Genomic DNA, 72,089 nt, shown 5'->3' on the forward strand with positions numbered 1-72,089 from the left:
AGTACAATAAAAGTGTCACCTGACGATTAGCGATACTTTTTTGGTATTATTTTTACCAGCAAAATTAACATTGTTTCTTTCTAAACTGAAATGCATCCAGCAAGTTCATCCACATCTACAGACTCTCTTTATTAAAGGTCTGAAGTTTATATAAATTTAGCCATTTAAACATGAGAATCTCTCAAGATAAAAAAAAAGAGATTTAGATAAGATGTTAAAATATTTGCATTTACATGTTTAGCAAAAACAGGGATCCTGTATGTTTTCTACAGTTGACTTCAAATGAGTAAGTCATGTATATATTCACAAGTCTTCTGTTTTCACCCATAAAAATAAAGCTTGATGGAGTTGGAGAAGATGCATCGTTCTTTGTAGGGTTTTCACAGCTTGTCTTTCTGTACCATTTATTTATTTGGACCAATTGTATTTTTAAAATCCACCACTTGAGGGCAGCATTCACTCCTCAAAAGTCAAGGGGGAAGAATTAGTGGTCATCGCACACTGACTTAATCTTATATAGATCTGTAGACAGTATAGAAAGAGTATAATTAATCTTCAAAGTACAGAAACAAAAGTTAGCATGTTATAATAATTCAAATCATAAGCTTTAAACAACACACTGTAGAAGAAACACCAATGAACAATCAGTTTACTGTAATTGTGGTCTTTATTTCACATGTTACAACCGCATAGAGTTGGAGTGGAAATCAGAGAAAAGAACACCAAGTGTTAAAGCTTAAAGTGAAACTGAGCCCATCAAACAAAGAAAGCAAGATAATAAACCCTGAAACACTTAAAGCTGTTGGCACATTGTTTGAAAAAAGAGAACAATTTTGTGAATTAACTATCAAAGTACCAGGTGTGCGTTACATTTGTTGGAAGCATAAAACACAAACCTCAAGCTACCTAGAAAAAAAAAGGACTAATAATAGAAATCAATCTTTTTCTTGTCATTAAAAAGCTAAAACATCCAAGTGAGGCAACTAGAGCTCATTATGAACTTAGCAGTGCACTGCAGGATTATTACATCAGTGCTTTGTAACATCATGACTTAGAAAAAAAGCAAAATATAAAAACAATCGTGTACATCCAAACTGTGACCTCAAAATTACAGTCAGCGTGGGAAAGTACAATGAAAAAAAGCAACAAAAAGTATCATATTGCTGCTACTGAAGGAATGTATCCATGATCAGCTGTCATCTCTTAACAATTCCCAAATTAAATAAAGAAAAGCAAAGGAACTCAGTACTTGATGTTGAAAAGTGAACTACAGCAGGGATTAATTGTAATACCCCCCATAAAGGAATAAATTAGATCTACAGACATTGAGATATCAGTATAAGAGGTCGTTTTTCTTTCAGACCGCAGCCTGGTCTAATGTACTGCCTCTTTGTAACATAAATCAATACAATGTGTGTAATCAATATCCTTAGAAACAATGTTAATACTTCTGAAAAAATGCTGCAGGCTTTTTTTTTTTTTTTTGTTTCTCCCAAAAATATATATATATCCATAAGGTGACAAAGTGTGTTCATCATCTTTCTTCACTCCACTCCAGTTGGCATTGTATGAAAGGAATCACACTGTTTGTACTTCCTGAAGTCAAGGACAAAAGACTCAAGAGTTAAACTGAGAATAAAAATGCAGATTGAAAAAGGGACAGGCTGAAACCGCACTGTCCCAAATTTGGTTCAAAATTTTGCAAGGAAGACTCGACCTTTAGAAACGTAGGTGCAAAATATTTATATTTGATTTAATAGAGACACTCTTTTTCAAAAGGAAAACACAGACTACCGATTCATAAATCAGCCTTTAAAACCCAGCAGTGTGCATAAATAACTACTAACAATCAGAAACAATGTATTAACTTGTCTGGGAGAAATTAATGATAGTTTTCTAGTTTAACCTTAGCCCACACATTACTATCTCAAAAACACAATGTGTATTCAGGGCCTGTTACTATTAACTGTTGTCATTAAAGTCACATTTTTGGCAAACGGAAGCGTTAAAGATTCTGCTCAAAGTTGTCCCTTCCTCTCCTGTCTTCAGGGTCTTTCAAAAGAACTCGCACCCCTTAAACGTTTCCACACCATCACAGAGTCACATCACAAACACAAAATGTAATTTATTATAACTGGGACCAACACAGAGTAGTATATAACTATAAAGTGGATGGTGAAGGATACAAGTTGAATGAGATGAGTCATGTTAAAGTGGTGTGCATATGTATTCAACCCACTTTTCTAACGACAGTGCAATCAATTGCTGTCAGAAAGCACCTAATTGGTTAACGTGTTAGTTATTCTCCATAGAAATGGACGTTACTGGACAAACAGCTTTATGAAGACGAACAATAACAACAGACAGAAGAGGTACAAAATATAAGGTTACTTTTCTTAAACACTTTCCCGAACTTTGAACGTCTCATAAAGGACTGTTCAAGTGGAATCTGCTGACAATAGACAAAACAAGTATAAAATAACATAAGGTTAGTTTTATAGACACTATTCTGAACTTTGAACGTCTCGTAAAAAGACTGTTCAAGTGGAATCTGCTGACAAGACAACTATTAGTCGGCCACTCCATGAATCTGGCCTTTAAGGACGAGTGACAAGAAGAAAGTCATAAGAGGATCAAACATGTAGAAGAAGAGACACTGATTAGATATAAAGTACTGCATCTAGTAGAGGACTGATGGTGCAAATCAATACACCATCCCCTTCAATACACCATCTCTAAATGTGGTGGTAGTGTCATGATGTGGCGGATGCTGCAGATAAAGATGGAGCACAATATGGGAAAAACATGGAGGGGAAAAAGGTGATAAAGGCTGCAAGAGATTTGAGACTGACATGGAGAACAGCACATCTAAACATACATGCAGAACAACAGTGAAAAATTGTCCGGTGAAAATAAAGGCTTAAATCCAAAGCAGACCAGATAGGACCACAAAATGATGAACTACTTTGTGTTGGTTTATCATATGACTCTTATAAATTAGACAGAGGTTTGTGATTTTGATGTGACAGAACATGAAGCAAACTGCTAAAGAGGGCGCAAATACTTTTGCAAGTCACTGTATGTGCTGCAACTCCGTTATTAGGAATGAACACAGTGAGATAACCCAAAAGAGTAAAATGTTAACATCGTTAAAAAAGATTAATTATATAAAATGTAAAACGAATTAATGCTGGAATCCCTCTCCTGTGTAACGACTGGTCTGGTCTGTGCTCACACCTCCAGTGCAGGTGGTTTTGGCAGTGGTCCTAACATTTGTGCTTCATGGCAAGCTGCAGAAAAATTGGGGGAGGGAATTAAAGAATATTGGTGAAGAAATTCAAGAAAAGGATGCCGGTGTATTAAATCCTACCATTAAAGTTACAGACTCCTCAATAAAGCGGAGTCTGTAACGAATCACAGCAGGAGGAATCAGGCTGCATCGTTGAAGTTATTTCATAAAAATGAAAGCTGCCAGGTAAACTACTCAGGCTTGTTATTTTCAAATTACGCCTTCTGGAAGTTCATCTATCTCATTAATTGCAGTCGTAATTGGCTTTATGGGACTCTCATTAGGGAGGTGATTAGGGTCACCAATCACATGCTAAGCCACGGGGTGGAGAGATGTGGAAAAACAAAACGAAATACACACACACACACACACACACACCCACACACGCACACACACACACAACCAAAGACAACAGATGGAGCATGATGTTTTGTGATGTGACGAGAACTGAATTCTCCAGATCGATCCAGTGGGGGCAGCAGAGCATCACAGACAAATTAGCACTTTTGATTAAAACTGAGCGGTGTAGTTAAAACCGTCTGCAGCCACAAAGTGAGCTGCAGAAATGAGACTGCAGAAACAGACCAGGAGGGAAAAAAAAAAAAACGTCAAGGTGACCTGCTCAGTACTGCAGATGTTTTCTTTTTTTTTCTTTTTGCTGCAATTTCTTAGAAAGCTGAGATTCACAGCATGACCAGGTAACCCTAAAACAACAAAGAAGACTAGAATGCATGTATATGCCAATATTATTAAACATATTATAACAATGATGTTGCTTACTAATAAAATATAACAACAGATATTTAATTATTTGTAGAATTTAGTATTCATTATGCCATGGTGCATTTATTTTCTTCATAGCAATGCCTACTGTGATATATTTTCAGACCACCCAAGCCAAGAAGGCAAATTTGAATGAAAGATCTAGACAGGTTTCCTTGCTTGAATTTGCATTAATCTCTCATCCGTCAATCAAATGAATACACTTTACAAAAAAAGCTTAAGTAAACTAAATCTGCTTTGCCTGCAAGTCGTAACTTCGCCAGCACATCCGAATGTGTTGAAAATTAGGAAAACTCAAAGGGTTGCACACTGTATCCAGTAAAAACAGCATGTGTTTTAGTAAAAAAGAAAAAAAAAGTGCAAGCCATATAAGCTTTGAGGCAAATGGGATCAAGGGGGATAAGAAATGGCAGCAAATGAGTCATTCACTGTGGGGTTTATGTAGTAATTTTCTCTGGAAAAGAAACAAAGCCATAGCATTTCTCTCTGCTTGTCAAACTTTCTGCATCTCATCACTGCAGGGAATCTCATCTGTGAGCAGCAAGAGGGTCAAGCAAGCTTTTGTAATTTACACTCAATCATTGTACCATGCCTTTTACGATGCATAATTTAAAACTGGCCGTAACGGGTGAGTTTATTCTGAAAGTTAACGGCAACCTGTTTTTGTGTGCTCTTTTCAGAGAACACCTGATTTTACATTTAATCTGCAAATCCTAGGTGTGTGATTTACCCAGCACCATATATATATTTTTAAACAGTTCATCTTTTTTTTCCAGTTAAGCAGCAAGTTGGTAATTCTTTATAAGAAATGAAAAAGCAAGAAAATAGTAAAAAGGAACAATATTGTATTAATTGTGCAGCAATCATTGCGGCTAACAGTGGCATCACAGTATTAGCCGTGATGCCACGGAATCCTTCAATATAGGAGAGATATTTTTATTTTAAAGATGACAAACTTGCCATTTTCACATCGAAGGAGGGAACGAGCACCTAGAATTTTCTCAAGCATTAATGAGCGTCTAGTTTGACTCACCTTCTGTGCTGTGACAGCAAACTGTTCGGCACTGTTCATCATGTCTGCAGTCCTCTCCTCTGCCCGACCTAATCGCTCACCGCGCTCATTCAGAGCCTGGCTGGCCTTCTGTACAGCACTGGTCACACTGCCTGCAGCTGAGTGGAGTATACTGTTACCTGCAGAAAAGGGCAGCAGCAAAGCCGTGAAACAGGGAGACCAACAAGAAGCAGGAAGTGAGGCGAAACAAACAGTGGTGAAAAGAGAAAAGAAGGGGGAGAAGAAACTTTGGTTACTTTGGTAAAGAGACAAAACCTGTGACATTACACGCGGCGCAGTCAGCGCCCCTGACCAATAGTGTTAATGATGCCAGACCAAGTAATCAAAAAACAAAATGGTCTCCAGCCAGTGCAAAGTGGGTGGGTGGGTAATGAGTTTTTCTTCAGAGCTGATTTTATTCACAGTGATATCAGAAAACGTCAGGAGTCCTGTCATGTGTAAAAATACTCAGAGGACTCTGCAGTTGCCAGGTGTGGCAGAGGTGGGCTGAGTACGCTGTGTGGCGCGGTGTGGAAACAACCATCTCACCTTGAATATGAACGAGACAAACAAGACGACTGCAGATTTCAGGGGAAACGGGACAATCTAAAACACCGTTTCCTTCAATGGAAACAAAACAGGAGGTGGCGACGAAGTAAAACTATTCTTATGTTCACACAAAAGTGAAGTTGCATAAAATAAGAGACGGAGCAGAATGGTGCAAATGCTGATAGTTCCTTCAGCATTTGCAGCATTTCTTGCTTTTTTGAGAGAGTATCACTTTCTTCTGCCATCACCTCTTGTGATGCTAGCTCTGTGTTCGGGGCTAAAGCCTCTAGAAATGACACTTAATGACAGGAAGAACATAATGGGCATTCTAGAGCACCATCTTTATAATACAGTAATTGTTTACCATCAGGGGCTCCACAAACTCTGCAAAAGAGACCACTACAGAGGATTATTCTGTTGCACAGCTATCATTGTCTTCAGTGACTCTATGAATTAACTTGGACTAAGTCATTACATTTAATTTACCACTGGGAATCTTTTACTGGAGTCAGTTGAAGCTTGTTTCGGTCTTTTGTTTTTGGGATCTTCTGCTTTCAGTCCTGATCTGTGTCTTGTTATCATGGGTGAAAATAAACAGCCAGGGCTTCACTTTTGGCCCAGCTCTTTCGTAACAATGGGAATCCAAAGTAGTACCCATGTTACTTCTGACGAGGCTCCAGTCCTCCTATCCATCTCCTGCCATCACTTATGAACAGGACATGAACTCCTCCACTTCAGACAGACTGACCAAAAACCCAGAGTGAACAGTCTACCTTAACAACCATGAGGAGCTTGGGATGTAAAGTTTTCCAGTGTACACTGCAGGCCTTGGCTTGCTGATGCCAACGGTGCCACATAATCTGCAAAAGATGAGGTTCTCCATGACTTTTCTTTGAGAAATAGGATCAGTGACAAGGGGCAGTAAGTCTAGCCTGTACTGTGAACTAGATCAGTAATAACTCAATAATACCAAAGCACCTGCCACAAAACGCATCAGCAGACCCGATCCATAAACTGGACAACAGAACTAATACAATCATCTGCTTCTTTCGACAATTTCTAAGAGTGTAAAAGAAGGGTTTGCCACTTCCTTTATTTCATTTTGAACTTCTTGAGCAAAACATTTATTACTCTATTTTCTAATTTACAGCATGATAAAGGACAGCTGGCCTCCTGGGCTGCCCTGGAAACCCACAGGTGGATATAAAGACAGAACAAAGATCACTTCAGATAACTTCGGCAGCCCTGCGGATGTTTCCTTTGATGAGGGATTAGTCTCTTACTCGATGGGAGTTCTGTTAGATCTGTACCTAAGGACACCTCGTCAGTTCAGAAAAAAACAAAACAAACAAGAAAACATCTGAAACGTTTTTAGGTTGTGACCTACACATACATTTGGTGGCTCACAAGAGGACATGCACATAATGCAGAGGGGAAACTGAGTGCATTTGGAAACTGACAACCTGGATTCTATTATTTCCCACATGAAACTCCAATATAGTAAGTGTATGTCCCTTGACGGGTATGGTGAGTGACAGATAATTGGGTCAGCTCCACTGCACTGGATTATATGACAGCCCAAAAGCAGACGGCGAGGCCACCTGGTAGCTCTTCAGAATTAGTCCCTTTGTTAGAACAAGATCTGCAGACATGGACGGGGGTACATATTTACATTAACGCTCATAGAAAATGAAGACACAGACACAAGATAATATCCATTGCTCAACTTTGTAAAAGCAAACTTTCATAAAAAGTTGCAGACCTTTTACGCCTTTATCACGGATTTTTCTTAATTCTCTTCCTCCTCGTCATCCAGGGGAGCCCAGGGAGTCGTGCTCCCTTCACCCGCTGTAAAACCCCCGCACTCATCTCCTCGCACTAAAAAGAACATCTTCATTTATTTGTCTGCCTACCATTTTCTGTCCTCTGGAGCTTTCCCTGCTCTATTCACAGAAATCAGTGGCAGGCTGTTGCACCGGCTACCCCCAAGTGTACTGTAGAATGTAATTAGAGAAATGCTGGGTGGGGAGGCTGTGCAACGGTTTCAGAGGAGGGAAGGGAGTTGGAACATTGCAACTCAAAATAGATGTGAAGGAGCAGAGTGTGTTGTGTGGCGCAGTTCCTGTGATTCAAACCGAATGCCGATATCTCATCCTACAGTGGAATATGACTAGTAATCAATACATTCACATAAAGCAGTAACAGCTGTAGGCTAAAACTCACAACTGTTTTCTTTTAGGCAAATGATTCCCAACCCCCCATCTGGTCAAGTATGTTGAACAAAAAATAAAGTTGTAAAGATTTTGTAAACCAATGTTTCTCAGTCCATTTTGTATCATAATCTAGCATTTTTTGGGCAGCAGAAACTCAACCAACAAAGAAGTTGTTTTCAGGCTTTCAACAAAGAGAAACAAAACCAGGAAGTTGGACAGTGGATTCCAAGACAAGAGTCCGAGCTCCTGTGATACTCAGAAAATGATCTGATGGTTATCAATGGAAACCTCATACCGACAGCTGAGCCACATTTCCTGAGGCGTTTATGAGATTATACTGTTAACTCTAAAAACAAACAATGCTACATAAAAAATAAATAAATAAATAAATAAAAAAATCATGGATACACACTGCAGTGTATTTCATCCTGGAAGTGAATCGGAACATATGAGTAGTGAGATTTTGTACACTCTAAGTAAGATTTTAATTATCTTATAATAGGTATAGAACAGATTATTTAATCTCTAGAACTGAAAGTTAGTGTGCCGTCTTGTTTCATCACAATAACCCACTCTTTAGTTTGGGGTTTAAAAAAAAAAATTAAAAAAAATCACCTCCACATAATCTTTACCCTGAACAAAGAAGATCCTATTTCCTGCTTTGTATGGAATTTTCAAGCTTAGCAAAAAGAAAATATTCATGAAAATATCCAACAAAAAAATGCAGTCAAATTTATCTATCTTGAATAGCTTTGTAGAGGAGTAAAATGTAGACTATTAAACTAGGAAAACTGCTGTTTTAATCTGCTAAATTGTGTAGAGAATAGAGAGGGAGAGAGAAAAACAGACGTGAAAGGAGCCTGTAGGTATTCGCTGCTGCAGTAACCTCCTGCAGTTTAATTAATGCAAATTCTGACAGTACCAACAGCAGCATAATGAACGTATAGGAAAGGTTCAAACATGGAGGGAATCTCTCCAAGCTACACCCCGTTCCACTCCAACTAAATTTGATTCCAATTGTTTTCGTCCATGGTCCTTCTGAAGTCCCTCCCCCCCCCCATCAAAGTAAATTCACTGTCTTTTAGGAGTCCTGTTTAATTCTTGTTTTTAATCAAGCACAAAATATTCCTCTAATCTCAGAACCTGTGTATTTTCTATAGCATTTTCTGCGACACTTCATCCAGACTTTGCATATATATAAAAATATATTTTTTCTTGTTTGCTTTTGTTTTATCAAAACAGATTTATCTTGTAAATGACACAAACTGTATAAGCAAAGATTTAAAAAAAAATCCTTAGATTGTCAATGTATTCAAACAATATATTACTAAGATTTTAACATTTTAGGTTGTAACTTGTGTAATCAAGAAGTGGTGTTTGAAGCTATTCTAAGTTTAAAGTAACATTCTGATCACACTTAAATGTCAGATCAAACAAAATGTTAATAACCTACTTCTATTGATAAATGATGATTTGATTTATTGAAGGAAACAATAAATCAAATCAGATATCAGATATCAAACATCGGCCCTTTGTAAAAAAATAAAATAAAAATCCACTAATGATTGAGAAGAGCATGAATAATGTTCAACATGTATAAAATGTAAAACGTTTAATTTATTTTCAACATTGTTTAATCTTTTGAGAGACTTGTGTCTCATTTCCTAGCAGATAAACATAATCTCTTTAAATCTGAACCTTTCGGGGATTTGAATAATCTTCTGCTGAATGATTTAATAACAGGTTAATTAGTTTGTTTAATGATAATGAGCATTGATAAACAGTCTCTACGGTGCGTCGCCAAACAGCAGATTAATGCCACTATCACACAATCATTTCCAAACAGGATGAATGTTTTGATTGTTACAGGCAAAAGGAATGACACAACTTCTGTCATTATTACCCCAAGAAAGCATAAATCATAGTCTGAGACAATCTAAACAGCAGCACAGAAAACAGCATTAGTGAGGATGCAGACTGTAACTGTGCTGTCCTTGGACACCAGATCATGATTTATCTCTGAACAGCCTTTTATTAGCGAGTCTGCACAAAGTCTGACAGTGAGGGGTGAAGGCAGTGAGTTCTTGGCTCCCAACCTTTGATTATCAGCATTTGCATGACTTCTGCAGTGCCACATGCAAAGTGAAAGATGTCCCTGTGCTTAAATGAAGCACTGTGAAAAACAAATGGCTGCAACTGAACTAATCTGAGACAACAAATCACAGCGGTTTTTATTTTTTATTTTTTATTAGACATTTGTGCTTTTTCCCCAGTAAGGTTGTCTTTTTCAGTTAAACAGCTAATTTACAAACATTTCATTAAAACTCCTGTCTCATATCCTTCTTTTGATAGTCGACATTTAAAAAGGTTAGTCTATCCAAAACGAACAACTGGGATTCTTCTTTTTTCATATCTGTAAAATAATTTATGACACCGGGAAGTCAACGTACTGTTATTAATAGATACGTATTTTTTGTTTTGCAGTGCTTACCTTGTTTTTGAGGAGGACCACGATATGGCACTTTCCTCATTCTGTTGAAATAGACCTTGCAGTGGTAAACGACTGTATCTAAGCCTTCTGCGATGAGAAAACATCAGCCAGAAACAAGTTTGATTTGTTTGTTACTTTTAAATTAGTTCTATTATTATTATCATCATTAAGTTAAGGGTAAATAACTTAGAAGTTTAGTTCTCCATTAATGCCATGCAAGTCCCTGCTAGGATATAAAACCTTTAATGACATCTTTATAGGCTGGATAAAATAGACATTCACAGATCAGCAGAAGAAGACAGAGAAACTGGCCACAAAGAGACTTACAGCTGTCTCAAACAATGCATTAATATTGACTTTGCTTCTTACATAACTAACTAATGGCATCACATTTTGAATAGTGATCTTTTTTTTATAAAGTAGTTTGCAAAAAGAAATTTGAATCTGAATCAAGTTAAACTGTGTAAAATCAATTCTTCTTTCTTAAATAGTGAAGGAATGCTTGTCTTGCATTACTTTCCACTCAATTTAGCTGCATTTAATCATATTCACGCTATTTCTAAGCTTATAAATGCCTGTCCTTCCACGCGTTTCTGCAGATAGAGCCCATCCACAGTTAGGGTCCCACACCTGAGCAGCGTCATGATTTTTGTTTTGCACTGGTGTGAGACTTAAACTGGAGTAGACAGAACTGGCAGCAGTCTGGGATTCCCCCCATTCTTCTTGTCATTATTTGAGTGATTTAAAGACATCTCTTCTATCAGTCATGCTAAACAGATCCAGAGAAAGCAAAGCTGCTAATCTTTGGCAGATTAGCAAAGATTGGATTTACTGTTTGACGTCTACCAAGAAGCAAGCTTGGTGCACAGATTATTATTATTTTTTTAAATAAGACAAATGTAAATAATATTTCGAAAATTATCATTTTCAAATTTACTGGTTGTAGAGCAACTTTGCTCAACATGTTTCATTGAAAAGCATTAAACAGTTTTTGCTCTTTGGGAAACTGCTACTTCCCCACCTACGCACACAGGTTTCACACTATGAACTAAAGTCATCTGAAAAATGTTAAATATGGACATGGTCATGAATGTAGGAGGGAGGTCAAAGCAATGTAGAGGAAGGTTGGGAAGATACGGCATCTTTATCATCAATGGATAGATAGTCAGTTCCCACACACAATGACAAACATAAAAAGCAGTAAGAGGATGAGTGACGACAGCCTCAACAACTCACCTCACTGCAATGCAGTGCATATTAAATAATTTCTTAACAGCGGAAGAAATGCCGCAAACCTCTCCCATAACCGAGTCCTGAATCTTGTGGAGCTTGCAGGAAGGTTTTGGACATTCAGTTTTCAACAAATTGTTTTTATGAATAGGGCAAACTGACTGATGTTCTGAGATGGGAATTGAGGATAATCTGATAAAACCACCCAGAATTATAATAAAAAGCACCATCATCACGTCAACAACAGCGTGTTTAACGTGAGTGTAACAATTAAGACCAACATATGTTAAAATGGCTTTAAACAAGCATCTTCACTTGCTGAGTAACACTCAAAAGGAGACATTATTTTAAATTGTTTCTCTGGTTTCTTTCATTTAGTATCAGTATGAGAAAGCAAGAAGCAGTCATGTCAAAGTGTAATTCTACATTAAGAAGAGGAATGCTGCATCAAATATGGTAAGTATTTTACAAATCGTTAATGATGGAACTGGCCGACTGTTATGATGGAAATTAAATGTTAAAATTTTAAAGTATTAAAGGATGTGTTTGTGCTGTAAGACCACCTTAACCTTGAAAAATGCATTTAGTCAAAGATGACCTATTCCTTCGCCTTCCTCTTTTGACAAAGCATCAACTGAGCACACAACAGATGCTGCGTACAAGTAATAAGCATACATTTTCATACACACCAGGTGCTGGTTGTCATCACACATAACAGGATTCTGGCTTACAGCACAGGGTTACATCCGTGAATCTGTCACAATACGCCCATGGTTTTCTGACTAGATTTTAAAAAATTAGTTGTTGTTTTTTTTTACTTTGGAAATATCTTACCACCAAGCAGCTTTGACTGACAGTTGATGAACTCTGGTTTCCGTGCCGAGCAGTAGCGCTGGCAGGTGTGATGAAGAATTTGGATGAAGGTGCACTTCTCTCCTGCTGAACTGGCAACCCACTGGTCCAAACCATTGTCAAACATCAGGTCAAATTCTGGACAGTCCTTTGAGTAAACAAGTAAACCGTTATAGGTTTGACATTACAGAGAGGAGTTGTTGAAAAAACAAGTAAATAAGACAAAAACAAATTAAAACATTTTGTGTTATTACAGGGAAAGCTCAAGTAAGAAGTTTTATGTTTATGTAAAATGCTTCATTTGTTGGCGGCGTTGTAAATACGTACTTTGTTGGAGTCGATGCCATTAATCTGCCGTAGCTGATCAATTGTCCACTGTGACCTTTTGACAAAGGCAGATGATCCTTGGAACTGCTTCACTTTAGTGAGGGATACATGGGACGGTTTCTTGTTTGTCACTGTGGAAACAAAAGTAAAAAAAAATAAATTATTAATAATAATAATAATAATAATTATGTATTAAAGATACAACAACTAGCAACCAAAAATCTAGATCAATAACCTAATAAAATATCTATACTTGACAAAATTATGCAGCAGAGATTCCACCATTTTTAAAAAAATCAGGGGGAAAACTAAGGGGTCTTTACTATAATACTTGAGTTGAAGTTGTGTTGAATAGTTAGCTACATGTGTCATTTACATAATGTGTGAGCAGAAAGGTCTATACATATATATTTTTTGACATGTCCAAATGATCTGTGGCAGCTTGGCTTATCTGGTAATCACATTTTGCATCCTTCAGTGTCAAATGCATTGGAAAGCAATGCAGAACAGTTATTTGCCTAAAATACACTCTTATTTTTTTTATTAGTAAAGACAGATCCACAATAATGCTAAGGTGGTAAGAATGAAATGAATAAAACATAAATAAAATCAAAGAAAAAACTTTTCTGGAGAGTTGTGTATGACTTTTAAAAAAGTATAACAAACTGCAAAACCAAAAAACTAAAATTACAAGTCAGTGGAAGGAAGACAAAACATCAGGACAGAAACAGTAAGAAATATAGCTTGAAAATGAAGGACATGAAAACAGAAAGAATAGCAGAGTAAGAATCAGCAGGGAGAGAGTATGGCTGACAGAAAAAGATGACACCTAAACATCATTAAGACATAGAAAACCTACCAAGCAGTGACCTTAAGGGAAGCAGTGATGGACTGGATAACCGCATGACAGGATCACAAATCTGAATTTGACTGAGAGACCTTGAAGAAATTTTGTTTGACACACTCCAAATTAATCATACAATTTACAGTATCCCTTTCTTTCTCAAAACTGTGAAGTATTTTAACCTTTTTTTAGATCTAACTTGCTTGTTGAAGGTATTATTCTTGTTATTTTTCCTATGAGTAAGAAAGTGGTAAGCGTGAAATATATTAGAGTGAAAAATATTAAATACATTATTCAGCTTACAGCAAAACAAGAGATCATTAACAATGAACAACTCGCCTTAACCTCACAACAAACATCTGATTTATTAGTCTGATCAAACATCCTACATTAAACTTACTTACAGGATGCTGCACATTAACTTTCTGTACTCCAGCTTTATACATCATTTCCACATACGGATAATAATATTTTTATTAATAATTAAATTCCAATAATTTAAGTTCTGCAGAGTAAAGAATGCATGAAAAGTATCTCTCGAGGACCGGACTAGGGATTGATTACTTTAATTCGGTATGTGTTAATCTTTTCACCCCAGACCAGGAACAAGACATGTGTAATTACGTTATCTCTGATACAAGGTTTTCTGCCGTTTCTTATCACAACATCAAAAAAAAAAAAAAAAAAGAAAACATCACTAACAGCTGTCGGGTATTATTTATTTTCCCTCTAGCTGCAACTCAATTCACTCAGGGTGCACTGCACCCATATTGAGGAATGTCTTACAAAGGTAGGGCTGAAAGAAACTCCTACAGCTCAAGAGATGTATGGTTGTGTTCAGAGTATCCATTTTGACAGCTGCAGTTAATGCTGGAGGTACAGTGAAAGGAAACGGGCGTACAAACACACCGACAGACAGAATTATAGAAGCAATCGCTCATTGCTTCGTCATTCAAACAGTGGCAGCAAAGACAGAAATGAAGTCAACAATCAGTGATCCTGGCGGCGGTGACACTGATGACTAATAGCTTTAGGAATGAGAAGATTGTATAAAGATGTTGACAGTAGGGTCCAATCAACCACTGGGTTGAAGGGCAGAAGACCATCTACCGTCTACAATCTGCCACTGGAATAATAATAATATGTCTCCCAGAAAAAAAAAAAAAATCCATGACAGGCTTTATCCTACATTCTTCAGCCAAACTGATTTAACAGAAATTGCAATGAGGTTTTATTTAATAAGTAACAAACTGATAGTTGAAATTTATCAAGTAAACTCTGATATAAACAAGAAATGACTAGATTTCATAAATGCATAACAACTTTATATGCCGACAAAGGAGAAAGCGGCCTTGGATTCAGGTAAAGCACAAGGTTTTCAGTTATCTGCAAATGTGCAATTTAATTTAGGCACAAACATGGTAACCAAACTAACTGACACCTCAAATCAGTTAGTTTCTCTCCAGATTAATTTTTATGTTAAGATGTAAAAAGAAATAAATACAATTTTAATTTAATGACAGCTTTGTGATTTATCCATCCATAAGGAACAAACATTTCAAATCACAGCAGATGGATGATTTTTCTTGCACAAATTATAAAATAAATATTAAAAAGTACTTTTAAAATTTAGTGCAGTTCTTTTGGCAGTACATCTGTCATTGCATACAGCCTGGGAGCCACAAACAAATCCTGCTTAGCATTTTACATCCTTCACTCTGGCATTTAATGTAAGAGACTGCACTGGTCACTGCACCATTGTAGCAGTGTCGTATATATAATATTTTACAAAACACCATCAAAACTACTTTTTAAGCAAGTACATAACACTTCTTTTAAGTAAACATTAGACTGTCACTGCTAAATTATTCTGATCAACTTATGGAGAAAAAAAAAAGTATCTGAAAATCTCAGCCTTAAATTTTACAGATGGTAGAGCAGTGAAAACTTCGCAATGTGTCTTTTACCTTATAAATGTTTCATGAGACACAAGGGAAGTGAACAAACGTTATGGACAGGACTCTTCAAGTAAGTCCAAAGGTTTTTCTAACGTCCAGTCACACTTTTCCACAGTTGTTAATTGTGCTGTGAACTAAAGTAAGCAGCCAATCACAGCAGGGCAAAAGTACAGAATACGACACCCAAAGTGATCGGATGTTGATTTCACCATCTTCTTGTCTCGGCAGGGATAATTTTCAGCAGCAGGTTTGACCGACATCCTGGACCAACGACATTTTTAAACCTTTCAAAACAAACAGAGTTACTCCAAATATGAGAAAAATTGTGTCAACCACACTTCATAAGAAATGTGAGATTTATATTAAACCAATCTGTGTCATTTGCACATTTTTTAAGCAAATCACAATCAAACTACTTTGTGGCTTTTAGTCTTTTTAAAAAAAAAAAATTAAATTAAATTAAATTAAATTAAATTAGGCCTAGTGTCCCTCAGCATATCAGTACACCTGATCAACTGAGAATGGCTGCTATCGTGAGGGGAAAATTTAAAAAAATTAATTTTTTTTAAAATTTAAAACATTCTACTAAGACCAGATCACCGAACTGCGTCAGCGGATCCGTGGAAGACGAAACGTCTCAAGGCCACGGAGTTAAACTGTTGACACATCAACACAAACGTCTTAATGAAGCTGTCAGACACCTCTGAGGCTCTCAAATCAATTTCATAATCAGCTGTTCACTGCCTTCTTGTCAGGGTATCTCCCTTGAATATTAACACAATTATTGAAAGTTCTAAGGCTTTACTGAAATGGCAATCAAGCAAGAAGAAAATGTTCAGCCAACCTCTACAAAAATGTAACTTCCGAGTTGCTCTGACGGCAAATTGAGATCAATTGATGCCGTCGGTGTGAAAAGAAAATTCTCGAAACAATATTATACTAGAACATTTCTGAAGAAATTTAAACAGGGCCTGCTAAAGTGTGTCCGTTGGCTGGAACCCAGCTTTCTGATGCTAAAAACAATATATATAATTGTCTGATAATTTCAGAAGTTAATATTAAGCTAAGCCTTGACCAGCTTGCTTGGCAACAACAATGGAAGTTATTGCTGAGGTCTTTCCTTTTTGCCATTGTGTCAGTTTACACTTGACAACAAACTCCTGTGTTATTTTAGAGGTGGTTCACACTGATGTCTAGTTATTTAAAAGAAATTCATTTAATTCACAATACATTGATGCTCCTTTTCTTTCCATGTCTTTGGTTTAATCTTTTTTTAATCAACAATGCCAGCATCAAGTCTGCTGTGGGCTTTTATCCAATTTGAAAATTAGATTTAGACACATTTTCAATCTGTTAAAAAACTGATTATTTTCATCCCGATACATAAGCTACTGGATTTGAAAATGGGAGTACTTTATTTTAACGTGATTGCACGCTTCTCTTTTAAAACCTGACTAATTTCAAATTTTACTATGATGCACCCGTTATTGATTTATTACAATAAAGTATGAGTAAAGGATCAAAGATAAACACAGAATGGAAAAAAAAAAGGAAAACTTAAGCTTAAAGTGACTGAAAGGCAGCCAAACATATTGTTCCTATGTGGGCTGGCTGTCCAAGAAAGGCTATGTTGGTGTTCCTTTCTTCCCCTTTCTCATACTCTCATGGTGACACACACTCAAATCCTGCACTGAATTATCTCTTGTTATTCTTTTCTGTGTGTGAGCGCTGCAGCTGAAAGGGAAACATGTACAGACTGAAGATCACAGAGGAAACGTTCCCTGGATCAGCTAACGCTCAAGAAATTGTTATCACAGTTGTGGTGGTTAAGATGGAAATGTGAGATATCAGATGAAATTGACACCATGAAGGCAAATTCTGCTTGAAGGACCACCTACGTGGGAAATAATTAAAAAGACCCTCATGCTTGCATAGTACCACCAAATACTGTCTTATGTGTTGTGATCCTTTATTTAACACCACCATCATTAGCAATTCATACATTGATAGTTACACCTTAACTGGAAAAAAAGCAACAACAACAACAAAAAAACAATGGTCATCATAGATGCACAGAGAAATCTGTTTGTAAACAGAATCATTAGATTTTATATTTGATCAATCCTAATTTGGAACCAGCAAATAAGAGAAAGCTAAATGTCGTACAGATATCTTATTTGAAATTCTGTTGCGAGACATGTGAGGCGTTTGAAGTTGTTTGAAAATCCCAGTTAAAATAAAGATCAATATACTTCACAGAAGACAAAAACAGGGACGGCTGTTAACAATGCTAACCATCCAAATCAAAGATTTTCCATTTGAAATATTAAATTGCACACCACTGCAATTGACTTTAAAGTGGTCTTTTAAAGTAATTTACAATCTTGTGATACGGAGCCTTTTACATTTGTGGGTGTGCAAAAAAAGTTAGCATGGCATAGTTAGGCCCAAAGTTAGGTAATCCTTCTATAGTAATCTTTTAATTTTACAAACATGTTTCTTCCCACTGGATGCAATATTACTCTTTTGAGGAGACCCAGTAAGAGTTTTGATACAATTGTGTTAATCTGTGGGAGACGCTCAAGATTTGGGTAATGGCATAAAGGCCTACCTATTCAAGACTTGTAGCACATTGCTAAAGATATTGTTCAAATAATTGGTCAACATTATGAGAAAAGCTTGTTGTTGCTCTGTTATTTGATAATTTTCCATGGATTTTTGATAAAGAATTTTAATAAAAAGTAAATTAAACAGATGCCTTTGTCTGAGATTTCTCTCCGTCATTGTGTCATTTGTGGTTAAAGGTCAATAACACCTTGTTAGATCACTGGGAAAAAATTAAGCTGTTTCCTGAAAGCAACAGACATCTTCAGGACCTCTTGCAAAAAAAAAAAAGAAAAAGAAAAAAGAAAATCAAGCCACTTCCTTTAACAGCAGATATGTTCTTCACTCCATTATTGAATAAATCAAGTCACCATGGTAATCTCATTTGAGTGGGACAAAAACACACACAGAGAAGCAGACGGTTATAAAAGGATAGCAAGTTATAAGGGCCAGGGCCAAGTTTGACGCATTAAAATCCATTTACATATTATTATGAAAGCAGAAGGAACTAATGGAAGCTAAGTGCTCCACAGCAAAGAAATGTCCCAGTGTTTGGCTTGACGAGAAGACCTCCTCTCATTATGAAATATAAATGTTATCAAAGGATAGATTACAAATCCATTATCATCATCCTTGTGCACCAAATAAATCTGAAAACTCGTTTTTGAATTTGCTCAAGTCAGTATAATACAACATAATAAATGAAAATCTGGTAAGTTTTCAATTAATTTTGCCACGAGTGTGATTTAATAAGCGAAAGCTGTCTATGATGTCACATCCTAATCCTGCAGCATCTCTCTACAACACTCACTATTATTTACATTTACACAGAAGATAAAGGCTGAGAAACCTTTATCCTCAGAGAAAAGGTTGGCAGTGCAACAAACCACAGCACAGGCCAGGCTAGCAATCAGCACTCTAAAACAAAGGTCATTCATGGGATGGAAAACACTGAAACTGTTGTGTTGGTGGAGTTTGGTAGGCAAGATGGTTACCATGCAGTGGCAAGGCACCAATTGAATAATGGAGGACATTTGTCATTGTAAACAACAACCGTAGGACAGGGATCAAAAAGCTACCCACAGAACAGATACAGACACCACTGACTTAGAATAGTGACCAACTGGAGATGGACCACAAAATTGACTGGTGGACAAAGAAAATAATCCAAAAGTGGCCAGCCTTGACTCTGCAGGTAGACATGAGTACCAAGAAGAAAAAACTCACTTTTCCATTTGTGGTGTTGCAAATAAACAAATGTAATCAGAGGAAGTTCAGAGATTGAAGACAATATTAAAAAACTAAACAAATTATATTTTCTATAATGTCTTGAGGCATGTCTGCTGTTACAGCCTGGTTCATTCAGGCTGCAACAAAGTGAGAGAGAGTAAGGCTTCATCCAGACAATAGGGAGACATAGAGGACAGTAATGTCATTCTGTTTTTTATAAAACATTTGCAATCTGGACGTGTAGGCAGCCTTTTGGTAATCTCCAGAGGGAAGGAAAGGATTCACATTCTTTATAACATATAACTACATTGTGCCCAGCTAATATATTCAAAAGTGTGTGAGGTGTCTTCATCCTTTGAAATTCGCATCAATCCTTTTCTCAGAGCTGCTTTAAACACACAACTTCCAAAGCTAAATGAGATGTTCACTACATACGGCTGTAGCTGCATTTCGCCTCCTGTCACATCTGTTATCCATCCAATTATAACACTCACTCAAGGACAACACATTAAAGGGACAAATCCTGTGAACAAGCCATTCAAGTCTCTTCTACAACACATAGACTTTATTAAAGTTCACTTCAAGTTAAAGCCACTTGGATAGCATGGCTTTTCAGAACGTGGTTTAAATTAAATGTTTTTCCAAAGTTCCATATAATTCAAAGAAAATGTTATGTGCTATATTTATTATGTGGTGAATATGTGAGCACATGAAAAAGCCAGAGTTTTAGCTCACTGTTTAAGCTTGTTTTCAGTAACTTTCCAAAGTAAAAACTGATACCTATATCTTAGATTCTTACAGTGAATTTCATATTAGGTCAGAAAATGAAAGCATTAGATTTTAGGTGGATAAATTTCATTTCCCGTCCCAACCAGTTTCTCCTTGAAATGGTTCAGCAGAATAAAATCTGTCAGCAGAACATAAACAAACCCTAACAAAAACTACTCGTCAGATAATTTATAAATGGCTCATATGTTTCTAATCAATGTGTGTTATTCTTCTGTCTGAGAACAAAATAAGTGTCAAAGCAGTCACATGATACAGGAATGCACTATGCTTCAAGTGTTTAAAATGTCATAAAAAAAATAGGGCACCCTACAACAGTGTGTGTTTATATATATATATATATATATATATATATATATATATATATATATATATATATATATATATATATATATACACACACACATACACACACACACAGATATCTAATATCAGCTTTGTCAATATTGAGAATCTGAATATTATGTTCCTCAGAGGGGAAACCACTTTACAGGAGCTGTGTTCACTGAAGGGCGGTGGCTCATGGCAGTGCAATCCTCTAGCTACAGAAGAAAAAAAAAATAATCTGCAGAGGCGTTTTCCCCTCACGATAGCAGCCATTCTCAGTTGATCAGGTGTACCGATATGCTGAGGGACACTAGGCCTAATCATCCAGCATTATGCCACCTGGAGGATGAAGCAAGTGCGCCCTGACAATATGCTTCTGCAGCCATATTGTGAACGCTTAATTCATCAGAGTCTGACAAGAAGGACTCCAATTAGAGGGTTTCCAAGATTGCCAGAGTGAGACTAATGAACTGGTGTGCCCTTTCAATCTGTTGCTTTATTTTAGTTTAACTGCAAAATATTACTTTTATGCCATTTGCAACACACACGCACATACACACACAAAAAAAAACCCTCCAAAACTCCAGGTTAACTATACTATAAATACATTTAATAAAACTGTAAAGGAATGAAATAGCAAAGGAGGAAAGTGAAAAACAAAACAAAACAAGGTCAAATCAGTTTATTTATGTGGGAAAACTTTGGCTTGTAAGAGACGACACAGATCAATAACACAGTGTGCGGTATTGATCGGTGGACTGTGGACAACTCAGCAACTCCACAGATCTGTGCAACCACCTGAGATTTAAACATGGAGCGATATATGAGAAATTTACTTGAATTGATGGAATTATTTTCCCAGCATGCATGTTAATATAACTTTGTCTTTTTATTATATGTTCTTAAGATTATTTTTTTTCTTATGCTATTTTTTTATTATTGTATTTATTTTGTAATTTGTGTAATGGATGTTTGTTTTTAAAATGCATATATATAGATGTCACAATATCAGGTTGGATATTTCAGGAAGACATTGATCCCAAACACACAGCCAAGGGAAGTCTCAGTTGGTCTCAGAGAAAGTAAATAAAGTGCTCCAGCCAATCACCCGACCTAAAATCAATAGAAAATCTATGGAAAGAACTAAAGCCAGGATTTTACACAAGGTGCCCACAGCTCCTGTACTTTTTGATAAACGTGGCATCTTAGATATTAAGAAAGAAGACAAAACATAATATTCAGATGATCTGATCTTGGCACAAACATCTGAAGATACAAATTCTTTCTTAGTCTCAAAAGCAAGACAAAACTTACTTAAGATGCAGGAATTGAGTTCTAGTTTTTCTTTTGTTTTAACTGCTGTTTTATGAAAGACTAGGATTATTACCAAAAAAATGCTTGGGAGATTGAAAACATACCACATAGTGCTGAAGTGCTCAAATAATAAGTGTTTCTCCAAGGGGAAATAAATTAGAAACTAGAACTTGATGGTTATGAAATTATGGACTACAATAATTTGTCTGTTCACAAATATAACTTTAAATCGTTATATTTATATGTGGTGTGTATTTGTATCCAGAGTCCTACAATCAATTCTTTGTAGAAGCACCCAATGATGCGTATAACAAGTGCAGGACTTTGGGAGTAGGTCTTTAGCAACTTTGCACATTTAGAGATTTTTTAGAATTTCTAATATTTTTAGAAAAAATTGCTCTAACTCAGTCAGATTAGATGAAGAGGATTTGTGAACATAATTTTTCAAGCACTATAACAGAGGTCAAAGGTGATTTAGGTCTCCCCTTTGACTGGGCAATTCTAAAATATTCAAACCCTTTTACTAGCTCTTACTGCAAGTTTGGGTTTGTTATTCTGCTGCTTTTTGGCAGCCTTCATCAGTTTATCTTACAGAACTTTTCTGCATGTAGTTCCATCCATCATTTCATCAATGCTTACTGTCCCTGCTGAAGGAAAGCAGCCCCCCGGCAAGCTGTCACAGCCATGTTTCATCATAGGGATGGTGTGTTCAGAGTGATGTGCAGAGTTAATTATCCGCTTCACATATTTCTATTTTCCTCTTATCTAACCAGATGATGTGCTCACGCCCATGACCTGCTGTGTTCCTTGGTCTTGATGATCCTGTTTGTTTGTGAATACTGTCTAAATTACCCAGGGCTTAATGGAACATCTGTATTCATACAGAGAATAAATTATAAATAGATGGACACTATTCGCCATCTTCTAAAGGCAACTGGCTGCACTGGGTTTTATTTGATGGCGTACAATGGGCTAGTTAAAAAGGCATGTCAATTTATTATACGTTTACTTTTTAAAAATAATTGAAAACCATCCATCCTTTGCTTAGCATCACAATTATGCAATACTTTATGTTGATCAATGGCATAAAATCCAAACACATTGGATTTGTGGTTGTATGTACAAAATGTACATGGAAACGGTGTCACTGAGGGGTGCGCATCGCTGCTCTGTCAGGATGATTCATAAACAGGATGGAAACGTTTCACTTGTTCCCTGCCTGGGTTTCCATCTGGTCTTTTCATGAATTATGTCCCACATAGCAGGAAAACAGCTGGCGATTATAAGATTGATATTATACTGTAATGTCTTTTCTCCTTTTTACATCCTTGGCCTAAAGGGGGAAAAAAATCAGACAGCTTTAACTATTTTACCAACCAAATCTTATTTATTTATTTTTTTTACAATCACCAGTAAAACTTGCCATTTAAGAATGTTAAGGATAATGCTTTTATTTCTTATGACTCGACATAAAAACAAAAGTACAATAACATTTCTAACAAAACGAAAATGTCTCACTTAAGCTAGACTTGTCGCTAATACACAGCATGTGCTGAAGCTTTGTCGTGGAGCCAGCTGGGATGCTAAGCCCTGCCCTTAATGTAAAATACCAGAGCACATCCCACACTGGCTTGACAGAGGAGGTCTTAGCCGTTCCCAATAGAGCCCCTGCAGTCGACTGTCACCAGGCCTGTTCAGTCACCCAGACGCCTGGAGAGAGTGAGATGCCAAGTTGCCAGACTATATCCTGTCTAACCTTTGTGGCCATACAGGGGCTAAACGTTAAGATATCACATCACATAGAGCTGGCTTGTAACACCTGCAACCAAAGCTGGTGCAGGTGTTACACCAACACCTGCTTTGGTTGCAGAAAACTAACATTTTCTCAGTTTTAGAAAATGTTAAGTTTTCTAGCATTTTCATTTTCCACTTGAGCGGTCTCCATGTTGACACAGACATCTATTACTTTCGAGGAAAATTAATGGATTTTTTTTTTTTCCGCAATCATTTCACAAAAGCTGTTTAAATGAACTTTGTACCAATGAAAATGAGTTAACATAGACATGCATCTCACACAGCTGCAACTCCTGCTTTTTCATACAGCTTGAAACACAAAACTCTCGATAATATTTGTCTTTGTACCAAAGGTTCTCTAGAAGAGAGTTTAATCAAAAAAACAACTGAAAGTATAAATAAAAATTAAAGATCAGAATTATGTGGCCAATATCTGATCTATTTTTTATTTTTTATTTTTATTTTTTTATTTTTTTTGTGAAGCTACTCACTCATAAGTTAGTCCAAATCTAATTTTCAATTCTAAATGGAGTGGGGACATGAAGCAGAGTAGAGAGACAACCAAAATATGGAAACTATTAGTCTGTGACGAAGCTGTCCGGTTCAGATGTCTGATCTCGAGACCTTTGCTGTATGTTTTCCCTCCTTCTCTCTCTGCTCATTTACTGTGTCACTACTGTCAAAGACCAATAGGGCCACAAGAGCTAAAATAAATATACACCACTCTACGTATTTCTCTGATTTCTCTAACTCTGGGACACGAAACTATTCCACACAATCAGTAGACAATCTGATTGTTGACTTTACAACAGGTCACTTAGCAGAGCAAATCCAACTAAAATCAGATGATTCCTGTCACTAGTCAACTGCTTGGTGCGTCTCATGACAAAAATGAAAATTTTACCAGATTACTAGGGAAAAGATGCAAGAGGATCCAAACCAGAATTAATAGTGCAGTGTTGAATCAGGAAAGCAACTTCAGAAGAGGAAGCACAGCACTCTAGCATTATGACCACGTTTCAGATATACGTGAAGTCCACACAATTAAAGTTGCAACTAAGAAATTAGTTTCACAGCTTATAAAAGTCATTACACGACATGATTCACAGCACACAGATGGATCTGCAAATATGGCAGGACTGTCAATAATGCACACCAAGCTTAAAGGCTGTTGGAAACGTCGACCTCTTCAAGAAGAAGTCATTGTATATGACTGATGACGTAAGTGATTGACACTATGATTAAAAATATTAGGCATTTATATCAAGCTTTGCCTCAGCACATCCTCGTAAGGCATTTCTGTAAATGTAAAAGCATAGCTCAGAAATACATGATGCAAACATTCTCACAGTAAGAGAGTTTTTCCCACTTTTAACATAACCGTAGTCACATTTTGTTAACAAGCCAAGAAGAAATTTGCACAGTTTCAAGCACTAAGCTTTTTTTCTAATGCCTGGACATATCAGGACACTTGTAACTGATTTAACCTCATTTTGGATAGCGCACCTCACTGGACGCCACAGATCTTCACTGGCTTTGAGCTCCATGATTGAACTGCCCAGCGGCAGGCCTAAGAGAGGTGTGAAGATGTAGGTGGGGAGCATATGGTGTTTTTTTGATATCCTGGTGAGAAATGAGCCAAGCAGCGACTTCCCTACAGAGAGTGTTGAAGACACAGAGAGGGACTCCAGCTGGTCCTCTGGGTGACCTTCATTACCACAATTAGCATGCATGCCAGTCATAGACACACTAAACTCCATTTAATGTTCCTCTGTAAGAATGGCCTGAGATAACAAAAGCAAAGAGCACAACACAGTTGTCCAGTGAGAAGGGGGAGAAAAAAAGCCAGCTTATGAAATGAGGTGATCAAACTGAGGATCCAAGGTCTGGTTCACATATTACTTTATGATTAACCGCCTTACAATACAGTTGACTATTACATTGTATATCCCAGAGGGTGTAATGCAGCAGCAAAGCAGACGGAAATGGCAGAAAATACAACATTCTTCTGTCATTAATTTGAGAGACAGGAATCCATATTTATTGCTACATGTCTCAGCTTTCATGTGGTGAGTCACTGAGGTCATCAAGTGTGCAGGTCCAGTGAACATAAAACACTCTTACACACCAAGATGGCTGAACTGAACGGTCTTTTTAGTGTTGTAACGAGATGAGTTTCTACAATAAACATTGCTAAGGGCAGTCGCGTAAATTCACAGATTCATAAAACTGGCAGTTCCTTCTCCTGCTTTGGGTGCAGTTTAGAGATGAAGCATAATGTAGCTTAACATGCACACAAACACACGGAAATAATTAGAAAATATATTGTTTTAAGGAAAAATATCAAGAAGTGCACTGGAGGTGTTCCAACTTCAATCGTGTGACAAAGCTGGTGAACAGGTTAGTTTTGTGAAATAGTATATCGATAGTTAAAGGGAAATTAAATTATGTACTTTTTTTTTTTAACAAATTAGTTGTGAAATATCTTAGCAAAGATCTGTTTATCCTGAAGTTGCTCTTGGTTAATTATAAATCACCAACAGAACTGGCCATCCTCCAGTGTGAGCCTAAAAAAGACTGACGAAACCAAAGCATATAAGATGGAGTCCACTGACAAGAGTAATATCGATGTGCATCTAAAATCTCCAACTTGCCATTATTCTTAAAATACTAATAGCAGATTGAATGCAGTGGTCTCATAGACAGTCGACTGAATGCTAAATAGATAAAAAAAAAAAAAAACACACAATTACAGTCTGTCCAAATCAGGAGTGACTCAGTTGTATTCAAAAAATTAGTCATTGACTTTATTCAGTGCTTTCTTTCAGTTACTAATTTCCCATAAACCATCAGCAAGAACACATACCTGTTTTTGGAAATTGTATTTTCTTAGTGGGAGCAAAAACATGCTCAGTTCTCCAAATAATAACTACAAATTGAGGTTTATGACTTTAGTGTTATACAAAACGTTGAAACTCAAATGCTTTTAAATTACACTTTTTCTCTAGAGTATTGATAAAAATGGCTACTGCTGAAGTTTTGTCAGTTTCAATAGGATGATTCTCAGCTAGATACGCAATTTCAGCTTAAAAGCAAATATTTTACATTTATTTCCTGCGTTTTTCCCTGAAAAGAGCAACAGAATCTGACAAAAACAACCATTTCTAATTGTTCACCCCTATAATTAATGCTTCAAAAAGCAACAAAATATTAATTTTCTTCTTGATGGATTTGTGGCTTGTCTGTAAGGGGGGATGATTGGTCCGAAGCCCAAGCAGGTGAGAACCACTCGCTTAATGCATCTTACAGAGATTGTGTCACGAGGGATGAAAGTTTCAGGAGGAAATGTCAAACATGCCTCTCCCCAGAGACACTCAATTCTCATTCTGAGAGATCCAAGTTGTTGAAAGGGCAGAAACGAAATATACTGTCACCAGAGAGTTCAAGGTCTGCCTAGGGGTCCTCTCACAGTGGGACATGATCTGAAAACCTCCAAAAAGGAGATCAAACGCCTTAATCAGCTCAAATGACTTCTTTTGATTACCGTCTGTCCCCTAGATGAAGAAGCTTTTATCTGTGTTTCTAAAGCTGAGCCAAGCCACCCCATGGATAAAACTCACTTCAGTCACTTGAATCTGGGATGTTGTACTTTCAGCCATTCATGATCAAAGGTATGGATTGGAAGTCGGACCGAAAGATAACTGGAAACCTTCATTTTGTAGCTGAGATCTTTATTCATCGTTACAGACTGAAGCAAGATCTACATTACTTCTGATGAGGTCCAAAGAAGCCATCCGTCATTTTGTAATGGAGAGCCCTCGCCTCAGAGTTACGTTACCGACTCATTTTTGGAGGCCTAAAGAACTTGGAGACACACTGTTTGCCTATATTGTTATTTTCTAGATACAAGACAAGGGGAAACATCCGATCATGCTGCTGTGTTTTGATGGTGATTGAGGGTGACTGACAGCTCTGAGATCCTCTTCCTGGCTCTGATTGGTTGTTTCTGACTAAGCAGTGTATTTCTCCGATTAAAGTGGAGCGATAGGGAAAAGCATCCTCCCACCCCCATTAAATACTGAGCTCCTATTTTAAATATTTGCTTATTTTTTTAGGCGAATTGATTTAACAGCCAGGATCACTGCCTCCAACTTCTTCCACCTCTTTTCTCCACACAGATTCAAATATATGCCTGATTATATCCCTTAGTGAGGCCAACAGGACGAAGAACATCACTGTGTTCAGATAAAAGCTTTCCCACATGCATCGATCTGTGTCACTGTACATAAACCAGTGTAACTGAAGCTAATTGGAACACAATTAGACAAATTTTACCCTCGCAGCGCTCAATTTTAAGGCAGCAACAACAAGGAGAAAATATTACAGACCTGGCAAATCTAAAAGAAATCCCGTAAATATCAAGACATGCACATTGAAACGTATTGCTCATTGCAGATACTGAATTACAATTGATTATGCACACTGTTTAAACAGCGACGTGCGGTAATACATCATGCACAGTCGATCCACCACTGGATGAAAGCCAGACTTATTGACATGCTTCTGGTTGCTGAGCCAAGTAGACAATCTAGTGATGATGTTTCTTGTTGAGAGGTTGATGTACTTTGTGTAAAGGAATAACAATAATAATAATTTCTATTTTATTTTAAGCATGTGATGTTTTGGCTTTTGAATTCAACTGCACATCAACAAAAATGATGCAAGTTCAACATCTCTTGCAGGGAGATAAAAAAAAAAAAGTCAAATCAAAGCAAATGCTGCAGGTACAGCATTAGAGAGCTCTTTATGAAAAGCACATGTGTTGGTTGCAATGATGTGCTTTTGAAATGCAAGCAAAACATTGAGACTTTGCATCACCTCTTATTACGTTTTTAATGAAACGGATCATATTCAGGACAATCTCCATTTATAATAATAACAGATTCATAATTAAAACATGACCTGATGCGAGGACAATGAAAAGGAGATGTGCATTCCAGTTTCTTGGTTTTACATCAAAGACTCCAGCTTTCCAGTACGACAGAAAAACAACTAAGAAAGAATTGCATGCATGAGGGATGGGGAGAGGTGACATATTGCATTCAAATACTGATAGCTCCAGCAAGTTCAAAGCTGTAAAAGTGAAGTACGTAAGAATGCATGGGTGGAAGAAAAGGATGAACCATCACAGAAAAAGAAAAAAAAAGTGCAGATCAAAGTTTTAGGGAGTTGTGGTTTTAGACTGCAAAATACACCCGGTTCCAACTTTTATCAGTTTATTCCAAGAGCCCAGCCAAGAAAAATCTATATAATCGGGTTAGGAACGTAGCAAAGTGAACGACTAGAACAAAAAAATAATACTAACACTAAAATAATATGACAAGTGTTACTTAGACATTAAAACCACCCAAGACTTGATGCTATCGACATTTCTCATAAAGGCTGTTCATGTCAAGTCTTCATTCAAATTCTCAGAATGAATTCGAAAGACAAGTTAAACACTGGCTACAGTAAGAAAAATAATAATTCGCTTCTTTGTTTCTCTTGTCTTACAAGACAATTTTTAGTCAAACTTGTTATCTTTTTAAAACCCCTTAACCATCACTTCAAAAACACTTGCATGTCATCGAACGGGTCTATGAGGACACCAACGTCCTCGTGACAGATAAGGGGTTAAATTTAATAGCAGCATGTGAATTTAGGAAACCAACGCCGCACTAGCACATGGCAGTAATTTGACCTGCTTGCAGTAAAAACAGAGGAAAAGCTAATGCAAAACCACAGCATCAGCCGTTTTTAATCTGTAATGGTGTGTAAACAAATGAGCCTGGGAAACAGGATGTCACCACAATGTGCCGTGCTGTACATGGTTGTATTAACTGATTTACATGAAGGGTCTACAATTTTATGGAAAAAAAAAATAGCATCTTTTTTTAACTTTGGAGTCAGCAACACTTGGCAACACATTGTTTCAGGCCTTGTTAAACATTAATAAAATATAATTTAAAGGCAAAGTTTAGAAGTTAAACCAGATAATAAATCATTGCCAGTGAAATTGTGCAATATAAATTAGCAGAACGCTCTATAATTAAATATGTTTTTAACTAGGCAAGTCATGAAAACGTAATTTTCATACCAATGCCAGTAAATCAAAGATTTTGTGAGCCAAATCTGATCTTAGCAGTTTTCGTCATCCTGGTTTACCACTGATCCTTTTAGCGTTTTCCTGCAATTTTTTTTTTAAAGCTTGTGATCGTGAAAGACAGCCAAAGGATCTGCTTTTAGAAATACCTCTTCTGTACTCCTCACGGTGTAATTTAAGTGTCTCTTTTTCCAAGACGAAAAACAGTGACTAATGAGATACTTCACAGTACAGCTCTCCATGTCTTCTTGCAGACAGCAGCAACTGGACTCGGATGTGCTTGGAAGGCAGAATTCTCCATTCTTGTGCCATAGATAAATCCACTCCCTGCCCTTAAAAGAGACTTATAGAGTTAACTGCAGACACACTAGGTCAGCAAATCTATGTGCCTCTCTTCAGAATCAGTGCAAGTGGTTTTAAAATGACAGAAAAGAAAAATCCTCAAGCTCAGCAAGATACATGTCTGAATTAATTACATCAGGTGACATTAATCACTCAAAGAATGAACCTTCACCTGTTTCATTAAACTTTTCCTTTTCTGAAACACACACAAAAAAACCCAATTGAGTTCATTTTAAATATTTTCCAGTTATATGCTTCTGACAATAGTTTCCTGGAGTTCCAGTCATTCCACATGGCAGAACTGATTTTACTAAATCAGGTTTGCAGGCCACCTCGCTCAAACACAAACCTAGAACACCTGTGTGTCCCCAAGCTTCAACTAAGTGACTGATTTCTTAAGATCTTCTCCTCAGAAATCAGTGCACCACTCCCTCCTGCAGCAAAGCAGCCCCATAACATTACACAGGCATGTAAGCTTTTTTTTTTTATCCAAATGTAGCAGTGGACATTTTCACCAAACACTTCAATTTAAGTTTCATTAAATCAGAGGTTATTTCTCTAAATACAAAAAGTTCCTCCTCCTATTGAGAATATCCCCACCAATAAAAATGTTTCAGTACAGATTTGGTTTCCCAACCTGAGCAGTCGTTAAACCAAACAGTTTAATCATTACAACGGAAATTAAAAATGGATTTTAAGGAAACAAAAGATAAAAACAATGAAACAGAAACAAAATGTTGATTTAGTTTCTGTTTCAGAAGCCTAAGTAATTCTGTCTAATTGATTTTACCAAGTAACCAGAGGTCTTAACACTTAGTAAAATTGTTGTAGAGTTTTTCTTGCCAGAAGAGATCACATATATTTTAAATTGTGCACCTTGTATCACATGACTTAGGAAAACATATTTTGGCAGCAGTAGATAGAAGGATCCTGGTGGAAAACCAGCACTTATTTATGTCAATGTAACTGCAAATAAGGGCAACACAAAACACCAATAGTGTGTGAAGACATTTTGATCCTGTAGCAAAAAGAAACTATTCAAGATATTTAAGCTATGTAAAGTCATTTCTAAATCATTAGCAATAACAGTTTAAAGATCAGGAACACTCACTGCCTCCTTTTCCATATCAGACCTGACTTCTTTCCAGTAAATTCAGAAAGTGAGAACACTTGGGACTTCCCTCCCATTTACAGTCATCTCTCTCCTCCTTATTACCCAATGCTTCCTCAGGGTATCCTCCAGGTCATTACATACTGTGCACTGAAAACTAAACAGTTGTCCTAATTTACCTCCAACATGCAACTAAGATTTGTTTTCTTTTTTTTACCTTGTATTGTGTCCACATTAAGCTAATTCACAGGCAAAATCTGTAGATAAAAACTTTGAATCCCTGCCAAACTCTCATGTCATACTCAAATCTGTTTTTCTTCAGATAAAAAAGTCATTTAAAAAAAAAAAAAAAAAAAAACTTTCAATATGTAACAAAAAATCCAAGTTTTGAACATGTGCCAGAAAAAAATAAAATAGGAAGTGGTAAAAATCTGTACAAAGTTTTATTCTTACTTTTCAAAAGGTATCAAGATCACATTACTGATAAAATCCAGTTACGTTTTTACAATAAAATATTATGAGAATGACTCACTTTACATTTCCACAGAAATATATATTGAAATGCGAGTCATTTCATGTGTTTACAGGAAACATTCCAGCCACATTTGTTTTACAGTTACCTTTTGCAGGCATTCTAGTTTTATCAGACTAAACATAACATAACTATATTAAAAGTAAGAGGCTACAATGACCCGTTTGAAATTAGCCAACAGATAGTGTGATGTGACTGAACAAAGAATAAATAGAACAAAGAACTCCAAGCAGCTAACTGAGCCTATTGTTTCATTAGATCTCAGCGTCGCTCACATCCTGACTCTCCTAGTTCACAGAGGCCAAGTTTGTTCCTTTCGCAAAACCTTCTCACTGGGATATTAAAAATGTACTGGAGATTTAAAAACAATAAAATAAAATCAAAACTGAATGTGCATGACACCTTGGTGGTCTGTGTGTCAAAAATAAATGTATATTCTGATCTTTTATTTCTAAAATTACTCCTGGCTGTCTTCACACTGTAATGCAAGACTTATGTCCACTCATGTCCACTTCTTTCTCTGTAAATATTCTTCTGACTGGAGATACTAACATTAAATTTACACCAGATGTTGATGACAAACACACACATCAAAACTATTTAGTTCATAAATTAAATTTAATGAAGTCCAACCACAGGGATAGGTATTGAACCAATCAACAAAATGTGTTCAACACATTGCTCAATGTGTTGAACATGCTTTGAAAGCCAACAGCTGAAATATATTATTAAAGTAAGGCAATATACAACATGTTTAATAATATTAGATAGCCTATTAAAAAGATTTCTCATACCAAGGTATTATACAAATAGCATTTCATTATGGTTGAAGAGTTCTTAATGTAATTGTACTCGGGGATTTTTGTTTTTAACTATAAAAAATGAACTGGCCCCAAACCTTTAGGACCTGAAGGTAGTTTGTATGTCAAAATGGCTCAGAACTACACCTGAACAATGCTTACTAAAAGAGTTGCCTTGATATTATCATTAATAAAATAAAAATTTGAATAAAGTAATAAATACATTTTGGTAAACATGTTTAATACTCATTTCACATGCCATTCAATTTGATTTCACAAACTGTGATTTATGGACTGATTTGTTGCAGCTTCTGTGTGCATCACTTGGGTTGATACCGTTTTAGGATAATTGGGATTTTAGGTGAAATAAATTTTACAGGCAATTAAGTCAAATAAAGCTGATTTACAATTTTACGTCTGAATGGCTGACGAAGCATGTGCTCTTCATTATCTAGGGTCACTCGTTTGATATCTCTTCTATCTTTCTTCCTCTACATAATGCAGCTCAGATGAGAGGAAGGATGTGGGGAACAAGCTTTGTTAACACAAAAACAACAGCTGGAAACAACGCCATTCTTTTTTCCAGTGCAGGTCTGCGGAGTGTTGGTGAAGCAATACATATGAAGGACAAACAGCCTGGATCAAAACATGTATGGAGTGATGTTGTTCTCAGAATATTACTTCCCTAATGGTAACAATACCTCATTTACCCAGGCCATTTCCTGCTGTAATTGTGTGGACAACACTTCCACTGCATTCAGAAACTAGCACACACCCTTGCATAGAAATCAAAAGGAAACGGTCTGTCTAATCAAATGCGTCTAAACCACATGTCATGATGTGTTCGAGTGAACAACAATACTATCTTGTAGTTGAACATTTATTGTGCATAAGATTGTGAACAGGTCTTTTAAATTGTAATTTTTTTTTTCTTAAAAAAAAGGGGGTTTTGCTACACATTCGATCCATTGCACTCAAAGTATTGTTTACTCTTACAAAATTTCAGAAATATGTCCCCATGGGAAATTTGCCACACACCCAACTCCTGCCAGAGGACGTAAACAACTGAACTCTACCACATGTATATTTTACTAGAATATAATGTAAGCAACTTGTTCACTAGGTCTGACAATATTTATTTTGCTTTTAATTTTTGTTGTGGTACATTCCTTTATTTTGTCTGCTTTGCCTCTGTGCTCATCTCCTTTCTTTTTCCATTTTTAACAGTAACATCTGTCTCGCTTACGGGACCTGAAGAGTTTTGTAAATTCCCAACACATTGCCCTAACAGCAGAAACAATTAGATTACAATGAGAGACTTACCCTAAGGTTTCTGCTGAAAATATAGATTCTGAGTGCGGTTTTACATAGACAAAAAAAATAAATAAAACCAGAATGGAAGATGTCTGTAAGAAATAAATATACGACATAAAACAGATACAACTCCTTTTCACTACTGAGTTTAATTTTTAGCACACATTTGTGGGTAATCTTGAATTGAATCACAGAACAAAGTGGTCTAAGCAATAAATAAAGAGAATACCTTACAGTTCTTAACATTGCAGTAGTAATGTAGAAACAACTCATCACCTCCTGACTTTGAAATTAAACCTACCAATCCTATGCTCAAATCATCTTATTTAAAGACACAAAATGGCAACAAGTGGGTGAAAAATTCGAGAGGGAATTGGCAATGATGCAAATTCACCGAGCCACAAGAAGGTCGTTATTAGACTGGCTTTTTCTCACAGAGGGCAAAGCTCAAATTAGAGCTGCGCGATACTGCATATTTTGGTTATCGATCCAATAGCAGATCTTTAGGGGAGTCAGAGTGACTGCCAACTCAGGTTTATGTACCCGGCTTAATTTGCTCAGCTCTGTAAGTAATATTGTGCAACTGAGAAAAATAGTAAAACCACTAAAAGACTGTGAATTTCAACTTGTTACAATATTTTATTTATTCCTGACATGTTCTAAGAACTCGGATAAGTGCTTTTATTATGAAAGCTTGTAGCTTACCACTTTGCCTTGTGCTAATGACCTTTTCAGCTTTTCATCAATAAATTGACAGTGTGATTTGAATAGGAAATTCAATTTGGTAAGAAGTTACACCCTATAATGTTAAGGGCATCATTGAGCAAAAACACCGTCAGTCTCTTTAGTGTTTTTCCAAGAAACTTTTTTGAATGTGACCAAGATGAGTTCAAAGGCAGTGGGCAGAAGGAGCAGCTCATGGAGATAGACTGCTTGGGTGTTGCACAGAAAAGTACAATGAAGTGAGCTTTGAGAACCACTGAGGTATGCACAACATTCCCAGGATACACACACACACGCGCGCGCACACTTCACTCTGGACGAAACAGGCTCACCATTTCCACACAGAGAGGCATTGTATGCACAGCCCCACTCACAACAAAGGCGACATGCAGCGAACCAGAGCTTTTCATCTACCATCTACACCTGCTGTGAGCTTCTGTGTGTGCGCTGTTGGAAAGAACAAGTGACAGAGAACAAGACCAACTGATCAGCTGCTAGGACACAAAATAGTTTCCATTCGGTCGTCTAAAAAGAAAAAATTGATGCAAGACCATTTGAAAGAAGAAAAACTTTCAAAGAGAAACAAAAACTAGTTTCATTATACTTTCTGAGTAGTAATGTCATTTTGGGAGTCTTTCTGTTGAGGCCACAGCAGAGGAGACTGAATTCCTAAAAAGATTAAATGTTTGGGTGCAGCTGGGGGTAGAAATGCCAAAGGCGAGTAATGTGATCTAATGACAAATCAACATCTGCTGGTGATGTAGAATAAAATTTAGATCTGTTGTAGTGTGCATTTACTTTGTAAACCAATCAACCAAGTAAATCATAACTAGTCGCAGAACATCATAAGATGTTGATGCATAAATTAAATCATTTTAACCTGCTGCCATCCAGCCAGCAACATAGTAAATTGTTGCTAAATTTAGAATATTGCTATACAGTAATCCATTACAGCCATGCTCAGAAAGTTAATGGTGGGAGCCAATCACCTTCATTGGATGCAACAAAATGGAAAGCACACACTTTTCCAGACTATAAACATGAAATAACACACTGTTCTTTCCTTCAGTTTTGTTTTATTATTAGAAAGAATTCAAACCTTCTACCCAGAAACCAGCAGCACATTGCTCCTTTTATGCATTTAGATGTTGAAATAGAGCAAAGTTTACAGAAGAGAGTTCAGATGTGTCAGAGCTTTGAAGGAAAATAAAAACTGGGAAAAATAATAAGTTAGATTGAACACAGAAAAGCAAATTGGTGACACTTGGTAAAGGTTTGACTGGCACAACCCCCCAAATAAAAGTAAAACCTTTTAATAATTTGCTAATAGAGCTACTTTACCTCTGGCTTTAATGATATGTTGTATGCACAACATGAATGCATGAATGGCCTCCTTGTATTCAAGCACTGCAATGCTCAAAATTAATTACCGACCCCTACATAACAGTTTCCTTATTTGTGAGCAAATGTAGACAGTTCTTACACAAAATGTAATTCAATCCCAATAATCCTCTTTTCTTAGGGTAACTCCAGTTTTCAGATTTCTTGTCCTGAAAAATTAAGCTCTAAATCTTGTCTTAAACTTAAAAGATTTTATTCTTTGCTGAAGTAAGATTTAAAGGAATGATATGAGGAGAAGGTTAGCATGGACAGCCGGGCAATCCAAGTTTAAGAGGCTCGTAAAACACACAAAAAAATGAGTTCAGCTGGCAGAATCAAATTACAGTAGATGAGGTCTGGTATAGCACTGTATGGCACTAAGAGGAGCTGGAATGCACGGTATACACAAATGAATAGGAGCACAAGCATATAATAATAATAATGCAGTATAAGTGCCACTCTGGTGTATCTGGTTCTGGGCGAGTCCCTTGCCTCTCTTAGTACCAGCATGCAAGCATCAGTCACCTCTGCTACACAACAGACTGAAAGCAGCAGAATACAAAACACCTGCACAACAACAGATGCGTCTTTAATGGACATCTGGCCAGACCAGAAGGTTCAAGATATTACAAATAAGACAAAGTAGTGCAAAAATACCAAGATCTAACCTTCTAAACTGACAGGCTTGGAAACAGCAGTAATCATCACATGAGCAGCCAACAGGCCCTTATTCTGGAGCAGCTGCAAAGATGCTAGGCTCAGACTGAAAGAATCTGTTGATAAGATAAATGTTGGTCACGCGCTTTACAAGTCAGTGGTTTAGGCAAGAAGTGGCAAGAAGAGTGAGGCCAAAACACAACTTGTTGGCTTATATGCAAAAATGCTGTGTTTGAAGGAAAAACAAACACAGCGAAGCTGCATGATACTTTAAGGTTGCAGTGGAGATTCACCTTCCAGGAGGACAACCTTTAAAATATGGAATCATTTAAACTGAAGCATACAGAATGTGCTAAGAGTCAAAGACTTAAAGCCAAGTGAGAATATGTGGGAAGAGTTATAAACTTGATGTTCAAATCTTATTTCTACCTGATATGATTGACGTTGTGGACATGATTTTGTCTCTAGATGTTCAAAGCTGGCAAAGATATTCCCAAAAAGATTTACAGGTGTAATTGCAGGAAAAAAATCATCCTACAAAATGTTAATTCAGGAAAGCCAAGCATAAATGCACTGCACACTTTTTATGTCTTCATTCATAAAATACATTTATTTGTTTTTTTTATTGAGCTTTACATTAAAACTACCGACTGCTTTTTGTTATAACTAAAATACAGTGAGGTTTGTGGTTTTAACCTGACAAAACTGTGAAAATTTAAAGTAGGATTAATACTTATGTAAGGCACTTTTAAGGCTTGTAAAGAGTTAAAAAAAGAAAAAACAATGGGGAAAAAAACAACAACAAATGAAATATATTAATGTGAAAGTGCTACAAGAATGAAATTTAAGGAGTTACCAAGGTCATAAGTTTTGGGAGTCGCTGACCACACTAAGCGCTTTAATAAATCAGTGAGCTACACATTCATCTTCCAGCCAATCAATAATCCCAAGACCAGTCAAGATGAGTGACATTAAAAGTACAGAAATGCAATGCACAACCTTGTGCAGTCACAGTGGCAATCTATAGTCCAAAGGGCCTTAAAAAGAAACACTGAATTCACTCGGCACTGAAAATAAATGGGGGTAAAAAGTAATTTGCTGTCTATATAACAAATGTGCCACATGTAGGACAAGATCGAAGATGTTAACAAACACACAACATCACATAAACATGCCGAGCACAAGCACACTGATAATCATGCCTACAAACTAATGTGGTTTCGTTTTTACTTCAGAAACCTCCACTGCACCAGAGATGATGAGGTATGATCGCTAAAACACAAACATGCACAGAAACTTAACCACAAAAAGAAGAAGTGAAAATGTCAACATCTGTTAGCTTGAATAAGAATAGGAGATACAACCGATCAAAGATATTTTTCTATCAGATAAGAATATTGAAAAAAATAAATAAATAAATACAAAGCTGACCAACAAGCTGCCTCCACTGAACCTTCCATGTTTCTTATCTTGCTCAAATGGCCTGACATCTCTGCTGCCAAACATTCAGTGGGCGGCCCAGTGTTTGAGTTCTGAAGTCCAGCCGTAAAGGCACCACATGATGTCCAGTGATCAAAGAGGAACTTCACCGACCGACACGGCCCGGGTTCTGCTTCTGGCAAGCCTCCAGCATTCTCCCATGTCATCAAGATTCCCGATGTTGTTGAAGCATTCACACATGGTTCTGTGCAGACAGATCAAAGACGACTTCCGAAGCTCAACACCAAACAGGCAACAAACCAAATTATGTCGGTCTTAAACATAATTTCGCTGCGGTAGCAAAAGGTTATTCCTGGTGCATAAAGTAGAGATAAAATTAAAATTTATGTGCAGCCTTTTCACATCTGAATGTCTGTTCCTACTATTGAATAAATAAAAAATGGATGCTTATGCACACTGGCTCGTGACAAGTCGGTTATGAGGTACCTCCAGAAACTGGGCTTGCAGGCTGTTTCTCCCCTGCTGGTCATAAAAAGCTGGGAACAAAAGCAAGAAAATGGAACTAAATTCTGAGGCCCGACTGCTGACTGTGAGCTTCATCAGTAGCGGCATCAGAAAACAAAACAATTCTGAATCAGATCTTGTAGCAGGATTAAACAGACTCCAGAGCATATCATTGCCCTGTGACAGAAAACTATTAGTTTACTACATACAGCTCCTTGCAGCTAAGGTGAGACTCTTTTTCTAAACTTCCCCCCTGAAGGTAAACATCAGTTTGCCAAGTCAGCGGAACCAGACCAGAGCCACATGTTATTCTGACAGCATGCTGTCCACCAGCTGCAAGCCACCTAAGCTATTTGTTGTGCATTTCAGTGATAAATGCAACTCTTTATAGAAGACAAATATGCTTTCAGCAATTAGACAATACAAAGCCTTACAAATCCCCATACTAACAAAAAAGCTACAGCTAAACGCTGCACCCACAGGGGAAGTTGCATAATTTAAACTACAGGCAAGAGGAATAGCTGCTACAAATTACTATTTTAAAACTGTCTGCATGAGACTTTTTAACATATTAGCTGAAGATCCTTCGATTCTCTCTCTTGTGACAGCACCTCAGCTGTGAGATTAGAAATTAGAAAAGCAGTGATCTTGTAGTGCTTCATCTGGCTTGGTTTGATAGTAAGGCGCCTGTGGGGGTCTTCACAGGACAGCTCCCAACACTGTGGGTTTTCTTCTGTAATGACATCCCACAGATTGCGTAACTCTGCCACTGTATGGCCCTCAGGCATCAACTCTCTGCTACTGTAACCATGAGGCTGTCAGTGACTCCCATCCCCCTCTTTCTCTCATATACATGCAGTGTGCTCTCACAGATAATCGCACACATGCTGCACGCTCAAGGTCCCATTGTATCCGTCGAGCTCTGAGGAGGCAAGAGCTGGCTGCTGCCACACTCACGGTTTCAATGTACAGTACACACAAAGAAACTCATGAGTAAAGCTCAGAACAATGCTTCATTGGCTGAAAAAAAAAAAAAAAAAACAACAAAAAAGAAGCAGCAGTCACGAGACGTTGTGATCTTGCCTTAGACACTGCGGTCCCACGTGTTTTACAACGCACCAGCTGAGTCAGGAGATTTTCCAACAGAAAGCAGGAAATCAATACATTTGGCAAGCTTGGTGGAGTAGCTCTTTTATTTAGCAGATCATTCTCAATTCTACTCACACAAATGAGATGGCTCCAAATACAACAAGAAGCAAACTCTTACTTCTTGTAGTAAGACGGTTCGGTCAGTTTATGTCGTCAGATAGGGACCCGTTTTATTTTAAAATTTTAAATTGCTTGCTGTCTCTTATTAAAGGGTTAGAAATGTCTGGTCTGTTCTATCTATTTTGACTGGGGGGAAAAAGAACGTCGAAGTCAGCCTTAACCCATTAAAGAACAAAACAGAGAAAAAAAACAATTCATCTGGGCTGCATAAGCAGTAAATAAATGTGTGAAGACTTCACTGGAGTCTTCACACATCAAACTCTTCCATCCACACAGCTAGGATCGACTCCATGACTCCAGTGAAGACTCATGAGAATACATCTATAAATCCTCCACTAAAATAAGTTTAAAGGAATTTAAAATTGGTAATAGCAAAATCTTCAGAGACATATTGGCAGAGCATGTGTGCTCACATATGAGTTGTATTTGAAAAGTTGGGAAAACTGATGCATAAGCTTTCTGTATGTTTCCCTGCCAAAGCCTTCATGCCACTTAAACAAAAAAGTCATTGGACTGGAAGGATATTTTTTGTTTGTTTTCAAAATGTTTAAAATAGAAATCTAAACAGGATGACAAGCAAATCTATTCAAGCCCCTTTCAATCTGATGCTCCTAGAAAAGGCCGATGCAACAAACTCTATGCGGACTCATGAAAAGAGTCCGAATAGAGTCCGATTTAATCTCAGTGTAAATCCAGTTCTTTCATGAAGGCCTCAGAGGTTTGAGAGAACATTAATGAACAAACAATATCATAAAAAAGAATTTAATAGCTAGAATAGCATAGTCAAAGTCTAAAGGTGCATTTAATTGAGAATTTTCTAGTTCCAAGAATTAGAAAATTGCCTATTTCCTGATGCTGTCCATCTAGTCTGGCTTACTTTAGGAAAAAAAGACAGACTAGACAAAGGCTACGCAAAGCTGGTAGAGACAAACTCCAAATAACTTGTGGCCACAATTGAAAGGACAGGTGGTTCTACTAAGCTTCACCAGGAAACTGAACAAAGACACATCCAAGTTTTTAATAAAAGAAAAATAATAATTATCTTCCACTTCACAATTGTGTGCAAATAAAACACACTAACATTTGTGGTTGTAACAATGCAGAATGCGAAAAAGGTCACGAATACTCATTGTCTTCAATACTTTTTCAAGTATTGAACTGAATACTACAACATTTTATACTGTCATCATAAGGAGGCAATAAAGCCTTCGTTACACATGGTTGCAATAAGCAGTGTAGTGGTTGCTAACCAGACAACGCCTTAAATAGGAAGACAAACAAACCAGATCAGTCTGCCAGAAAACGTGAGAGGAATGCTGTAATCTTTCTTTCATGTCAGCTCGTAGTAACTGTATCTCCTCCAGAAGTGGAAACAGACCTATTCAAGCAACGAGAACACGGTTTATAATGAGCCGGGATTCATTTGATGATTTTCTAGGATGTAATAATAAAATGCATATAGTACATAAATAAACCCAATGTAAAAAAAATAAATAAATAAATTTGAACATTTTCTGAACGTGTGGTCAAATTTTGCTATTTTAGGTTAAGATGTGTTAAAATAACAGATGGATTCCAAACTTACTAAATTATAGACTAAAACCTTCCAGATGTGTCTGGTCATTGTTCAGTGATTTATACGATGTTACTCCAAATGCTTAATTTAATTCCATTGGAAGGGTGTCAATTTCCAGTCCTCTGGGGCCTGTGTTAACCAACTTCTAGATCTGACTCTGTTTAATATTGAAATGTCTCACTTAGATCTCATCTTGAGTTCTTAGCTGCAAAAACACCAGTGAGCTACAGATTTAAATTTGTGAAAGTAATAATAATTAAAAAGGTATATTCTGCAACCAAAATTTGCTCTAAGCCGAGCAAAACACCGGTCCTAAAGATCTAACAAGCTGAGCATTACAAGCTGTGAACATTAATAATTTCCACATGAAAGGAGAAATGACTCATGAGTAGATAACTTGGAAAAAAAAAAAAGCCTTTCTTTTCAAATATGTAGCTAACTTCTGAGCTGTAGTGTAAGAGTAAAAGACCTCTTGAACACAACAGGTAAATAGCAAGCGGCTTTACTGTTTCAAGTTAAACCAATACAGTAATGTCTACAGCTACAGGGTATTGAATGGGACTGCCACACACACAGCTGCTGGAAGAGACACATCCTAAAGCTGCTCTGTTTGGTAAATCACTTACGTATGCATCACTCTGCGATATTTATCCTGTACAATGCAATGGAAAAAGAAACATTGTTTAAAAACACTGAGTATGTTTGTTTTAGACTTTTTCCTTCTTTGACAGTGGTCGACCATGCCACATCCTGACTAGGTCACATACGTTCACCCTGCCTGCAAAGGTTTTTCAAATCTAGCAAGTTGTGAGGACATCTCTTGTCCACAGCTTTCCTCAGGTGACTTTACGGATTTTCCATCATATTCAGTTCTGGGTCAAGACTAGACCAATCCACACTTTTGTTTTTCTTCACAATCCACTCTTTTAATTCACCTGATGTGTTCTCAATTTCATTGTCATGGTGAAAAATAAAACTTCATTCAATCTTGCACTTTCTAGCAGACACATGATTGTTGGGTCATAACGGACTGCTATTTGAAACTTCAAACTTTTAATCACAATGCACTTTGGCTAGGTGCTGTTTGGAGGTTTACAATGGACTACAGGCAGAAAACAACTATTAACAATGACGCGGTAACACAAGATAATCCATGTTGCAAACCTGCTGTAAAGCACATGCTATGGTGGAGCTGAGCTGCCTCGGAGTGAATTATGAAAAGTGGGAATGATGGCGGCTGCTAAGGAGGAATAAGTCACAAACAGAGAGTTCAAAGTTAAATATTCACTCCAAATTCAAATCTAATCCACTTAAGTAAGACTGACAACTTGTCTTTTGGCTGAACTTGTTGAGAATGGCATTATCTTGACAGCAAAAAAAAACATGCCAGCCAGTAAAAATATCAGGAAAAACACTTAGAGTGCCATGCTGCAAATGCTGAAACGGCTGCAAAAACACAGCAAAAGCAGAAGGTGACAGATGTATAGATAAAAGTAATTTAAATTCAAATGCAGAAAGAGAGAGAGAGAGAGATGTTGCTACCTGAGAGGCAGATGAAAGTCGTGTAATCTCCCTGGCCACCAGTGGCCAGGAAAGGTATCTTCTTCTTTGTCCGCCTCTTCACCTGTACACCAGCGAGCATCTTCTCATCGTGAGGCGTGAAGAGCTCCTTGTTGATGGCTGACTTGGCACTCATCTCCGACGCAGGCAGAAATAAACCGGTGAAAAACGACTAAATGGAGGGATCTAATCTTCACTGAAGAGGAGAAGAGAAAAACAGACACAGCAAATTTAATTAGACAGAAAGAGGATATTTTGCACATTAAGAGTCAAATTTGAATTCACACTTCTGGAAGTCCATCAAATACAACCACTTGCTTGTGCATTTTAAATCAGAGTAAGAAGTGTATAAAATATTAGTATTTATTGAGTATTAGTTTTAGCTTATAGTACAACGTCCACAACATATGTTCATCTATACAGTATTTTGCACCAAGTGAAGACTCATAATTGTAAAAATTTGACATTAATTGTCTCTGAAGTGTTGATGTTTGATTTTATAGATGAAAAGAAATAAAGATTATTGAACCAGAGAACAGGATGAACAATGGTGAGCAACAGTTTTATGTTTTGCCAAAAAATGTGATTAGCTTTTAGGCATCACAAAACTGCATGCACATAAATTACATTACCATAATTCAGCACTGTGAGAACGTGGTCCCAGGACCAACCTCTGGGGAACAGCTTTGCCTATTTTAAGGTAGCTGAAAACAACCTTTTTGTAATTCACACAGCAAGGTCATTTTTGATCTAAGCTAAGAATCACCTCAATCTAAGCACAGAAATATCATCACCTCATTCAAACTGCTACTACGTTTTATTTTTAAAAAATAGTTTTGTTACCTTATTGTGATGGGAAATTGCCTTCTGTGTTAACAGCATACAGTATTCACATCTCTAAATACTTTACAGAAAAAGCACTGTTCAAGAAAAAAGAAAAAAAAAACTGAGGCTTGCTGCACCAGCTTTCTGTCAAACCATAAATACTGCAGACATTCTGGCTGCAGCTTAAGAGTTTGCATATCAACTCTATGCCAAGTTTTCACTGAAAAACAAGCAAGAATGGTACGCTTAAATCAGAAGTTATATCCTAACCTTTTTTCATCAAACCATTTCCAGTCATGATGCCTCATTAGCACCATTTCATTCTGTTTCCAGAGGAGAAAATCCCTGCTATATGAAAGCCACGTTTGCAGTGAAGGGTTTTATCTGTCACAGGTTCAAAATGCTGGTCAGCATCATTAAAAATATTTGCAAACACCAACTGTTGTGTAAAACAGCACTTGTGCAATAAATTAGACTGGTGAAACAGTGGGTGTCCTGAAGGAAGAACACAAAAGTCCTGATCTGGTGCTACTTGTGTATATATATATATATATATATATACTGACCATGAACAAAGTGTCATGGTCAGTCATTTTAAAACCACATCTGAATTTTTACACTAGCAACTTGCTATATCTCTTATTGCTACTTTAAAACAAAAGTGAACATTGAAAGAAAGAAAAAGTAAAACAAGCCTCTGAACAACACGAGATGCATTTTTGTTACTCTATTGGAGCCGCATTCTTCAAATTCCTTATAACTACATTGTTTTTGCGTTCTGCTCTGAAAGCACTTACAGAATGAAATGGCTTCAGCTAAAGCTATTTGAAGAACCGTCGAGTTCCCCTGATGCAGAACAGAAATTGTCCCCCCATCATTACACACCAACATCTACCAGTAAATGTATATCTTTTTTGACTGGTGGGACACATTGGAGACAAAGCAGCAGTATGTCTGATGCCAGGAAATACTATGCTACCTTGGTTTCACTATCTGCAAGTGCAGTATATGGTCATAAAGAAGTGGGCTATTTAGATCTAAATGCCCTCAAGAGTCCCGTGGAACTTAATCATCGTCTCAGCCGCAGGCATTCATTCGAGACACATAGCGGCTAACATTATAAACTACATATGCCACCTTGGTGCTGACAAACCACTCTGTCAGTCTCAACCTGAGGATGAATTACTCTACAGCAAGGCAAAGCAAGGCATACCACTAAACACTCCCCTCATCAAAAACACTTGCTCACATAAACAAAAAGGTTTTCTAAACTTCTTGTAGGATTTAATTCATTTCTATCAGGGAAGCAGAACAAAAAGTCATAGAGCGCATCGATAAAAATCACAAAACCATAACCTACAAACATGTTAAAAATAGGTACATTTGAACATGCTAAACTATAGTCTATGCTATATATATATGTTATTGACAAAAGAGCGTTAATTAATACATGGTGTGGTTAAATGGGCATCCAATCTAAAACTACTTCCAGTGTCTTTCGGTATCAGAGCATTAATTTCTTTGACTGCATTCTTCACTAGCCTCCCATCAGAGCAGCAGAATTTCACTCCCCACATAAAAATGAACCAAAACTTAAAGTTAAGATTTATAATCAGTCAGGCATCTTGTATCCTGAGAAAACAGATCGAGTTTTCAGATTGTTTTTCAGGAGCTGTGAGTTTGCTTGCTCTGCACAGCGCAGCGGGAACTTTGATCACAGACGTCTACGTTTAAAATTATCAACTGCGCAAAAAGCCAGACGGCAAACTCTGAAAGTGACATTTACACCGTTGAATTCTTCCTTCTGCCCTTTAGAGATTTTTATACAACATAGAACAGTTCCTTACAAGCAAACGTTTCCATTTATTTTGCCTGTTGGTAACCAACCTGCACACGAAAGTTAAAAATCAAAGAAATAACTGGCCAAACGGCCCCGGTCTCGTAGCTCCCTATATTACCCCTGAAGCCGTCACTAGCACATATCTTCCCTCAGGTGGCCCAGCGAAGCATAAGATCAGGGAGAAGGGATAACACGACAGCGACACAAGGAGGAAAACAAGTAGGAATATGAGGAGGAAGACGCTGAAACCTCCAGGCATTGAAATGTAGCCAGCTAGTGTGCAGCTTACGGTTTGACTTTGCAAAGTCTTAACACAACCCGAAACAGCACAAGGCTGAGCAACTGTAGCCAAGGAGCTACTGTGGTAGTGAAGGCAATGCACATACATCCAGCACTGTTTGTCACCCCATTTTCACCCAAAACACTTCATTAACTGAGGTTATATGGTGCACAGGAGTGAAAAGGCCGGTACTTTTTCCTTTTGCATTCCTTTGCTCCACTCTCACTTTGCGGGATAACGTTAAATCTCTCCAGGCAGTGCTTACTGGTCTCCTGGGACCTCACTGAAGTGAGGTCTGTGGGTTAGACTGCACAGTCACTTCTTTAACAAGTACACAGTCCTGCTCTCATGACCGGGGAAAAGAGAGCGTAGACTTCAGGAGGGAAGTAATGATCGAAATGTTTAACTTATAACAGCCAGCACATAGCAGGTACATAACCAAAGTATATTTTAAACATGATCCTTGTGTAATTAGGATGTGTTATTTAACAAATGGAGAAAACAAATTATGTAAAGGTAAAAGATAACGAATGTTTAAAGTAGATTTGTTGTGATTTAAAATAGATTTTTCTGACCCTGATCCAGCAACATTTAAGGTTTTAGAGGTAGAAAGTATTAGTTATAGGTGCTTCAACTTTCAATACACCCCTTATTAAAAAACAAGCTGCAGAAATAGAAAGTAATAGAGGTCTTTTGACAGTTCTCCATATCTATCAGATTGTGAGGGCATCTCTTTTCATCAGCTCTCTTCAGACAATCCCACACATTTTGTAAGGAGTTTACTTCTGGATTCTAAGCAATTCCAAAAGTTAATTTTATTTCTCTCACTCAGTCATATTGACTGCACCTCTACTCAAATAAGATTGTTTAGCAGACATACTGACACACTGCTGGTACGTAAACAAACGTCCCCCGTTCTTTCTGGTAAGGCTGCAGCTATGCTAAGAACTGTTGTATGTTTGACCAGCAGCGGGAATCAAGCGTGACAGTGACAGTGGTAGAGGTTTTACTTGAAGCCGGGGGTTTAAGCTAAATTTATTAAGGTAATAATGTCTGTAGAAAACTTTATCCGAAAGTACAAGACATAATGGTTTGTCCAGATAATCTACTAAAAAAGAAGATTAATTGTATTCTTCATGCTGCTCATATCTACTCCTCCTACTCATATTTGGCTGGCTTTGGAAACTTGGGAGGACAAATTAGTTTCTGTCATTCTGCACTTAGCTCTGTGAGATGTATGAAAGACGTAGCAAAACGCTTTGCTACATCTGCAGCCTTTCATGCACGGCTTTCATGTTGACTCAAAGTTCTGAACAAGACCTGGGGGAAAAACTCCCACGGTTTCCTCGTGTCCATGAAAACAAATAAGCAGAGGTTCATGTCAGTAAGAGTAACTGTGAATGAGTCTAGTCCAACATTACCGTATGGCCAGATATTAAATGTCACAGGTCAGAAAACTGAGAAAATATTTTCTCGAAATTTGTTTTGAAGTTTTTTAGTGCCAGTCTGTGACACGTCTCCATTTCGGTTATGCAACAGCACAACGCTGCTGTAACGAACGCTGAATATTTACACATTATTTGAAGAAATTAAGACCGTAATTCTATATTTGCTATATATCATGGTTTGTGCTTATCTGGGAGGCACAAGCCTCAGATCCAGGAGGCAAAAGCTCAATCTCTTCAGCTCATTCTTAGGAGATGAATACAAAGTCCCTCCAGCAATTCCTGAAGTCCACCCGCAAATCTCCAAAAAGAGGCACCCTGGAGGCATCCTGATCAGATACCCAGACCACCTCGACTGACTCCTTTTGAAGCGCAGGAACAAGTTTGCTCTGAATTTTCCCAGGATTAAAAGCCCATCTATAATGCGGAGCCCAGCCAACATACAGCAAAAAAAAAAAAAAAAAAACTAATTTCAGCCACTTGCCTGAATAATGCATGCAGGGCAAGAAGTACATATTTTGTCTGTAAAATTCAGTGATAATGAATGCTTTTCGGCTTAAATCTTCTATTTTGTCTGGGAACACAGATCTCTGCCCACTGCAACAGACAAGATCCTGTTTAAAACAGTAAAAACAAGATTGTTTTTTTCATAACAGTCATGTTTTAAAAGAAGTGTTACACCAAACTTTATGGAAAGATTCAACTAGAACTGATTACCACCCCCCACACAACCCAAGATGGAAAACCGCTGGGAAATATTGTAATATTTCCCCTAAGACTGACTGATTTTATTGCTGTATTATGACATAAACCCCACAAAACATTGCAACATTCAACATGAGTGGATGGATTTGACTGCTGTAAAGTCATCAGAAAATGTAAGCTCTAATTGAACTCAAATAAAGAAGGAAATTGAAAGTAATTTCTGGGAATATTCAATCATCAGAAACATCGGGCAGCCTCCAACAACAAAACACCATGGGAACCATTAGGATTAGGTCCATCCCAAATGTACAAACTCCCTACAAGGACAAGTTTCTGGTGTATGCATACACTGCTGATCTGGTTTGGCATTCGTTTCTGCAGCTCAAACAATTGAGATAAAAAAAAAAAAAAAACTAAACAAAGATGGCTCTAGGAAACTACTCATATTCCTGAAAAAAATGGTTCCTGGAGTGGAAATGCACCTTAAGCAAATGTTCAAACAATTTCCTATTTGGAAAGCCTGCGTCCTCACTGACCATTTCAGAAGCCATTTTTACATTTTTTTTTTTTTTTTTTTTTGAGTACATACCCTGTTTATCCAAGAGAGACATACCTCTCGTTTTTATGTGGCTCAGAATTTGTCTCAGGCTTTTTTTTTTTTTTTTTTTTTTTTCCAAATAGCCTTATTATTTTATTTTTATTTTATGGGAAAAGCAATTTCAGAGAGATAACCTGCTAAAGTTCCATTGCACCGTGTTGGACAAAAGACAAACAACAAAAGATGAGTAAAGTACATTCCACTGGTGTGCATAAAAAAAAAAAATCTAAATCCTTCAGAGGAATAGCACTCCATTAAACTAACATACTGAACACGACCAGAGTGTTTTACCTTAAAGAAAAAAAACACGTTGAAAGCATTCATTCAGTTTTTCTCAGGTGACTCAGTCGATGCTGAAGGTATAAAGTTGCATCATTGAAAAGCATGCCAACCCCCCAGCCCCCAAAATGAGCTCATTGTTTACAGGCACCTTACAGCAGTAAAACATTTGAGATGGAACTGGGTAAATAGTAGAAAAAGCAAATGCAGTGCACTTACTAACCGATATCTCAAACAGTGCAGGGATCATTACCACAATGACTCTGTTATATGGCGAGGCCACAGCATGAGGCATTAACAATACAAATGTGAAAGTGCATTAGGCAAATGCAACAAATGCATGCTCACAATAAATAGCACACACAGGAGCATGTGGCTAGAGAGGGGGTAAAAAAAAGAAGCGACAACTGTGTGGTAAAGATGATGCGCATATATATATATATATATATATATATATATGTGTTGTTAATTTTCTATTAAATCGATACAAAAATAAAGATGAGTTTCAGACATTCACAGCACAAGGAAAACTACTGCTGTAAGACAGGAATGGTGATTACAGCCTCAGAGATTTTGCTTCCTCCAGGGCCTCAAATATCAGTGTCAATTTGTAGGAAAACGAGCACGCCGAGTACACTCTCCTTTTTCTCCATAAACTGGCGTAGAACAGAAGATACATTTATTTCTGCCCACAGGAAAATGTTACCAAATGACTTCAAGTCGTGGATATGCAAGGGCAAAGCCAGCTGAACAGGTCACATAACGATGACTGTAAGTGGACAAAGAAGAACGGGGGATAATGTAAGGTTGTGTTTACGGCTTACCAGAGCAAATTAGCCCCCGGTTTCCTGCATGAAAAGAAACAATTAATCATTTCGAGTGCGTTAGGCAGTTTTACTGAAGAGAGGTACACCTAATCTGACTTTGGTATGCACATGAACACATCCATATATTGCAATAAACTTTAAGACTTATATGTGTTGCTGTTGCTCGTGGTGTCTAACAGCTAGTGGAATCACAGAATGGAGTTTTTCAGAAAATTTGAGTAAAGCACAAGATTAATAAAAAGATAAATTAATAAAAAGTTGAGTGGTAGGAAAAAAATGTAGCTACAGATAAGAAGGTTCTAATGGATAACCACATTGTGAACCACTATTTTGCACCAGGGTCCTCTATTCAAATATAAGATACAAGTTTGAATTGATTTGGAAATTAAGATCCCAAAGTTTGGGGGATAATTGGAGAAATACAAATTGCTTGAGGTCCTGTTGAAATTTGTTTTGAAGTGCGTAAAGATTTAGAAGAAAATGCCATGTGCTGACGTTTTTCCAATTTCCCTTTGCAGACAAGCTTTATTTTAATGCCATGTCAATTTTCCAGCAGGACTTACCCCCTGTCAACACCACCAAATGTACCAATACCTGGTTTAATGTCTATGGTCATCACTGCACTTGATTAGCCAGGCTTGACATAATCCCCATAGAAAGTCTATGACAGGTTGTCAAGAGGAAGATGAGAGACACCAGAGCCAACAGTGCAGACAAGACGAATGCCGCCTCTGAAGCATCCCAGGCTTCCTTAACACCTCAGCTGAGACACAGGCTGAATGCTTTCAAAGCCCATGCTACACTGATGCAGAAATTCATGTGCACATTTTTTTTTTTTTTTTTTATGAAATAAATTTTGGGTTTTCATGCTGTTAACCACAATAATGATCAACATTTTACTAGTATTATTTGAGCTCCATTTCTGTAAAATTGCATTGATATAACAACTTTTGAGCGCCTGAATGTGACTTACAAATTCTATTCCATTTACATTAAATCTACTGATGAAATGCAACAAACTTCCCAGAGAAAACGCAAGTCTTTAACCTCAAATTGCAACTCATTAGACCAGTAATATCACACCGAGAACGCAATGCATTCAATTTTGCCTTAAATAATTTCAAGCTAAAACTGTGACTGCAGGAAAACAATGCCGTTATTGTGGACTGACAGAAGCACAGCCTACAGTAATAGCAATGAACTATTCCGTTTGGACAACACCCAGATTCACTTCGGGCTGGCAGGAATTTTCACTGTCTGGGATATTTTTTTTTCTTCCAAGTCACATATTTGACAGGGACATCATCTCTCTCTGTGCAAATACTGGATGATTAAAACCCGGGCGCTAGAATTTAGTACGTCAAAGGAGCGTGAAAACCTGCAGAGATAACGAAGACTAAAGCACTGAGGTATGGCTGACCTTTAGGAATTCCCTGATTAATCATTAACGCGGATTATCCGGAGTTTGTCAAAAAGAAAGAACGAAAAACAAAAACAATGACGACTTTCTCAGCGTGTTTGTCTTCTCCGAAGCCGATAAATTATATTGACAACGATTGCTCATAAAGTCTACAGTGTGAGATTCACCAAGTTTTATTATTAAGAAACACCATCACGCGCACTGCCCGTAGGTGAGCGCGTGCATTCGCTCTGGAATCACCGCAAAGTGGCTGAAAGGTTGCTGACGCAGTCGCTTGTTAAAAGAAAGCGAAGGTAGAAAAACCCAAAATAAAGTTTTGCTCTTTTCTTTTGGGTAAAACGTCGTGCTTACATGCTGTTCTTCGGCAGGTGTAAAGCTTCGCGGAACTCACCTGATGTGTTAAAGCGAGCCCCTTTTTTCCACGTGCGGACCTCTAATCCCTCGCTTTATGTATCCAGCTGTCACTGCTCACCCACTCCTTACTTTCTGCAGCCTTCTCCTTATTGGTAGCTGTCTCCTCAAACTAAACGGTAGCATTTCGTGCTCGACATCGCGTCGACTTCACGTCTCTGATAGCTGTTGGTTTCTTAGCGGCGAGAGGAGAGTTCTTTTTTTTTTTTTTTTTTTTCTCCCCTCCTCTGCTGCGAAGCCAGCCTGTGTCTGACTCTGGTCTCTGTCTGTGAATGGGAAACCAGTAGCAGATTTGCTAGACACAAACATGCACGCCAATCACGCAGACTGTGACACAAACCCACGCCTGCGTGAGCTGTCTTTTACATGTCAACAAATAGTTTTTTTTGCTTTTTTTTTACTTTTTTATTTTTGATTAAACATGGGCAAAATACCTCGCAACTCTATTTCTATCTCTTCATCTATTTACTGGATAGAAAATAGCCTTAGCAGTGGCGGTTCTTGCATTAATGTTGCCCCTGGGTGGGGGAACCCCTCCTCCTCATATGGCATATACTTGGGGGGGAAAAAAAGTAAGACAGCACATTAATTGTTCAGATTTAGGAAATATAATTAAATCGATGTTTAGCCACGTTTTTTATCCCTTGGAAAATTTTTGATTGGACTGCTCTCAAACAACAAAAATGACCTTGTCACCAAACCCTAAAGATGAGCTTTTTGCTATTTTTAAAAATATCTTTTTTTTTTCATATATGTTGGAAAGCCAATATTTTTTATGCTGATAGAATGACTTTAATTTTGATTAGTGGTCGGTTATACTGGTGCCCAGCCATGCTGTTAGGCTCTCTTATTCAATGTAATTTAACGTAATCCAGGTTTGATCCAGCTATATATCTTACTTGTACTGTTTAACACAATCTTAAGATTGAGATATATATATATCAGGTGTTATAAAAAAACATGGGAAAATGCTATTTTGGGTTTTTCACAAACAGATTTCATCAATCCCATGAGATTTTTTTTTGTTTTGGTTTTTTTTGTTTTTTTGTGGAAATCCATAGTCTAAATTTGACTAGTTTTGGTATTTCAGATTATGAACTTGGAGGTGAACAAATGCAGGCCAGATTCCTTAAAATCCATAAGATGGTCTTCTAATTAATATAAATTACCACATGATAAGCCAGATTGCTGTACATCCTGTACATATTCAGTCCACCTGAAAATAAGAAACACATTTTAACTTAATATGAAACTTTCCACCATTGATAAATATGTTATTTTTGCTTTGAGTGCTGCTGTTGGTCCTCGACACCGGCTAAAAACAATATTCCCAACATCACTATAGACTGCTGCTAAACATTGCTCTGCTTCAAACATGCAACAGAATATCATCATGTTGACATCCTGCATAAGTACACAATAAAAATACACTTTCAATATATGTTTTTTTTTTTTTTTTTTTTACTGTTTGTGTCCACATCACTGAAGCACTCAAACTACAGTGGTCACAAAAATGTGTTTTCCATCTTCAAATTACATCTTTGGAGAGGTACCTCAGACAATTTTAAGTCTGGATGATGTGTGCCAATATCACTGTGGTGGTACTGAAACAGTGTACTATTCCTGGCTGTATGACTCAACCTCTAAATATACTGTATATAATAATAGTAGGCAATTCACCACCAGTCCACAATGTCACTTAACAGTAACTGTAACTTTTCCTGAAGCCGTCTTAAAAGTAGACACAGCTCAGCTACTGCAGTCACGTCTTGTAGCTTGTCACAAGACTTGTTTTATTGTCACTTTATGTTAGTTTTATTGGTCATCGCCGCGTTAAAGGTAATATATGACTGCTAACACCCTTCCTTTGTTGCTCAGGCTTTACTCGGAGTAGCTTTGTGACAAGTCAAGCTTCGTTCAACCACTAGTTTAGACTTGCCTACCTGAACATTTTCGAGCTTTGCTTATTTTTGGACCAGTGGGCGGCACCAATATAACAAGGCTGTCAGCTGGAGACTACCATCTACATTACATCAGAAAACAGCTCCACTGGAATTAACAGAGAAATGCACATAAACCGGTGTGGGAGATTTTGTCCAGGTGGTGTTTTGACTTTCACGCTGTGAGTCAACCAAATTCCTCCGCTGATTGATAACGCTCCATTCCGGACCTCTTCTGACTTTATTGACTGACACAGACACGATAGCTGCACCTGAAGAAACTCTTGTTTTATGTGCTATTTTTTGCCTCTGGCTTATTATGTGTAAGAAGAATCTGAAAAGCTCTGGGAACTGAAACCATTTCCTCATACATTAATAAACATTAGGTGATCACAAACTTTAATCGTACAAAAAAAAAAAGCTGTCTGAATCACTTATGCTTTTACAGCTGTGCGCTTGACAGATGAGAGACAGTTTTGCTCTAGTGAGTACAGTATATTTACTTTTATTTCATTTCATTAATAAATAAAGCCAATAGACAGATGAAACTGACTTGGCAGATGGGAGATCCAATAATAAAATCTGAATTTTACTTCAATTTCTCTGGAAACACTTTAGTTTTTTTTCCCCAATTCCATTCACTGAAAGCTGTTCAGCCATCTGGTGCTACATAAGGAAATATTTCATTCCAGGAATTTGGGATTGAAGTACACATTCGCTCGCACGGCCTCCTGAGACCACCTGAGACTTTGCAGATTTTAAGACAATTGCCTTTGATTTACAGACTCTTCATGACCGAGAAGAAACCCTTGTTGGGAGGGGAAAACACTTAACTGCTCTTTCAACGAGACCTGTGGGGCGGCAGCAGGAAGGCTTTCCACCACTGTAATGCTGAACTTCACCTCCGAACTCCCCGGCATGAAACACTTCTGCCATAATGATTCACTTTTTCCAGGTGGACTGAAAACGAGTCGGTGGCCCAAGAGGGGTGGGGAAATGAGGCAGACACAAACCCACACGAGCTGAGTGGGCTCCAAGAGCAGTAGCCGTTTCCTGCTGGTGAGTTAGGGATTTCAGGCATGACTCTCTCTCCAGAGAGAGCCCGGTCGGTGATTTGCCACAACACAACTGAACCACAAGATTTTCTGGGGTACTGCCAGTCTCAATAGCAACTTAAGATGGATTGCGTAACAGGCGTGTTGAAAGCTTGGCTTTGCCCATTGCTCAACTCATTGCTGAGGTTAGCAGTGAGGTTGGGATGCATGACACATCCCGCAGCCTGGAACACCCTCGGAGTTACGCTTGTGTGATTTGAAGTTTCCAAGTTGTGTTGTAGTGCTGAAGTCTTTTGGGGAGGGGAAACGGAGCTGGACTACGGACCAATCACAGCTCTCTTGGGGAATTATTTGATGAAAAAAGGACAAACATTGTTGGTTGCCTGGCGGAGGTGACGTGCTTCCTTGTGTGGCGGTTCTGTGCCTCAGGGGTCTTGGAGTCTATGAGGTTCACCTTACAAGCACACACTTTGAGTCCAGACATCAACCTGCATTTCTTCTAAGTGTAATAGATATGATCGTAAGTAATAATTTCCACAAATGGATTTCATTATCTTTGCAATGTCTAATTCGTTCAACAGATACAACTTTCCGGGTTGTATTCGACCTCATACCATAGGCTTGTAATGACTCCAAATGGATCTGGAGAATGTATTATTCCACTGTTAGTTCATTCTCCATTCATAAAACAAGGAAAGGAGGAGGTGAAAAAAAGCTTTTGGCAGTTCTGTGTTCTCGTGTCTTGGCTACATATTCCGTCCCTCCCTGTCTCTGTATGCTCTCTTTATCTCTTCCACGAAAATTAGAAAAAAATAATATATATATATATATATATATATATATATATATATATAAACATCCTTCCAGCCTCAGTTTTTTAGATTAAAGTAGCTGGCGGAGCCTGATGTGATAAAAAACAAGTTGCCTCAGTCTAGGGTGAAAACGAATAGATCTGATGATAGAGGGAAACGGTGCAAGGAGCACCTTTACTCCGATCGTCGGCTGCTTCGTGTCTTCCCACGGGGCCACGTGTTCGCCATACTCTCACACACTCTTTATTACAAACTGCTTCCCCTCCTCTGCGTCTCTGCTGTACTAATCAAACGTTGGAATCATGTGGTTTGTTGCTTACGCTGCACTTAGACGCAGAGAGCGGTTTCAGTGTTGCATGACGGTCCACAAAAAAAACAAAAAAAAAGTTTCTTTTTGGAGACTTAAGAGAGCGAGTGACCACAAAGTCTAACACGTTCTGTGCATTTTTAAAGGAGAATGTGTAACATTTTGTGCATTTTGTTCTGCACAAATCTGGCGCTTTTGAAGGAATAGGCCATGTGTTTATGGCGGGAGGCGCCCGAAAGGCCCTGTTTAGATTTTACTTGTCAACCAGTAAAAATGTTTGCAGTTATGTGCATTTTGCAGCTGTCCCTATAATAGCTTGCTTCGCCTCTCTGAAACAGAGTGATTATTCTGTCTGTGTTAAACAAGAAGCCGCAGAGTTGGTGTGGATTTCTGCTCGGCATCTAATTACATTAAAGAAGCTGATGCACTTATGTTTTTACACATTTTCATACAGCGATACGTTGTCTTTCTACTTTGATATTGTCAATTTGCACAATGATGCCCATTATTTCTAACCTATGAATGCGGTTGAGCTTATGAAGCTACATAAAGTAACCATTTCAGAAAAAGATTATCTAAGTGGTAATCACACTATGTTACATAAATAGCTCAACTGGGCTTAACCGCTTAGTTGAGAGTAATTTGTGCAATATCTTTAAAACTTATAAATTACAATTATAGTATAGCCCCTATTATTCTGATACATCTAGTAAGTAAATATGGTTCACCTAAGGGTAGCACAATCTGCTCTGTATGGAGAAGATTGTCAGAGCTGACAAGGCAATCCTAGAATAAAACCTGCCAGAGGCTAAAGAGAAACCTGTGGTTTCCCTTTTGGCAGAAAGACAGCAAAGATACAGTCAGAGGTGGGAAATGGCTTGGATCAAAAACAACCCTGTCAAAGTTCAGACGGAAAGATTTCAAAAACTGCTCCTCATAAATGCTTTCCACCCAGTCTGACTGAGTTATTTCGCAACCAGTGGACAACACTTTTGGCCTGTAGATGTGTGAAACTGATTGAGAGATGTAGCAAAGGCGCTGGAGCTGTAATGGCAGCAGAAACGTTGCTCTGCAGAATTTTCAAACAGGAAAATTCTGCAGAATTACAAACTGCTGTATGCAAATATTGCACATTTTGTTTTTTAAATTCCCTTTTTTTTTAAAAAAATGGAAAAGAAAATTGCATGTCACTTCTTTCCACTCTCAACAATGTACTACTTTGCATTTGACAATCGTGAAATCTCAATAAAATGTGACAAATATGGAAAGGTTCAAGGGGTACGAGCACCCTTGCTGTGTTAAAATTATTTTAATTCTGATTGGTAGATGAAACTGGGAATCATCACCAGTTTTATGATCACATTCATTTATTGTTGCTGTTATTAGCAGAACAAACTTCACTCGTCGTTACTAAAAGGTGAAAAGCTCGAGCTAAAGACCGCTGCCCTCCTCCCACTCACTTTTTAGACCAGCTGATTGGTGCATATTAATTCACATCAACCTCAAAACCTTTGAAGATCAGAGAAAAGAATCCGTTTCTGTGCTAAGTATGCAAAGGATGCTTCAGTGTGTGTCATGCATGTAAATATCTTCATTTTGCATTAGATATTAGCATTACAATAAACAGCATCAAAGTAAGTAGTGCTACATTAGGCCAGTGGGCTGTTTTTGCTATCTGCTGAACAATAGGCGTAGGGAGTGCGTTTGTGATAATCATAAATGAAAACCATAAGTTACCACCGTCGTAATAAAGCAACCGACGCGACAGTTTCTCTCGATATTGAAGAAATCGTTCAATATCTAACTAACCTGTTGCCTAACTTTATATTTCTACTGGTCGTACAAATATTAGTGTACGAGGACAGCTGTCATATTGCACAGAGCCTCTGTGAACACAAGCTGTCAATCTTTTCAGATTTTCAATTTGAGCTCCCCAGGTTTATGTTTGCGGTTCCACCGTCCCCAGTGGCAGTCCGTGTTTGTTCAACGCCCACCCAAACACACACACACACCCACTACCCCATTCTGCAAAATACAGTTAACTTTTTAATACATAACAGGAAACATTGAGATGAAAGTTTTTATGTGTTTAGTTTAGTCTAAGTAATCCATATTTTATAGATTACTTGAATTTATGTTAAGCTTTTAATGTTTGTTTTAATCCAAGATGTTTCAAATGCCGCAGAAGAGTTTTGCGTTTTCAGAAACAGAGTAAAGTCATGATTTGACTAGTGTAGTATTTTAGATTTTTAACTGGAGAACAAACGTGCAGATTCTTAAAAAAACCCCAAAAAAAACCCCAGAAAAGAACAAACACCCATGAACACAGTCCTTTAATATTGCGCCAACTTGGAAATTGCAGTATTTTCCTACCTCTGGATATATAAACCACCAACCACCAACTGGTTTTGGCTGAAATGACAGATATTTTTATTTTTTTTAAGAGCTAAGTGCGTCCCACTGGCCAAGCTGCCCTGACTGGCGAGACGCAATTCAGTCAAAACCACCACTGGTTGTTCTGTGACTCTCCACCCGAGTTTCAAGTTTTTTTTTGTTTGTTTTTTTTTGCATCCTCTAAAGTATTTTGATCCAAAAGTTCCCTAAGTAACTTTGTTCATATTCTCATCAACTATCCAGCCTGCCACCTGCCACAATGTTCACCAAGTTTCGGGGAGATATGCAGCGTTAGCTTTCCCTCACACATAGCCTATTGTTGTAAGTTCGCTCCGTCTTGATGTCTGTGTACTTGAGAGTTTACTGTTAGACTTTATAGTGCCTTTACTTCACACAAGAACACTCGTGTTAAGCCAACTCATTCCTGCCTTAATTGGTTCTGCTGGACTCTACTTCTTTCTCGTGTTGCATTTGCTTGCCTCCCGTCTGTGTTCAGCAGGAACCCACTCTGCCCTGTGTGGTCTGTTTCATCTCAGTGGGAGATAACAATCAAACGGCTAATATGGGTAATGGAAGAAGAGAGCTCCCTGGGCACCACTGAGCAAATATTTCCAATTATTTTATGCAGAAAACGCAGGATTGGAGACGTGGCCACTAAGGTGCAACACAAATATCCTAATAAACTGGTCCCAGAAAAAAAAAAAAGATCATTTAATCAACAGTCAGGACACAAATGAACCCTAATATGCAAGGACTATGATTCTACTTTAAAAGCATTTTATACATTGAGACTAGTTTCTTAATAGCTTCAATTTCTCAAAGAAATAAAAGCCTGCCACCACCTAATAAATCTTTAATATCCTCTAAAGCGCTCCATTTCTAAAAACAAAGACTGCTATTGGATCTTGAATATATGATTATTGAGCAAATTTTTCCTGAATTTGGTTTAATCAACCTGAACGTGTCAACCGAACAGGCACCGAGCGCTCCAGGCGATGACAAGTTCGTGCACCATCATGGAAAGACAAGAAATAAACCAATGTGACATCGCCGTTTGCGCTCAACATATTCCCCAGCAAAAGCAGCCTTTTAAATTGCATTAAGTCAGCTACAAAACAAGATTCAGCCCCAACAAAACAGGTTTTAGGGCACGAGGCAATGCAAATTACCCAATTTTGTGCTACAGTGCTTAAAGTCAAAAAGGTCCTTGGGGATAAACGAATTACTCTGGGAAACAACTCCCACAGCAAACAGCCTGGGATCAGATTCAACTTCCCGAGTTGGAAGACACCGCGCATCATGTAGCATTAGCTGCAGTTTCTTTCCACCAACAAAAAACCCCCGTCTACTCACAGTTGTGTTTGTATGCATTTACACACAAATCTTGTGTCCTGCAGAAAGCCCCGAAGCGCGCATGTTGGCTCACTCTGAGCTCCATTTCATCCCAATAAACACCACGTGACATGATCTCATCAGCTCAGAGGAAACCCTCCCGATCTGACATTAATGACAAACTCGAAATTTCTTTAACAGCTTGCGTGTTGTACCGTAAGCACAGCAAGACTGACAAGGTGGTGAGCCTTTACTTTGAGGGTTCTGGAGGCAGATGGGAAGCAGCTGTGCCAGATGTCATGTAGTGAATGTTCTCATGTTGTTATAAAGATGAGCAGGTGGGATCAGTTCTTTGGGAAACATAACCGAAGCTCACCTTTTTAAAAAAAATAAAAAAATTATCCGAAGCTAGAATCCTGACAATATCTGATCTCTTACACTGGTATCTTGAGAAAGATACCAGATAAGTCAATTAGCCACGAAAACGGCGATGACTTTGGAAAGTGCTTTCCAGCTTTGTGTCACCTTTGGACAGCGCAGAACCTTTTCCAGATCCTATAAACTCTGTCTAGCGGCCCTGGAGAGGTTACTGTGACATCAACAGAGGAATCTTGGCACTCGTTGGTGTTTAGCTCAGTCTAAACATTTTCCATGAAAACATCTCTAGACTCAACTGTGAAGATAATAGGAATGACGTACGTGTGGAGCTGCTTGGCCCCATGTCATGAAACCGTTGGGGTCGAGTTGTGTTCCATATATCTGCAAGAGCGAGGATCAGCAGGGGAGAGGCTCACCACAGAAAAGCTGTGGGTTGAAAACGCAGACCTGTCACATGTCAATGTGTTATGACCAACGAAATCTTGAAGTCTTTGGGGTTTTTTCGAAGCCACCTCTGCATAATACTTAACACCAAACTCCACATTGTCCTCCCAAGTTACGATGTTTTTGGTTCAATGACAAAAACAATATGGTATCTTACTTATTTAACTTTTTCTACGCTGCATCACTCTGCAAACTTGAATTAATTTTAGTGGGGTTGGGGTTCAAGATCTGGACTCCTCAGTATTTATTCAGTATTATTTGCATTGAACGGAGGACACGTATGAGGACACGTAAAAACGTTTGAACATTTATCCTCTTTGTTTCACTTCGCATCCATGGAAGCTTGTGGGATGTGGTGTGACAAAATGTGAAAAAGTTCAAGGAGTGTGAATACAGTTTCTTGTCACTTATAAGGCATAGAGGCAAGAATTTATAAATGATTTCCATATAAGCTTTACTGCATTTGAACAACATCTGAAATGAAATCTCAGAAAACTCCTGAATGTCCCAGTGGAGGAAGGAGATTGTTCGCAACAAACCCAGCAATGATATTTTATCTTAGCTCAAACCGGCAGTGGAAAACATTTGGCTTATATTACTGTTATTACAGCAAAACAGAACTTTAAAAGATGAAAGCCTCAGGTAATCTCTAAGAGATCAAAGAACTATCACACACACAGTTAGCGGGATATTTTTTCACTGAAAAAACAAAAGCACCATTTCTGAACAGATTAATTTTCTCAATACCCAAGATCAAAACATTCCTCACACAAAATGAAAATGTGAAAAGCTGTTCTTGCTCATTGAGCCTTTTCCACCCACTTTATTTTCTGACAGGATGCACCCCAACAGCCTACTATTGATTCTTGCAAAATTACTTTTTTTTTATTTTAGATAATATCTCCCTAGATACTTTTGTCTTCTGGTGGAAAAATCGATAAATCAACCTGACATCAGCCTATGTTTCAGAGGAGAAGACGACGATGGATGCCAAAAAATCTCAATCCAAAACATTTTAGTGTAAAATCTTAAAATGCGTTCACAGAAACCAGACCGCAGTGGATAAACTCCAAGTGAAGTTATGAAAGTATTCACCGCACGTTGAGCGACAGAGACTGAAATATGACTTTTTAAAACAGCTGGGAAAAAAAAAAGACAGTTTTATCTCTGCTGTACAAATAACAGCACAGCAATATACTCACATATGTGACTGGTTAATGTTTAAGTTTCCAAAAAAAAAAAAAAAATACAGCATCTTTCAGTGTTACAGGTTTTCTGGCAAAGATGTGTAGAGACTTGATGACTCCAACATCAGTGGCAAAAGAGAACAGGAGGAAAAGAAACATTAAAAAAAACAGACCGAGGAGAAAACAGTGAGATGTTTAGGAATGCGTCTTTTTGATCCCAAGAACAACATGTCAAAGGATGCCGTCGCCAACGTGACAAAGGTGTGGGAAAGAGAAAACTAATTCCCCTGGAGAAGGTCAAAAAGATGCGTCTGCAGAGAAAGTACGATTTTCATCAGGAAGATTTCAGGAGTGACTTTTCAAGTCAGCTCATCAGCACATCTTCTGCTGGTTGACATTATCCGCGGCGCTCCCTTCACTGCAGGGGCGAATGTCACAATCGGTTTCTTAGACAGGACACTCTGACATTAGGAGTGACGTTAACCTGCTGTGAACTACAAGACAGCAGAGCCCGCTCTTTCTTGTAGCTGAACCCATTGAGCTGCCTCCGGAAGCTGCAGCGTCTGAACGGCGACAGGTGCAGCTCATGCGCTCCATGGATTGTGCGACTATAGTTTTGCGTTTTCACTTCCTGAAATAAGCAGGAACTGTCCACCCCTCAAGGCTTTCCCCTCTCCCCCCCCCCGTCTCCCACATCAAAGCCCAAATCCACCCAGCATCCTCCCCAGGGTTAGCAGGAATTTATGACAATGGGTGAAGTCATTAGCGAAACGTCTCTAGCTGTCATTAAATTTAGGAATACAATAGGCCAAACCCCGGTGAGACCTGGACTTTACGTAAAGAGAATTAAGGATTCAGAAAAGCAAAGCAGCTCCATCAAGGCATACTTCCAAATCTACAGTTTTGATGACTGAAAGTCTATTTTCATATTTGGGAGCAGGATTTTAGTGTTGATGCCAGAGAAAATATTCCTGAGAAGGTTCCCGGTTTTTCACGGGACTTGAGAAATATTAATTAAACTAAAAAAATTTATAGCCTTTTCTTTTCAGCTAAGTTTTAGGTACATTTATTTTCAAGAGAAATGAGCACAGCTGAAAGTTTAGTGATAATATTTCAGTTGAACCACCAAACTATGGCAGGAATGCAGAGCACAATGTCCACCCGAGAGAAAATTAGTGATAGTAAAGTCTTCTGCTTGAATCCGAGTTGAGTGAGTTAGGCGGTAATTTATCTGAAGGAGGAGAAATTTAGGAGAATCGTCTAAAAGTTGTATGTTTGACACTTCATACACTGCTGGGGGATTTAAAACTACTCTGCTGCTTTAGGAATGTTCGATTCCTAAAGGTTCAACTACATCCCGATATTTAGATATGAAAACGTTATTGTAAAAACAACATCCATCACATCTGCTTAAAGTTTAAATACTGATGTACAATTGCGGATAAACACTCTCATTCATTTGGCTCACACACCGAAAAAAAGAGCCAGAACTGGAGCTATTTGGTGTGGCTAACAGAAGAACACAGAAAGAGTAGCTGCTGATTTAACACAATCTGGAGACATTAGCAGATGTTTTTTCTTTCTTAGAGAAGACGCAGCCGTCCACTTTCTCCATCTGTTTAGTGCTTGTGTTGTTGCCAGGGTGACTTCTGACTATTTCACATAAAAAAACCCTAATAAAACATAAAAACTGATCAACTTTACACTCACAACCCCCAAATAGTTGCGTTGTGGTCCGTTTGTTTACTTCCTGCTGGAACCATCTGTCCCGACTGAAGCATAAACTTTTTTGTTGTATGCTCATTGCTCAAGTTTAGGTTGCTCCTTCCCTTAAAGTCTTTCATAATCCTTGGGCAAATGAAGTTTTGTTCTGATAAACTCGTTTTGGTGGATGAGGAGAAGCACATTTTCTCACCTGTTTAATTCCACAGAGGTCACTTTCTGCATCAAAAGTGTTGACTTTTTCTTTTTTCCGATGGCAATCAGCAAAATCCCATCCATTCAACATATTCCTGTTCACAAACTCTTGATATATATATATATATATATATATATATATATATATATATATATATATAAAAAGAAAGTAGTCGGTGTCCTATGTACAACAGTATCAGACACTGAGGATCCAACATGGTTTAAATTCTTCAATAGATGTTAAGGATCTGGACATCTGTAATTAGGTGAATCTGATAACACGCATTAGCAAAGCAAATTATTATCCTCTTTAATCGATTTCCTGTCTTCCCTGATTAAACCATGTAGGTTTTTGCTACCATTTCATAAGATGATGACATCATCATCAGGTGGTTTTAGGGGGGTCCTGATTCGTCATCAGCCTCCACATTTCAGGTGTTTCACCAGTGACATGTGACTGTCCACTGAAGGGGAACAAGCAAAAGCCTGAAAATAAACAGATTGTCAGGAGGCGTCCTCGGATTCAATCTCTACCTCCATTTGGCACCACCTGGTTTCTGCTGGTCAGACTGCGTTCGTCATGTTTGGATTGCACCAGGCTCAGACTGTCGCATGGAGGCGTACTTCTGGTTGAACTCTGTCATCTAGTGGAAAGATAAAGCCAGTGCATACAAAGCTTTAAGGACGGCTTCAAAGAGACTTCCAGTCAATAATTGTACAGCCTAAAAGAAAAAGAAAAAAAAAGGAAGTCACAAAGTGCAAATCTCATGCAGATTTAGTCAAACTCATTGCAATAAACTGCTTAACAAAACTTCATAAGACAGCATTTTACATGAAGTGACAAAAAAGTGAAGGCGTAGGCAATATTTTATTCAGAACTGATGGATTAGACTGCTGGAAGGCAGTTTAATCCATCAGTCCATATATCTCCTGTTCGCAAGTGAACAAGTACACCATGATGACTTGTCATTCTCTCTGCACTCGGCTGCTGTCAGCAACTCAAGAACTACTATGTATGCACTATTAGAGTCCATATCTTAAAACACAAATGCCCCTACCACTTGGTATGTTTTTTACAGAGAGATCTCTGCAAAAAAACTGGAGTCAAATAATTTAAATAAAAATTACTTTATTATTTTTTAAAATAAATGCATTTTTTTACAGTCAGAAAACAGAACAGCAGGACATGCACAGCTGCTCTGGACACTGGAGGCAAACAAACATCGACAAGAACAAAAATATATATTTATTTATGCTTGTTTTTTTCTTCTCTCAATTTTTTATTAATATTAATTTTTGTTGAACTGTCTCAAACTCCAGGGTCATCTTCTTCACCACATTATATGGTACTCTTCAGTTGTGACAAAAAAAAGTTATAAAAGATGTGAACAAGCTGAATATAAGGCAGAAATGTTTGTAAATAATTGTCAGTTCAAACAAATAATAAATATGGTTCTCTTGGCCATTAATTGACAGGTTTTTTTTTGCAAATGGGACAAGAGAATACACAAAAATAAATGAACAAAATAAACTAAGAATAACAACGACTCAACATAGGGTCTGGCTGAAAAAAAGAAAAAAAAAACATCTCAACCAAGTCAGGAGTTTGAGGCTAGTGTTATCTTCATTTAAAGTCATATGCATCGTCATGTGGGACCTCAGTAAGACCACAATGTACTGACACAGTTCTGAAAGCTACACACGTCGACTGATGGCTTCTGAAAGGAAAACAAAAAAAAACAAAAAAAAACCCCTCCAAATCCCCAAAGCAGAAAAAAAAAAAAACACTGTACAATTTTATAAAATGTTTGCATTTTTACATTAGTTACAAAAAATAACAATACTTCATTTATCAATCCTTCATACTGAGAAGAGAACAAAAAAAATTGCATATTCATTCTTTAAATTCTGTGACCTTTTGCTGGTGAGTATTGATAACGATATAATACTATACGGTGAGAAACAGGACTTCATTGACGTAGGACATGCTTCGAGGGACTGTGATAGTGTTCCTCCTGTTGCGTAGTGTACATGCACTTTAACATCACAGCTGTAATTTCAAGTCTCCGGTTGCTTAAAACTCGTAAAAGCAGCTACAGACGGCCACATCTCTTGCTGTTACAGTTTAAAAAAAAAAAAAAAAACGTAGGCAAGTCACACAAAAAATTGGCGCCCTTGCATATAACTCAAACTGAATGAGACATTTTGAACTTATTCGGTACACCCAGGTGGTAAAACCCACAGGACGCTTATTACAGCGCACTGAAGTGTAGCGTTTTCAGAAATGTTTCCTATTCAGTCTGCTGAATACAAATGAAGGCTTACAAGGGGGTCTGCATCAGGCCAATACATGGCCAACAGGGTGGCTCAACCAAACAAGACCAAGGGTGTGAAATAAGAAAGCAAAAGAAAAATTTAACAGATTGCTAATGGAGAGGAATCTATAAATCAAAAGTGTTTCCATGAGACGTAAAGTAGTAGAAAGGTGGGCGTAAATTTATTGATTGACTCATTCCTTTATATGAAATAAATATTAGTTAATATGGCAAGATTTTAGCTCCTTCAGTCCAGGTATAGATGAGAATGCAGGGCTTTTAAATTTTCCCTGTTTTTAACTTTATCTTCATTCATTAGTATTCAGAATTATTTGAAAACAAAACGTATAAGAACTGAACTACTTCAGTCATCCTGAGCATTTTGCAGAGTATAATTTAATCCATAATACTTAAACTAGTTATGACATCATGAGGCAAGATTTAAAATAGCTCCTGTAAATGTTACAAAGATTAGTTAAAGACTAATCTTAGATAAATATTATTGAAATGACTCCACATGTTATGAAATTTGGATTTTTTAAAAATATTTTGTATAATTAAAAAAGTCTGAAAGAACATTTCCTCTACATTTCTCCAGACTTGGCAAATGACAAACTCTAATTCCATATTTTCCCAAACTAAGGAAAAATGCAGAATATGATTGAGAGAGACAAGTCTGAAAATATTCTTTGGGATTAAATCTAAAGGTTGATCAAACAGTCATCATGGATTACAATTTGTGGCCACAACTCTAATAGAGGAAAAGACAAGAAAGCAAACAGGAGAATAAGAAGGTGGTAGTACAAGGTGTTATTCTAAGGTTCCAACTAAAACACAAGGCTTCATCTGGATTGTACAAACCAAAACATTAGTGATGCAACAAATGACTGAGCATTAATGCAATATATATATATATATATATATATATATATATATATATATATATAAAACTAGAACAATAATTGTGTCAGTCTTGGCAATACCTATGCTAAACTTTGACTCCTTCGGCACAGTTTCAATCAATTAAAATGACAACAGAACACAATAAAATAAACCCATACAAGCCTGCTCCTCTTCCCGACCCCTGACCTAAAAATCATCGACCCCTGCTGGCCTGGGACTGCTCAGACCCAGCCGCTGGTCAGTTTATAGAACATCTCCTCGTCTAGCGACTCGTTCTGGTCCTTGGCGCGTGTCGACAGGAAGATGTAGCCGCCGATGAACTCGTGGACCACCTTGCAGTCCACTTCGGCGCAGATGAAGGACAGACTGGGCTCGTCCGCAAACTCAACAGTCACCTGAACGCACAGGACATGACGCGTCAATCAGACAACACACAAACAATATATAACCCCCCTTTGAGGAACTCATAAAAAGTTTTGTTTGCCTCAATTCTTGTCAGAGACATGGTTGAAAATGGAGAAGAACATGTTCTGGTCAGATGAAAACCTAACGCCAAACCCAACAGTCTCATGTTATATGACATGGTGGAGGAGGAATCATGCTGTGGGGATACTTTGTTCAGCAGAAACAAGAAAGCTAGTGGGAGAAAATGTTAGGTGTGTCTTATCCCAAAAGATGAGCAGATAGAACTGCTGTAAATTGTGTTTCTACAAAGAATTGACTAATCAAGGATTCATAGCAATAAATGTCAAAGATTTTTATTTGTAAAACCTTTGGCTTTTGGAAACCTCTACATCACAATTATGTGATACACTGTGTTGGTATGTCAGATGAAACACCAATAAAATACACTGAACTAGGGATAAATGTGAAAAACCTCAAAGGGTGAGGACATTTTTGATAAGGCACCGTATGAAAAAACAATTTTAGTGACTTTCGTTGGTCTCCCTACCATCTTGATCTCCCAGTTGACATTCCACTGTTTCATGTTGCTGAAGCGCCAGGTCTTGATTGCGTCTCCAGTGTGGGCGTCCATTCGGATCAGGCGATTATAGGTGATTCCGATCAGCTCTTCTTTTTTTCCTCCTTGGAATCTGAGGAGCAAAAAGGGAAACAAAGAGTGACGGTTTAGCTCAGCAGACTGCATGATATGCCACAAAAAATACAGATTAAAAAGATAGATCATGGTGATTGAACTATGTACTTTGCAAGGAAGTGAGTGATTCCAAACTCTGGCAAGGACTGCCATGCCTGAATGAAGCGCATCTTGGCCTCGATGAGACTCATCTGGGCCACGTTCTGATGGGCTTCAAGAATTCGGGCGGAAATCTGCCAAAGACAAAAATCACACACATAAAAAACAGCTTTTTGGCATGGCGCTCTACAAACTAAGCCCAATCCAACAAAGTCATCCCGTCACCACATAACACAACAACTATCCCATCAAATATGAATCCACACTTCAATATAAACTGTTGCCAAGACATTGAAAGAATTGAGGTGAGTTCACAGATATGTTTGTGGTGCATTTGACCTGGTGCTTTAGAAAGATATAAAACCTCAAGTATTTCACAAACAAGATATCAAATATAATAAAACCTTACCATGTTCAAGATGGTGCATGAAGTGACTAGTAAATACATCACCGCGAGGGAATGCAAAACTTACTGTGTGAATGCAAAAATAAATCCTGTCACCTAGGGGGCGCCATACGTTACAATCCAATGGTTTTTCTAATGACACGTACTGATAACTCTTTAATTTTGTTTTAATGTGGTGGTCATTATTTTTACTGTGCCTTTTATTTTTATTTCTGACAAGGCGCTGGCTTGATGCTGATGCATAAGAACTGCAGTGAATCTGAACAGCTATTCTTCTCTGACATACAAGTCAACACAGGATCAGAGCTACCCTAAAATTGTTTCAGTCACAATTGTGTGTATTTGTAAAGTAACTGTGGTCAAAACACATTTACTGTTGCCACTCACTTACCTCCAGTTGAGTTATATTGGAGACACACAAACTAAAGCAGTGTGATAAAGCTAATATTAAAGTCATTTAAACGCTTATTAATCTATTATGAGTGTTAAATGGACTAAAGCATGCAGCAGAACTCCATGTTTTAGTCTTTGACATATTTGTTAAGATTGTTGTTTCAACATGAAGTAGAAGCCATAGCAATACTTTCACATGTGATTTTCTTTTCCTTATTAACTCTTAGAAACTTGTTATAGCTGAAGACAAACAACACACATTAGTAATTATCCCATCTACTTTCTATAGTTAGAGGAGCACCCAGACAAAAAAAAAGTATATACACAAACATGCAGAATGGCTTAAAGACACCCAGTGGACACACATCACTTACCAAATCCCTGACATAGCCTGGCTGAAGAGAGGAGGTGGGTATGGAAAGATGCAGGAGTTTGACAGAGATGCAGAAAAAACAGAAAGAGGAAAAAAGTTTGGACAACAAACAGGCAAAACAGATTAGAATCAAGGGAGGAAGGATAATAATAATAAAAAAGTAATGCTGGAAACTGCGGCATAACTGTAATGAAAGAGCAGGACTGTGGGGATGAGGTGTCATGCAGTATTGAGCCACAATGGAGAGTAGAGCTCAAAAAAGAAAAGAAGGACGGCAACACTGTTGTCAAGGAAAACATCAGTCAAATAGAAACTGGAATTGTATATTTAGGCTTTGACTGTTTACTGTGTCATAACTTCCACAGAGACAATAAAATATCAGAGCTCCTCATATATTGTACCACAAGATGGCGTTGTGTACCAACTTCAGTGGGGCTGAAGATTAAAGTCTTGAAGCTTTAGGAGCTGCTTTTCAACTCTTTCATCGTTTGCTTTATGGCTAAACTTGTACAAGCAGACCAGACGGTGCTCCAACCCACGTAATGCAGAAATTCCTGTGTGTACATCCGCTTGGAGCAACAGCACGGAAGTCTCCCTGGACGAATCTTGCAACAGGAAGCCTGATTTGAAGGGAGATGGGGAGGGGTCGCAGCCGGCTAGAGGGTTTACAGGATTTTTTTTCCCAGACAGTTTTCCCGCGCAGCATTCCCAAGCAAGGTTCATTTCCTGATGCCCCAACGCCCACTACACAAGTTCACGTCACGTGTGCGTGTGTGTGTGTGTGTGAGCATAAGGCACTCACTGTACATACAGTACAGCATTACCCTTTCATGTTGAGCCCGTGGAAAATATTCATCACACTGGGCTGGTGTGAGTTTTGGTGATGTATTTGAAATACAGCTATTACAGTTAAGGACACATTTGTTTGCACCCCTGGTAAAAATGTGCAAAATTCCTTAAAAACAATTTATATTTTAATGAAATAGCATGGATTCATATGGGAAATTCAACATGTTTTCAGTAGCATATAGATGGGAGGACTTAGATGGTTATACCAGAAAATTGATTTTGTGTCTGGTGCACCATTTCTTTGATTGATTTGGATCATTACGCAATGATCTGCCATTTTTCAGTCAAGACAGAAACTAAATTGCATACCAAACTAGCAAAAAAGCAACATAAAATACATTACATTTATCCACAGTAGACTATAATAACTTATTCTTTTACAATTCCCAACTAAATCTTGAACAAAGCCTTTTAAAACAAAGTTTGGTTTTCTGTATTACTAACCACAACTGTGATATCCCTGGAACCAACACCAACTCTGACGATGACTCAATGCTTCCTGTTTTATAGCAATTCGTGATTGTCTAATCCTTGTTCTCCGTCTCCATTTCTTTCTGGATATCTGTGATACTCCAGGCGACAGTCCAGACTCCTTGAGTCATCGTTTACTGTATCAGCTCCCCCCCCTGACATCCTTCCCTCTGGCAAAACGCCACATTTTTACTTCCAACTTAAACAGCTCCAGATTGAGTGACTAAGCTAAAGTACAGAGGTAAGATCCTGCCTCATCCATCCCTAACCAACACTGCCATGGCAGCCGTGTACTCAGCTGCTGCATTGTACACACAGCAGCCTATTTGTTTGCATGCAAATCTGCTGAGCAAAGTGTAGAATCTTCCCAACATCTGAAAGAGAATTGAAAGGCTGGTAGGGATTAAATGTTGGAAACTTTCACTCCTACTGCTGAAACAACTTCAGGCGCACCGAATTTGGAGATTGAACGAAAAATAAAAGAAACAAGTCAACAGTTTTCAGCTTTGTGTTGCCTCAACTCTAGGTCAGTTCTGTTGTGTAGATTTAAATAGAGCTTATATACACTTTTAATTTACAGTGATTTCTAAACAGAATGTAGGAATTATGTGATGAAAACACTGATGCAGCCAAAACCTTGTGTAGCCGATTCAAACCCCAGGCTTTGGTAAAGTTTTCACCTGCTGATGCCAGTTTTACATTTATTAGATTGTCCTGTAAGAACTAAAATACAACAAGTATCAAGAAGAGCACTAAAACTCCTTTTTTGTAGCTATCCTGCTGTGAATGCTAATTTTTTGTTAGGATCCAAGCTAACTTCTCAATAGTGTGTGACAAAGTAGCATCTTATTTTAAAACCCTCATATTTTAAATTATTAGCTTTTATTAGAGATCAGTGCACATAGCCTGGCTTACATTACTAAAACAGCAGCCTCCTGTCATTACCTTTCCTGTTAGTTTCCCAAAAGGCTGGAAACTTTTCCAAATACAGAAGGAATGGTTATAAAGCTCAAAAAGTATTTTTAACGTAATCTACAAAGTTTTTCTGTTATCTGCTGTTGTGCAAATACTGAGAAAACAGTTTCCTTTTAAAAAGCTTTGTCGTTTGTGATTCCTCTGGTTACCTCACTAATTACCCCCTTTGGGTTTTTCCAAGTTACAGCACCCACATTAAAGAGCATTTCTGTCAACGTGACCTGCTGGAGCTTAGTACAGTGCTCTAGCAGTAAAATATTTTTTGCTGGAGTTTCCAACTAGCCAGGGCCAACTAAGCTGAAAATTAGCTCAACTTTTTGGGTGCATTTAATATTTGGCCATAAGGAATTCTGATTTGCTGCATCAGAGGATAGAAATAGAGTTTAGCAAAAGCAGCTGGGTGTTGTAAAGATTGTGCTTTAAAAGTCTGATGTAAAGTTGACTGTGACAGAGGAAGATATGTACGGGAAGTTAAGGTGAAAAAAACAGTAAAAAAGGAAAATGTGGCGTAAGAGCCACTGATATCTGGGCATAAAACGTTTCACCAATCAGCTCAACTAATAAACTGCAGAGTTAATCTATAAAAAAAACAAATTATTTGAAAAAAAACAAACATTTGTTAAAATATTACATTAAAGCTTCCAGCAGAATCTGGGTGGCTTACCTGCTTGTTCTTGTACTTTTTAAGATACCGTGGAGACACCAGACACTCTGGGTTGATGTCAGTGGTGATTGGTTCAATGAACTGAGGGTCGGGGTTCATGTGTTGCATCTTGAGGAAGGAGAGAATGTTCTGGACCTCCAGGTTGTATGAGCTGTCG

General features: G+C 37.8%; 2 protein-coding genes across 8 annotated transcripts in view; both read right to left on the reverse strand.

The window, feature by feature from the left end:
- Nucleotides 1-1,453: 1,453 nt before the first annotated feature.
- On the reverse strand, nucleotides 1,454-51,901 carry stxbp6 (syntaxin binding protein 6 (amisyn)). Of its 3 annotated transcripts, XM_015043018.1 has the most exons (8): nucleotides 51,603-51,901; nucleotides 49,789-49,812; nucleotides 42,975-43,188; nucleotides 12,786-12,916; nucleotides 12,441-12,606; nucleotides 10,377-10,463; nucleotides 5,106-5,263; nucleotides 1,454-3,290 (listed from the first exon to the last, which is right to left on the reverse strand). In XM_015043018.1, exons 3-8 carry the CDS (start codon nucleotides 43,126-43,128, stop codon nucleotides 3,267-3,269), a joined length of 720 nt encoding a protein of 239 aa, XP_014898504.1. In that variant the 5' UTR covers nucleotides 43,129-43,188; nucleotides 49,789-49,812; nucleotides 51,603-51,901; the 3' UTR covers nucleotides 1,454-3,266. The 3 variants fall into 3 exon arrangements, with proteins under 3 accessions (XP_014898504.1, XP_014898503.1, XP_014898505.1); XM_015043017.1 differs by lacking the exon at nucleotides 49,789-49,812; XM_015043019.1 differs by lacking the exons at nucleotides 10,377-10,463; nucleotides 49,789-49,812 and having other exon boundaries at nucleotides 51,603-51,900.
- A 12,599-nt stretch (nucleotides 51,902-64,500) lies between these two features.
- The window catches only part of fermt2 (FERM domain containing kindlin 2), a 42,676-nt gene continuing 35,087 nt past the window's right edge, over nucleotides 64,501-72,089 (reverse strand). For 3 of the 5 annotated variants that reach the window (XM_015043022.1, XM_015043024.1, XM_015043020.1), the window contains 5 exons: nucleotides 71,933-72,089; nucleotides 68,975-68,995; nucleotides 67,811-67,935; nucleotides 67,559-67,700; nucleotides 64,501-67,001 (listed from right to left, as the gene is read on the reverse strand). The exon at nucleotides 71,933-72,089 is cut by the window's right edge and continues 62 nt beyond it. In XM_015043022.1, coding sequence (XP_014898508.1) covers nucleotides 66,828-67,001; nucleotides 67,559-67,700; nucleotides 67,811-67,935; nucleotides 68,975-68,995; nucleotides 71,933-72,089 — 619 coding nt within the window. In that variant the 3' untranslated portion in view covers nucleotides 64,501-66,827. The remainder of the gene's footprint in view (nucleotides 67,002-67,558; nucleotides 67,701-67,810; nucleotides 67,936-68,974; nucleotides 68,996-71,932) is intronic. The other 2 variants (XM_015043023.1, XM_015043025.1) reach the window with 1 other exon arrangement.

This window comes from Poecilia latipinna, unplaced genomic scaffold, assembly GCF_001443285.1.
Source record: "Poecilia latipinna isolate Pla-1442-1.1 unplaced genomic scaffold, P_latipinna-1.0 Scaffold612, whole genome shotgun sequence".
NCBI classification, from domain to species: Eukaryota; Metazoa; Chordata; class Actinopteri; order Cyprinodontiformes; family Poeciliidae; genus Poecilia; species Poecilia latipinna.

What these genes read in the sequence shown, in the direction of transcription:
- stxbp6 (XM_015043017.1), bottom strand. Translation starts at nt 43,128, where the DNA reads ATGAGTGCCAAGTCAGCCATCAACAAGGAGCTCTTCACGCCTCACGAT. An exon ending in ATGGCATCGACTCCAACAAA is followed by an intron (nt 12,607 to 12,785) that starts GTACGTATTTAC and finishes GTTTACTCAAAG; the next exon opens with GACTGTCCAGAATTTGACCT. An exon ending in TTGCTGTCACAGCACAGAAG is followed by an intron (nt 3,291 to 5,105) that starts GTGAGTCAAACT and finishes ATTTTTCTGCAG; the next exon opens with CTTGCCATGAAGCACAAATG.